The 60,400-nt window shown below is 41.3% G+C and overlaps 1 protein-coding gene across 1 annotated transcript; it reads left to right on the top strand.

Moving 5' to 3' along the window:
• The first annotated feature begins 2,362 nt into the window (after positions 1 to 2,362).
• On the top strand, positions 2,363 to 50,817 carry CERS3 (ceramide synthase 3). Its single transcript, XM_075714137.1, has 11 exons — positions 2,363 to 2,418; positions 18,192 to 18,374; positions 19,978 to 20,095; positions 22,232 to 22,350; positions 26,113 to 26,170; positions 27,066 to 27,116; positions 28,332 to 28,424; positions 28,694 to 28,822; positions 30,543 to 30,649; positions 32,541 to 32,697; positions 50,686 to 50,817. Exons 1-11 carry the CDS (start codon positions 2,414 to 2,416, stop codon positions 50,815 to 50,817), a joined length of 1,152 nt encoding a protein of 383 aa, XP_075570252.1. The 5' UTR covers positions 2,363 to 2,413.
• The last annotated feature ends 9,583 nt before the right edge of the window (positions 50,818 to 60,400 follow it).

The raw sequence follows: 60,400 nt of genomic DNA on the forward strand, positions 1-60,400 counted from the left end.
TGCATATATTGCATATTTACAGAGCATTTTAGTGGAGCATTATATCTAAAATCCAGCTTGGGTAATGCAGAAGTGAAATTCCAACAGAATTCCTCACATCCATTACGTATTTTATATAAGTATAGAATATATACTTGATAAATTTGTTACATCAGAAACAGATAACTAGAAATTAAGTGTCTGCAGTGCAGTGAGGTGGATATTGAATTTAAATTCTTATACTTCTATCTTTTATTAGATATAGTTGGAGTAACCTGAAAAGTAAGTGTCTTAAGACTTTGCCTGGGGAGAGTTAGTTCAGAACAGGATCCAAACCAGTGTGTGCACTTACCAGGAAGTCACCTAATGTTGGTACACTTAACGTGCAGCTTGTAACGATCTTACAAAGGTTAGGTAATGGGAAAGTACTGATGACAGGGACTACTGTAAAAATCTCAGTTCTCATCAGAGCTGTAAGACACAGTTTTCCTTTTAGGATCGTCTCTTGAAGGTAGGTGCTCTGTTGTGATTGAGAACTAGGTAAGTTCTGTCTTCCTTTTAAATAGCTATTTAGTGTTAAATTAAAATAGAAGTTAAGATGAACAGTCTCTGGAGCAGGTGACTCTGAGCCCCAAACCTCTGTGGCCATCTTCTAGATTAGTCTTGAGCTCTGAACTGGTGAATCAGCACTGTTGGGAGGGGAAGAACACTAGGTGAAGCTTATGGGATAATTTAGCTGGAAATGACAGTGCTTTCCAGTGACACTTGAACAGTATGAATTCTCAGACAGGAAGGTTTGAACCTCAGTCTTATTCTTTCAGGATGACAGCTGTAATCACTTGGCAGTTACACAGGAAAGAGTGATCCCCTTCACTGCCATGTAGGAGATAGGATTCTGTGCATTTGTTGCGCTTTGGTTTCTTCCTGATGTAACTTTGATGCGTAGGAGTGGGTGAGAATGGCAATGAATGGAAACTTTTTCATTCATGCTTATAGTTACTTCAGTTAAAAACTAACCTCCGAGTTATCCAGGGCAGAAGAACACCGGGTTTCTCTTCACTGTTTGAACTTGGTAACGCTCTAAATGCCAAGTGGCTCGTTTCTGTCAGGACTAAAGTGCCTCTGGGCATGTTCAAAGATGCAACTCTAGACAACTTGGGAACTTTTCAGTTCAAACAAGGGAAGTGCCTTTGGCAAGGCAGTTGAGCAAGAGTTTCTCAAGACCACAGTTTTAAATGCAGGTAGGTACTTTCATCTCAGTGAAATCCTTTCCACTATGCTCACTTCTTTTCTAATCTAGCCTTTGCTGACTAGTTTATTTTAACTGAGTAATTTCATTGTTTTCACTCAACGTAGTATTGTTCAGCATTTCTTGGTCTGTATTTTGCCAGTTGAAAATATCTAAATTACAACAGTATTTCTCAGACACTGATAAGATAAGCAGGGTGGGAAAGGTAGAATGGGGAGACAATTTTGGTTTTTTTAAGTGCTAGTTGTCTTGTTTGTTGGTTTTGTTAAGTGCCAGTCATCTTGTTTGTCAGTGATTACTACAACTATAAAAACTTTTTTTGAAGTAAATGTTTAGATATCTCAGAACAGCGTGTAGAATTTAGCAAGAAGCATAGGAGCCACAACTTTTGATTTTTGAATGCAGCAAATCCAACTGTATTTAATTCTTACAGTCATGAAGTTGATTGTGTGCCCAGTTAGTTATTAGTAGTGATCATTCCCACATGTTTCACTTCTCAAAGCCATTGTTTTAATTCTCAGAATGTTTTAGTGGTAAAAATAGGTAAATGTGGTTTGTATCTGGCAACTAGATACCTTAATGTGTTGAAATTTTACCTTTTATGAACTGTAGGACCTGAGATGAAGTAAAACTGATGTGATTCAACTTTTTTTTTTTTATTGCACACAAAGTGAGTGTGAGCAGTGAAGGTAGCTCGTAGTTCTATGGCTATATTCAAAAAGTATAGCACAAAGAAAACACCTTGCAAAAGAATTTGTATTTTAATCCATTGGTGAGTATATAAGGTGGGATTGTTGGGGTTTGTGTTTTGTTTTTTTGGGTTTGGGGTTTGTTGGTTTTTTTTTTTTGTTTGAGTTTTTACTATCTAAAATTTTTAGGCAGAGCTGTTATTTCATTTGCTAGAGCAAATTAACTCGGCTGCAGAACCTATTACCAATGTTAAATTAGAACTTAGGAAGTAGGTCAGTTATTACTAGGAGGTTGATGTACCTTACCTTTGGATGTTGATATCTACCAACTTTTCTTGTGTTATGTCAAAGCAAGACACAGAACAAATCAGGTGACCTGTCTGGAGACAGTTTTCTATCTGAGGACTTACCCTGAAATGTCCACAGTCTCCATTTATGTCTGTGCAGTTGTTTTGAGGAGTTTACCTTCAACATCAATAGAATAAATTATGCTTTAATGAGGTAAGCAGTTAGCACTAGAAGTTGCTTACAGGATGTGCTTTTTAAAAAGAATATTTTTGAACTTGAATATTTGTAGAGCTTGATTGCAATTACAGCTGAATCCAGGCAGTTCCACGTTTGTGGTTCTTCAAACTGGATTTCCTCCAATATTTTTATGACTGCTTTCCATTCTAGTTTTAAGACTTGTAATACGAGTTTTAATCCTGTAATACAAGAATAAAAACCAACCTTGAGAATTTCTATACTTAGATATTCTTGTAAAGCTGGGAATAAGGAGCCTTGGTTGTTCCCTGGTTTATCACTGCAGGGTAAGCATTGTTAGTACTTCTTCCAAAGTTGATCTGGGATGGTGTCTGAAGTCAGTACCAAGTATTTATCACAGCCTTTCAGTGTCACTAGGAGTGAAAATACTGCGGTTGTTACAATTTTAGTTCTGTGTATTTTCCCTTAAAGAGATGTCCAAATGAATTTGTAAATTCTTGTTGTATTTTGTATGACTTTTCTAGGCTACCTGGTTCACTCTGAAATCTTGTTAGAAGCCAACTGTATGTGTCGGAATGGGATGATAGGCAGTCTTTTACTAGCAGTAGCTCAGGAGCAGGCATGGACCTGGACTTGGTTGAGAAACATCTCAGGGATTTAAGCTTTTCCAAATCATTGTCTTTTTAAGTGTTGTGCAAATGAGTTTATTGCTGATAGCTGTCAGAAACACTTTTTTAATCGATAAACTGGCTTGCTGCTGGTTTGCATATAGCAAGAAAGGAGGAATACAACAATATGCTTTGTGGTAAAAAGCTTGCATGGAGAATTACGATATCCTTATTCCTGGTTGCTACTTCCCTGAGCTGCAAAACTTGAGTTTTGTCAGTCAGCAGCATCCTTCCGCGGGGGGAAGATTTGAAAGACTTGTGAAATGTTCAAAAAAGTAGCACACACAACCTCAAAAGTAATTGCACTGCTGAATGTTGGCTTCCTTAAAAGGTTGTAGGGAAGGTTTGTATGTACATATCCTGAAACTATGTCAGGAGTTCTAGTTACTAATCGTAGTTCAAGAATCTGTTCCATCTCATCCTGGTGCCAGAGACTTGAAACCTGAAAGATTTTCTGTAGAGCTTCAAAGATCTTCCAAATGTCCATGGCTACTTTGAAGGAAGTAGTAGCTACATAGAAAACAATGGGTAAGACTTTGAAGCCTAATTTGCAAAACAGCATGTACCAATTCAGTAAAAAAGATTTGTTGTCAAATGACAAAATCCCATGTGCTTATTTCTACATTCACAACATTCATCCTTTGCTTGCTAGCTTTATCTTCAAATGGAATCTTTCTGAGTTTGTCAGCTCTGAGAGTAACTTTGTTACTACAGACCTTTTATAGCAATTTCATGTAAGGATTTAACTGAAACGGAAGTTAATGCTTTCTGGAAACTTAACCTCCAGTACTTGGTTTCCTTGATAGTATTTATATTCTTCAAGAAAATCATGTATGAAATGGTGTTCTCTTTCTGCTGACACCCCTACAGCTCCTGTGAGAATTAGGCAAAGGTCCGTTACGCAGAAAATGTAACTAATTTAAAAAAAAAAAAAAATTGGTTGAATTTTATCTCTTCAAGGGAGAATCTAGTACTTGGTCATCTTCAGCAGAATGTCAGTCCCTCTAAAGGAGTGTTTCTTCACCTAAGCTAAAAACACTGACCAGTGTGATGCCAGTGTTTTCTGTACTTTTCAATTATGGGCTGATGCAGAGGGGGGGAATTGCTGGCTGTGAAGTATCAAAGGGATTGCCTTTCAGTTTCACCAAGCAAATGCTCATATCTTGCACTGTTGTTCTCTGTGGATGGATGAAGGTTGATGCTGTAAGAGTTTCTAGTAATGTAATCAAACAACATTTGCAGTGTTGTCTTATGTGCAAGTGTTACAAATTGTCGAGGTTTATTTTCATGTGGCTGTTAAACCAGTGCTTCCAGCTCCAAGGATCAACAAGGCATCTTTTCTTTTAATCCTATATTATTTGAACTGTTGGAAATGAATTAAAAAACTCTCTGAATGAATTGGTTGGACCAATTGTTAAATCTCAAGTGTTGAAGCCAGAAGATTTTGTGTATTAGTCTCCTGCATCTTAAGATAGTAATAGCACACAGAAGTATTATTTGAGCAAATTAGCAGTGCTGTATTTGGAGTGGAAAGGGTGAACTATGGAAGTCAATCCTTACAGTTGTTCTTGGTAAGATTTTGTGAGTAGCATGCAAATTTTAATACACTGCGTACTATATAATACACTGCTTACTATAAACATAAGTAAGCAAAGTTACTCTTCTTGTTAAATCTACTTTTTCAAATGTATTAGAACATACTTAGTGAAATTACCTTATATACATATATATACACCCAGTTATATTTCAATTGCTGTAGTGTTTCTGATTATTAGAAAGGTGAATTTGACAAGTATGGGCAAGGTGATGCTAAATCAAGGGGAAAGGAAAAAAAAATCTTCTTACCAAGGATAATTTAAAGACAAAACAGACTAGGATTTTGCATAAAGAATGCTGACCAAACTGTAACCAGATGAATTCTTCACTAAATCACACATCTCTGTGCCTCTGGGTATGAGAGCATTCTTAATTGCTGTCCTGGAGGCTTATTGATACGATGTATATGTTCAGTATTTAAATGAAATACAGCCAAGAGTTTGTAACAACTTGAAAGACATAGCATAATTGTGGTATTTATATCCTTCAATTGTTAAGTGCGCGAGAGAAGTTGGTTAGAAAGGAGTCCCCAGGTCATGCCAATATCTTTTCCTGGAGCCTTTTTCCTAAGGCCTATTTGAAGCCTACTAATAATCCTGTTCTCCGCATTTTAGCGACGTGATGGCAGCTTGGGTCAGCAGTAGAGTGTGTTAGTGTTCCTTCACTTCTCTCCACTGTCTTTATCCTCCCAGTATTACTACTGACATCCCCTTTTTATCCAATTGTCATCTTCCTTCTTAAGGCCCAGATTCTCAAAGTATTGAGTTTTCTAATTCTTATTAAAATTCACAGGAACCAAGTTCTGAAACAATAATTTTAAAAGATTTAAGTGTTTTGAAGATTTCAGCCTGGGTGTTCAAATTGTCTGTGTTCCTGATGTCATCCTTCAATGGCATTCATGTACGATAAGTATTTATTGCCTTAATGCTTGCTCTGTTCAAAATCAGGTATCTAGTCTTCAATTATGGCAGATGGCATTATTAATTAATTAGACATGAACCTCTCCTTACTTAAAACCCTGTATAGATTATGAACCAGGTCATATTTCCTAATAAGAAAGGTCTTGAGGAGAAAGCTTTTCGAGAGATTGTAAATGGACTTCTTCATACCTTTTATGTAGGGGAAGGTTGGTGTATTAGGAGAAGATATGAATTCATGTGAAGAAGAGGAGCTTAGCTTTTAAACTATAGCTTGCAAGATTGAGTTATGATATTGGTGTCCTTGAACATGTGACTTGGAATGATTCATTTTCAGATATTTGTTGATTCTGGAGGTAGCAGAAAGTATAGAAGTATCAAGTTTTTTTACCTTAATCTTGAAGGAATGCCAGATGGCAAGCAGATGGGTTTCACTGGTGGTGAAAAGAGAATTCAGCGTCCAAATTATTATTATTAGATCAAATTGATTCCTACTTTTTCTATGAGTATGTATATGACTGAGATTTGATTAACTGTCTGCCATTGAGATAATCAGCTAGCAAAAATGGCTAGGTACTAATAGGCAATATATTTAGAACATTCATCTGTGGGCTCCCCAGATGAATTTTAATTTTTTTTTATATAAAGGAAAACAAAAGAAACCCTTAGGTTTTGTTTTTCTGTATTTTTTTTCTTCGCTTCTTCCCCCTGCAGGTGCCATCATACACAGCAGCTCTGATTCTAGAAGTTTAATATTTAATACAGTCTCAAAGATTTGCCGAGGGGGTTTTCTCTACTGTGAAAGTTAACTAATGCTATAGTCTTTCTTAAGTAACTGCTTAGAAGCTCAGGTGAAAGCTCACATCCAATATGTGGGTTCACTGTAATTTAGTACATGTATTTGGCTGGAAAACGGAAAGAAGTGAATTTTTCTTGTTTTGTTCTAATATTTTTTTTTTCACTGAAAACTTACACATAATTTGCAGTGATATGTGACGTAATTATTTGGGTCAAATACATGCCTCCATTATCTAATTATATTTAATTGTTGTCTGATTGAGTAGGTGTTATGCTGCAGGTAAGGAGTAGTAACACTTAGATTGCACCCCAGCCCCCCCATAGTGAGATGTACAGACTAAGGTGGGGGGGGGGGGGTATTTTCTTTTTTGCAGCATTCAAATTTAAGATACCTGAAGGATAAGTACTATGGAAGTGCAGTGATAATTGAAAGGTCAGTGGGCAGCTTTGATCAAGAGGGTATGGTTACCTTGTTATTTACCATGCAATAGCTTTAATCTTGTAACAGAGTCCTACGTAGGTGGTGAGTGCTACCTAACAAATGCTCCTCAAAAAGTATGTAAAAACGTTTTTTTTTCCCATGTTATCATTTGTAACAGCCCCACATTTGCTCCAGTCAAACGTGGGTTTTGCAATTTAGTGTAACAGTGAAGAAATTGTGGATTGAGGCATAAGAAAGAGGCGTTTCTGCCAATTACCTATTACATTACTGGCACAGTATTAGCCAAGTGATATATGAATCAGCTTGCTCTAGGCTTTCCTAATTGGCAGAGGGTTCCTAAATGTTCTCCTTGGTTCATACTAGTGGTTCAGATGTGGGAAAGTATGGAGATAATTTAAAGCAACAGCAAAGCCATAATACTACCTTTCTGAAATCATCTTTCATGTTTAATATTTCTCTGGTGCATCAGTTTATTGAATACCGCTCCCAGTTTTATGGAAGGACTGAAGACTTGCAATAGCTGCAAAATAGAATACCTCAAAAAGGAGGAAAAAAAAAAAAAGAAAATAGAAAAGAAAAAAAAAACCCTATAGGAACAAACCCAGTCTTTTCTCTGGAGGGAAATGAATGAACAGGATCCAAATATTGCCTGGGTCACATCTTTTATTGCAGTCTTATGGATCATGATGAAAGTTTCAATATACTCAAAAGGAGTTGTGGAAATTAAGGCTGGAGGGGGGAAACCTCTCCAGTGTTACTTACATAGACACCATCTGTGGTTTAAGAAGCCTGAGCCCCAAACTACTGAAGGCTGGGGGTATCATCAGTTACTATTTTGTGTTTATTCTGTTCTTGTACTCTTCTGTAGCCATCTGCTGTTAGCTTCCTTCAGAGACGGTATGCTGGGCAAGGTGAAACTTTGATTCAACTTTGACATGCCTGTTCCTATTTCGTGGGTTGCTGTTTGCTGACTGCAAGCAGGAAGAGGAGGCTAATAAGAGGTTCCCCGCTCCTGGCTTGTCAGTGAGGTTCTTTCCTTCCTTTCGAACGACATTAAGGTGTCCTGCCCACCAGAACGCTAAGTAATGCCAACACTTCTGAATGCTGTTACTTATTATTTGAAACTGGGGAGAACTGGTGAGGAATGACTTTCAGCCTTATTCCTTAGTCATGGAATTTAAGAAAAAAAAAAAAAAATTAAAAAAAATCACATAAGGTTAAGTAAAGCTTACATGTTTGTATGATATCTCTAACCAAACATACACTGAGTGTATGTTTCCTTCTGCTTTAGGAATTTCAAAAATTCCACTTTATATCTTCAGGGGAACTGGAACACTTTCTGGAAAACATCTAGTTGATTGAGGGTGGAAGTATTCCTGAGGCTGGTCAACAGGAGCAGAAACCTTTCTCTTACTTTATTGGAAAACCCATACTTCATCTAATAATGCATCTAAAAACGTCAGTGTGAAGTGATGCATTTGGGGTTTCCTTTTCTGCACGATCAGCAGGCGCAGCATCCTCCCGTGCACGTATAGAGCAATATAAGTCGAGACGAATTCTCGTCATGCAACAAAATACCATGTGACTTCAAACATTTCTTCATCTACTATGTTGAAACAAGTGCAAGGGAAGGCACTCAGCATTACTACCTGTGAGTTTCACTGAGTAGATACATATGACATCAGGATTGCCTTCAGTCAGAAATCTTGAAGTGCAGCTTTGCTGGGTGGGTCTCTGAAGAATTTGAAAGAGTTCTGTAGATAGGGCGTGTTTACCTTTGACAAAGTAGTGAGTGTAATGCCTCTTCCCTGCTAATGTGCTTATGCTCTCTTTGACTGCAACATCATAAAGGTAGGAATTTCTTTTTCGCTCCTTTTTTTCTGTTCTGTGGTTTTTTTGTTTCCCCCCTGCCCCCATCGGATTATGGTCTGAATCGTTAGCATGTGCTGGTCTCTAACGTTGTCTGTTTTATAAGGGAAAATTAGAGTAACTCTTATGATAGTCTTTGGATAAAGAGTGGAATAGGTGTTAATGAGATTTTATATGTTGACACTAATCATTCCAACCTACAAGAACTGCTTTTTATTTTAGAGAAAAGTAGTACATGTTACAGTAGTAGTTTTGCTTTTCTACTTCTTGTATTGTTATTCTATTTAGTGCTTGTAAGAGCGCTTCTTTCTGAACTGGAAGGGAGGAAAATTTATTAACAGGAAAATAATGCTAGCTAATGATGTAAATGTGATTGCATTAAAAAAAACTTGAATTTAAGTTGCTTGAAAAAGCTAGTTCTAATTTTGTTCTCTAAAATGCTAAGGAAAAAAATGCTCTGTAAAAAAACCTCTGTTAAACTGAATTTCTTGTAAGACTTACCTGTTGCAGATCTGAAGAAGCTAGTGCTATAAATAACACATTTAAACAACCTGCCAGAAAGGGTTCTTTCATAGTAATGCTGTAACATTCAGATGGAGGACCCCCGTTCGTTTTTCCTCTTACATTTTGTAATGTACACCTATTTTTAGCTAGCTTCCTAGCTTGGGTCGAATCTTCAGCCGGGGTGCCACTGTTGATGAGGAGGTTATGCCAGTACACACGATGTAGCTGAAGATCTCTCCCTTGCATTTGTCAGGACGTGAAAAGGATGCTAAAGAGTGGCTGAAATAATGAAATACCAGTTACGTTCCGGCTCCTCCTCTAGTTGGCTTTGTGGGTGGAGAACGTCTGGGCAGGTTAAACTGCAAAGGAGGGGATAACCAACAGGAGGAGGACTGAGAACAGTGGAGCACAACAGACTTGCTTTAATTGCTGGTTCAGGGTGGCGTAGAGATCATTAAAGTCAATGTACAGCTTGAGCCACTATGCGTGCATGATAGCTGAAGACCCTGTTTCAGGAAGTTGCAAACAGGACACTTTCCCAGAGCACAAATGCACCAGCCCTGTCCCTTTCCCTACCTCCCAAGGGCTAATTTAAAACCTTGAGTCATCCACTGTACAGGCGGAGAAGCCAACAAGCTTTGCCTCTGCACCCTCAGCTCTTTTCTCTAGTTCCTCACTATTCTGCTGTCTTCACATGTTTTGTGGTTCTGTTGTACCTAGCAATGCGCTTGTCCTGGCCACTGAGTACCTGTATGCTGCTCTATTCTTCTCTGCCCTTAATCCTTATCTTAAATAAGTGACCGAGAAGGCTCACAGCTCTGGTAAAGTCTCCATTATATAACTTAGCATCTTAAGTTAGACTTCAGGTTTTTATTTCAAATAAAATTTTGGTAAGCTACAAAAAATAATCATTTTTGCATCTTTCCCCAATAGCAACAATTTGAAGAAAAGTGTCATACTTAAAGCTTTTTTTTCCTTACATTCTGACAAGTGTTACTAACAAGTTCTTGAAGCAGCTGGTGTTGTCCCTCTAGGTCTGTTCAAACTTTTTATGAATTAAGCATCTATTAAGAACCTGTAGTTTGGATAGGGCTTTTTCTTTTTTTCCAAAGAACTATTTTTTTTGCCTCAAAACTATTGCAGATACTTGAGTTATTTCATAGATCTTTATCCAACTCTATGAATGTTATGGATTTTTAAAGCTTAAAAGCAGACATAATTTGCACTGTAACTGTACAGTGTGAGAATTGTATTTCACTTTCCTCAGCTGCCTGCGATCAGCTAAAACCATTTTAGCTGCTCAAAAATGATTTACCTTTAAGTAGAAAGAGTATGGTAACTTTCACCCAGAAAATGAATTATTTCAGATTGGTCTGGTTCTCTTCCCTTCCCCCTGCCTCCCCCTGCCCCAGAGAACAGGGAAAAAATATAAACTCACTTGCCACCTTAATTGAGATTTATTCAAAGTGCTATTTTAGCCTGCTACAATATAGTAACCAAGTTACAAGGTAATGTGATAGAATAGTAAAAGAAGTAAAATACACTAATTGCCCTATAACTAGGCACTTAAACAGTTTTACAGTTGAGATTTGTACAAGCTAGGGAGTATATTTGAAGTTAAAGGTCTCATAGCAATCTTAATTTGGCTGTTTTATGTGTATGGAGTATTTCAGTGTTTCATCATAAGAACCTCTAAGTCCGACAGCTCTTTTATTCTGTGCTGCCACTGGCTGTGTGTGTAGGCTTGGTAAGATGTCATTCACGCTGTGGCTCAGGTTGTGCGGAATTTAACTGGAATCGTGTTTTCACATTTGGACTAACAAGATGAGAAAAGACAAGATGCAAAGAGATGGTAGCATCAGCCCAATACCCTTCGTTCAGTTATCTCCTCCACAAATTGTAGTTCAAACTCTTTATGCCAATTAGGCACAAAACACTGCTCGATCATTTGGAAAAAGCAGTGCCAAGGAGCAGGAACAAGCAGTGTCTCCAACTGGCAGATACTTACAACTAACAACTGATGCCTGAATGAATGGTTTTGCATGGAAGGAAACAGTGGAGGTCAGGGTTGCTCTTACTGCCTTAGGGACTAATAATTTTTTAGCATAAAAAATTATCGGTGGAGAAGCTAATCTGGTGTCACATCCTGTGATTTCTCAAACTTGCAAGTTGCAAGTATGTCCAGAAGATGTATAAAGCAGCTGTTGTACATTTGAAAGGCTGTATGGCACAGTATCAACTGTCAACACTTGCACGAATACTAAACCATTAACAAGTTAGGGTTTGTACGTGTGGGGGTTTTTGGATTTTATTAAAACTCACTTTTCTGTAGTATTGGGAATTTAAAAAAAAAAAAACCAAACCAAAAACCCATATCTCTCAGTGCTTCTGCTATCCTCAGTAGGAAAAAGGTTGCATAACTTAGCAACAAAGCGTAGGTCCCATGTTTTTTCACCTGTTTCATGGTGGTGATTGCAGTTGGGATTCTTTAAACAATGTGCTGTCTATTTTTAGCAGAACACAAATCTGCTGCTGAAACTTGTGTGTTAACTGTTGCATATATTGCTTAGTCTTAAGCAAAACCAAAACCTGTGATATGGTGGATCTGATCTTTATTTACTCTTTTAAACCACTTTGGTTTAATGTTGATGATTAACAGCGTGGAACAGCTTTGCTATCTCTTTTGATATCTGGGAGACTTGATTTTTTTTTCCCAACAGTCACTGCACCAGCTTTACCAGTTCTACCATAGGAGAATTGTGTTATTCTTGCTCTTTGCTGATTCCATTTTTTCCCTGTTACACCTCTGGAGTCATATTGAATAGACAGGCTAATAAGACGCTTAGAGAAATTAAGGCTTCTTTCACTTGCATGTTTGTGCTAGTGATCCATTGGGTTTTCTAGTTTATTCAGTAAATAAGGATATGAAATCCTCCTAACACATCCTTCAAGCCTGGATATCGCCTTCTCTTAGTTCTGGGTTTGGAAATGCAGCTTTTGCAAGCAAGAGCTTTTGTGCAGAGAACACAATCAAAGCTTTGGCTCTGTTTCTTTTTATTCATTTCCCAGACTGCAGCAGCCAGAAATTCCACTTCAAAGCAGCTCCTGAATTTGTTTTTCAAAATGTAGCTTTTGTCAAACCAAAATTTACCCTTTTTTGCTTAATGGCATTAAAAATACAACTGTTTTTTTTAATTTAATATATCAAGGATCCAAGGAACAGGGCTTTGAAAGAAACTTCACATTGGTACTTCCCAACTGTGTAGGCTTTCCTTTAATTATAAAGGATGCAGTTCCTGAAGTAATCATTCCTGATTTTCCTGCTTTGCACTAGCCCATTTATAACTAGATTAGGCTACAGAGGAGATCTTTCCTTAGCAAGGAGGTGATTAGATTTCTTTACTTGGAGTATTTAATTTCTAAAATGCAGGGGAACTTTCCGGTTTTCTGAAATATCTTTGTTTTGTTGTTAGGCTGACTTTTAGGCCTTTCTAGAGCAAAAGCAACAATTTCAGTTTTGTCAGTGAAAATAATATTGGTGGTGCTGGTGTATGGGTAGGAATCTGGGAAGAAGCAAGGGTCTTTTCACCTTGGGTTGGGCAGAATACGGGTCACTCAGCTGTTGTCATTTCTCACTCCACACATCTTGCTGCTTGCTTCATGCTGTTATGAACAGTAAGGGAAAAAAAAGCTCTGAGCTCAGCACTTAGCAACAGGAGGTTCAGGCTGGGTAGGCTTTCAAGTTTCTTGTTAGAGCTGGTCCCAGATGAGGACGAGCTGGGCCTTTGCATATGCTGCCCATTCTTTGGAAGCAGTGTGTGTGAGGGGGAGAATAGCAACTTGTGACAGTTTATGCAAACTAAAAAGATCAGCTGCCTTTGAAATCCAGCATCTACAGCTTGATCCCAGCACTGGAACTGGTTGCCACCACTTGTGGTTACACTGGAACACCTGCCTTTGTGTGGTAACCAGCTCCCGACAAAAGTACGTGTCCTCTAGTTTTACGCTGACGTACAAGAGAAACAAACACAGGTCCCGAGGACTGCAGTCATAGCGCTTCTCAGGGGCGAAAATTTCTCGGCAGCATAAAGTGAGCCTGTTGCAAAACACATTCCGCTCACCAAGTGATAAGAAACTGGTTCTGCCGTTTCCCACCCAGATTTCGGGCGCTATATGAGGAAATGCCAGTCTACTTCACCATCACTGCTCGTAGCCCGTGGGTGGCAGAAGGGACAGCTGAAAGACTTCTACCTATTTATTAGTCCATTCCACAAGAGGACCTGTGGTGGATGCCTTCCCTTTCCCACTCACACTGTGGGCACTTGGAAGAGCTGTTCTCGGTGTAATACTGTATGGCCAGAGGGTTACTGGCCTTCCTAACCTGTTCGGATTTAACAAGCTGCCAAAAACCTTTGGGTTAAAACCAAAACTAAACAGTATAGACAACATCATTTAAAATATATGCAAGTGCTTGAGGTTGGTCTACATGTAATATGCCAGAACAATAGCCCTTGGGGGGGCAAAACCTTTTTTTCCCCATAAAAAGTAGCATGCAAACAGTAACAGCAAAATTTTCTCTCCTGTGGCGCTGGCAATATGCCTTTAACCTGATGTGGTCCGAAAGCAGAGTTTGCTCTCTCTGCCTCATTTGATGTCTGCCTCGTGAATTGATGCAGATGTGGGATTAAGGGTTCTGAGAAGTCACTCTGCCACAATTGTCCCAGGCAGCTGGTAATCGGAAGGAGGAGAGATTAGCAAATGGCAGCTATGGTTTTCCTAACAGACAAAGCTTGCTGGAGACAAATGACCTGTGTGCTTTCTATTGGTCTCCTTTTCTCCATCCTCTGGCCTCTTCTTTCATGATTTACACAGGCATTGTTTAGGGTCAAAAGGATTCAAAGTAAATAATTTAGAATGAAGCGGGCAAGTCATCATGTGGAGAAAGCTGATAATGAGGATTAGCTTTTGGGACAGTGGTTGCTGTAGATGTGGTGAGTAAACCATAGAACTAGATTATTTGTATCGGTGATGCTGTGGGAGCACTGAAAGAACCTTTCTGGCAGAGGGGATGGGATAATAGATGGGTTCATCTTCTTTAAAAGTGTAATTTAGTTCGAATACTAATTTTAATCAAAGTTTCTAGGAAGTAGCAAGTATGTATTTGTGGAGAAGGAGATGATAAATAAAATTAGTGCTGAGTTATTCCTGGTTAGTTTGCCTTGAGTGGTCCTTCCTGGGATGGAGACTTCTGTCAGGTGTCAGCTTCCTTTTCATACAGAAAAACATACAAAGTACATGTGGGTTTCATGAGATATTTCTCAGCAAGCTGAAAGGGCCATAGCTTGTTTGTAGTACAGGAGAAGAGAACCTTGCTTGTATATGATGTCTGCAACAAAATAGTATTTATGGAGTTCCTATACATTTCAGGAGGGACAAAACTACTTAATCACACAGCCACAGCTGTCAGCCATTTAAGAGCAAAGAGGGCAGAAAGAGAAACTGTAAAATGCTCAGGTCACTGCTGCCCAGGTGTGTTTGGAAGGACTTCCTCACCTTCCAGGTGCTCCAGGAACCTCGTGATGAGAGCTGAAGCTGAAGGGAGACAGGAAAACAGCCCAACTACTTAAAGAGCTGCTATTATGAAGATGGAAATCTCCAAGATTGCCTGGGGAATGGCCTGATTTGCTGCAGTGAAAACCTAGGTTGGATGTAGGGTGAACATCCAATTTAGGGGTAATGAAACATAAGAACAGGCTGCAGACAGACATGGAATCTCATCAACAGTTTTCTAAGAACTGCTTGGACAACGTTCATCAGGGATGGTCTAATCCCCCGTGTGCAAGGCAAATCCTGGTACAAATACAGGGGATTATAGAAGAAAGAGTTTCAGAGAACCCACCTTTCTATGACTCTGGTCAGGAAGGATTCCTACTGAAATCTGTGGACTCTGGATCAGACTCCAAATCCCAGAATTCCCTTAAATTTTAGATTAAGCATGTGCTTATGAGCTCAGTTAAATAGAGATGCATTAACTAATTTAAGACGCGAAAAGGTAGTCACACGGTAAGGCATCTGTGTGTGGAAGCAAAACATGAATTAGTGAAATCCCAAGAATCCAATATGAAAATACGCACTACTGTGTTTTTCTAGGGTTTTAAGTGTTCTGGGTGCATATTCAATTACAACCCATCTCACCATAGTCCAATTGTTAGTGCTCTTTCCACTGTGTTATAATAGACGGGCCTATTTTTATTACAGTTACAGTTTGTGATAGCTTGCAATGCACAGTCTAGTTTAAAAATACAGATATATTAGGAAGCAGAACTGTGTAATGAGTTTCTCCCCTGGTCTTCTGCAAGCCTTTCTGTCTGACCTAAAATGTCATGTTTCAAAGCCCTGCTTCATTATCATGGCGCCTGCTAGCTGTAGTTAAGGGTCTGTTAGCAGCCCCATTATAAATCCCTACTTCCAGGAGTTTATAATTCAGCAGTAAAAAATTGCTCTAGGCTGAAACTTGGCATATAAAGTCTTGGTGCAGAAATAATTGTGATTTCTCCCTCCTTTATTTTTGCATTTGCTTATACACACACAATTCATTCAGTAGGTTTTTACTGTCCCCTTTTGGCATTTAAAAAGATTAAACAGCTGGGTTATTAATATTTCAATACTGACTACTGTGCACGGCCAGTAAATTGATTCACAGTGTCTGTTAACTCGGCTCTGACGGATACAAGTCACCGTTTCACAAACCTGCTGCAAGGCTTCAGCTTAGTGGAAACAGCCCGGCGTGGATCGCGTGGGCTGTTCATTAGCTGTGGATTGAAGTGGGCTTCGGAGCCAGCCGTGTCCGAACCTGGAAAGCTGGTTTGAGTGCACCAAGCTGGGTGTCCTGACCCAGCACGGGTGGAAGCTACGTGCGGCTGCAGGCAAAACTAAAGCTGTGTGGCCCTTGCTCAGATACGGAGTAACATGAAAGGGCCTGAGCTACGGTCTGTCCTCAGCATGGTTTGATCTTATCACTTGGTCCTGTATAAAGGTATCGCTGCGAGAGCTTCCGATGGGATTTCTAATGCTATGAGGAGACTTGGTTGAAATTCTCCCAGCTCAACTATTTCCTCATCGAAACTATGGTTCAATGAAATCGGTTATTTCTGCATATTTTTTTCTGGTTTACAGGAAACTTTAGTATGGAAAAAGTTATTTAAACTTAGTCCTAGAAATTATAGAAAGATTACTTATTTCAGCCTTATGGAAAACATTATAGCAACTTCTATTTTTATTCAATTTTAGAGTGTTTTTATAGGATATATAACATGCTTGTACTGTTAAGTCTTTACAACTAAATGAGGGATAACAGAAATTTAGAAATATATAATGTAGAATGCAAAGCTGGAAAAAAAGCAGTCAAGAAGGCCAATGGTATCCTGGGGTGCATTAGGAAAAGCGTGGCCAGCAGGTGAGGGGAGGTTATCCTCCCCCTCTACTCTGCCCTGGTGAGGCCACATCTGGAGTGCTGTGTCCACTTCTGGGCTCCCCGGTTCAAGAAAGACAAGGAACTACTGGAGAGAGACCAGGGGAGGGCTATGAAGGTGATTAGGGGACTGGAGCATCTCTCTTACAAGGAAAGGCTGAGAGAGCTGGGTCTGTTTAGCCTGGAGAAGAGAAGACTGGGAGGGGATCTTACCAACGCTTACAAATATCTTAAGGGCAGGTGTCAGGAGGATGGAGCCAGACTCTTTCCACCGGTGCCCAGTGACGGGATAAGGGGCAACGGGCACAAACTGAAACACAGGAAGTTCCATCTGAATATGAGGAAAAACTTTATTCTGAGGGTGACAGAGCACTGGAGCAGGCTGCCCAGAGAGGTTGTAGAGTCTCCTTCTCTGGAGATACTCAAAACCCACCTGGATGCGATCCCATGCGACCTGCTGTAGGAGAACCTGCTTTAGCAGGGGGGTTGGACTAGACGATCTCCAGAGGTCCCTTCCAACCCCAACCATTCTGTGAAAATGAGACTTTTACAAGAATGAAATGTTTTTATTTAGGTGAATTTTTTTTTTTCCTTCAAGAAATGATTTTAGACATTTTGTTCTGATATAGGATTTGGTCACAGTTAAATCATAGTATTTCTTGCAAATCTCAAGAAAAAAAAAAAAGCTTGCTGTGCACTGTAATTTTAAACTTGGTCCTGTGCTCAGGTGTTTGCAAAATCAGGATCAAGGTGTATATTGCCATTAGCATATTAAACAGCAGTAATTCAGCAGTGAAATGTCTTCATTATTGCGGAACTGAGTCACCCCCTGGACTTTTTCATTTCTTTTCCACCCTTCCACCCACTTATATTTAATTTATGAAGACAGCCTAGGGAAAATCAGTTCTCTTTAGTTTCATTTGCGTATTGGTATGATAGGTTATAAATTATTATTATTATTGTGAAAGATTTGACCAGGTACTAAGCAGTCTAGTGTGAATGACTGAGATGAGACAGCAGATTAAACACCCACTGCAGATTTCAAAGGCTCTGCATTGGTTTATACCAGCTCCAAATTCAGCTCTATTATTTTATCTTCTGCTGGATTATAATCCCACCTGCATGCTCTAAACCAAGGGGGTTTCAACTTCCTGTAACGGATTTTTTTTTTTCTTTTTCCTTTTTTCTTTTTTTTTCTGAGAAAACTGACACAATTACACACTTCACTGGCAAGGTCTGTTTGCTCTTGATTTCATCTGGGACACATGAGTATCTCTACAGTGCCCACAGTTTCTCTGTAGAATGTCTCTGTTGGAGCTGCAATACCAGTGCAACCCATGCAGGCCAGGACAGCTTGTTCTTGTGGGACCCAAGCCTCATCTGCTCTTTGCTTGTACCTTATCTTAGGAAATGTCCCACCAGCTGGGAACCACTGTTCTACACAACAAGGTTCAATATGTTTTATTTCATGCGTTTTCTTTTTAACACATTAGGAATAATTTTTAATTATCTTTTTATTTGCTTAGCATGGCGCACATATTAAAGACCCTCAACAGCTGGTTCTGGTGGGAGAATATCTGGATGCCTGTCAACGTCACATGGGCACATTTTGTAGACCGTGATGGGCTTGTCTTTCCAAAACCACATCAATTATATGCCACAATACCATATGCTTTTGTATTGCTGATTATCCGATTCTTCAGTGAAAGGTAAGAAACATAAATGCAATTTTATGCTAATATTAATCCTCTTTAATGCTAAAAATTTTTGAAAAATAAGATATCTTTAGATCAATGTCCTTAAGTTTTTAAAAAGGAGAATTAGTTGGTAGTTTGCTAGAAAGATCTAGTACACGTAATATGACAGGTGAAAAATTGGGAAATACTTTCACTATTAAGTACGTGTGGCTGTAGTCCAATCTAGAAGGGAAATATTTCTATCTGGCTTTTCTAGAACAGCGTTTAGATAATTCTAACTATCTCCTTTTGCTAGAGATACAATTAATCCCAAACCATTTGGGTTTCCTTTTGCTTTTTCTCCTTCAGTGGAAGGGTAGAGGTATTTGTCCTCCAAACCAAACCTCTCCTTTTGTGTCATCCTCCACCAGAACATTTGTGTGATGCTGATGGATCCCAGTTGTCTAGCTGTAGCAAGACTGCAGGGATCTCAAAGTTTCATGTGAACATTTTATGGACATCTAGTAATATAGTAATACTGATTCTCCCCCCTCCCCCCCCAACTTTGGCACTGAAAGATGGATTGTTTCTGCAGCTGGAATCTTATGGGTCAGGCAGAGGTTGGCTCCACAGAAGAAAGCACAAATATATTAAGATTTGCAGGGCTTTGACTTATTTATTTGTGCATTTTTTGCTTGACTTTCTTTTTTTTGCTCTAAAGAATGTGATTAGTAGGTTTCTATAATTATTTCGGGATAGAATGAGGAAATTTGGAATGTCATAAGCTGGACAGACTTGAAACAGAACCAGATAAGATCATTCATGTTAGAGATCAAAAGTAATTTGGATCATATGTTTATAACCATTCACAGTGTCTCCTGAGTAAATGCTTGCCCAACTGTGTCTCACTGCGCTGCTATTGGAATCACTCGTGTGAATAATTAGCCCACACATCTGGCCTGCAGTGAATCTGCCCATGAATGAGGAAAGCTGACCGCTGTTATGAGTAATAAGGAATCAATTGCTGATATCAGCAGGAGTGAAGGGTGGCTTTCTCAGAAAAGCCTGCCCAAGTAGAGGAGCGAAGCATTTGGCATGCTCTGCAGCAATTTGTATTGGAAAATGGAAGAGAAAGAGAAGCCTTCGGCCTCTGGGGGAGTTGCTGTGTGCCACAAGCTAGAGGCCGCAAGCCAAATCCAGTGTCTTGGGCAGCGGGAGCTGGGTGAAGCAACATGCTAAGGGACTGCCACTAGGAGAAAGTGTCCCAGTAGCAATCTTTCAGCTCACATGGAGAGAGCACCTGTTCTTGTTTCACTCTCCCTTAACTGTTGTTTAACTCCAATATGCCTCTGACAAACACAGGGACACAAAAATCAGGATCTTTCCTTTAGTTTTATAACATTTCACGACCACAAACTTGAGTCCTTGGATCTGCTTTTATGCATAACTGCTAATATGCTATGGTTCTCTCAGGATTAGCTAGAGGAAGATTCCTTTCGCTCACAGTGCACTGTCATATCCTATAGCAGATTAAATTTCTTCAGATTTATTTTCTTCATATCCTGGCATGAGAATAGCTAAGGTCTTGTAACTGTGTTGGTTTTTTTTAAAAGTTTTTCATGGTATGTCTTTTCAGATATGTTGCTATACCTCTAGCAAAAGCCTTAGGTATAAAGAATGTAAGACGTGTGAAGCCACAGCCTAATCCTGTTTTAGAGAGTTATTTCCGGGAGTGCTCAAAACATCCATCCCAAGTAAGGATTCTCATTCTTTTAAACTAGTTTTGGTTCTGGAAAATCCCAAGTCGTACTGTTTCAATCAGCTATCAGCAATGACATCATGGGATGAGTTCCAGCTGATTGACAGATGACTTAATTTATTTGGGTTTTTGTTGCTGTTCTGCTGACAAGGGTATATGGCATCCAAAACAGAAAATATGTTTAAGATGTTTAATTTTCTGGCATGCTGTTCTAGGTTAGACTGTTAATATTATTTCCAGTGAAGATCAGTGTTCCATCTTTAACTCATTCTGCCTGGAGAAAACATCAGCTGACATCTGTTGTTGGAAAGTGGTATCATATTTATTGCAAGCAATAATATTGGAACGCTAGCATGGAAGCCTTTTGATCCATTATATTGCTGCATGCTTAATCCTGGCTTATGTGAGAAAGAAAAGCAATCTTTCTATTACCTCGCTGTTTGTTTTTAAATTTGAACAAGAAAAACATAATAGCCAATGTTTACCATCTCAAAAAATGAGGCAACTTGATTGTTGATGGGAAACAGGTACGTTGCTGTGAATGCAGCCTCAAAAAGTTCACTTACCTACATACAGATACCAAAAATTGCAGCGTTCCTACACTGTTTTGAAAAGAAATATGTGCTTTCTAGTGATGAGGGATATTGATAGTTATTGATATGTGGAACTTTGCTTTCTATCCCTAACTCTGCTGTTCTCTTACTGTGTCTTTTGCCTGGTATCATAAGGAATAGAGGCATTTGTGTTCACATGTGAGCTCTTCTTTATCTGGGCAAGTATCCTGATCTCTGTTTCACACCTTCCTTCTGCACGAGTACGGTTTGACGATTAATCTCTGAAAGGAAGCACAGCATTTTTATACTTGTCAGTACATGGGAAAGATTCAGGCTGCCTCCTTTAGGTGTCTAGCTTGGGGACCAGCGTGCCTGGGAATGCATGCAGAGGCAATTGGCTGGCAATTGAGGGCTATGAGGCTCCATTGTCTGTCAAAACAAGGTCTGTATTCCTGCATGGCAAGTAGAGAGCTCTCCAGCCAGCAGGATGGGCTGAACACAGAGGCTGTTTGTGCTCCTGCCCTCCCCAGCAGCTGAGGTTTGCCTTTGCTCACATACCAGAGCTTTCTCTGGGGGTAGGAGACTAGCTGAACTGGACTAACCTTGGTGGAGGCAGCGCTGCTGCCACCCACTATTTGCATACTAGCCTTGCGGGGAAAGAGCTTCCTCGGGGATGAGTCGATCACCACCTCTGCTCCTGCAGCAGCCCCAGGGGAGGTCAGCCCACACCTTCTGCACTTCGGGATGGCGGAGAGGGAGGAGGCCTACGGGCTGCTGCACATGGGGCACTGAGCACCCGCAAACGCAGGAGTCGCACTGCCTCGTGCTTAGCACGTGCTGGGATGGCTGCATGGCAGGGCCACTTCACCTTCATAGAATCATAGGATGCTTTGGGTTGGAAGGGACCTTGAGAGACCATCGAGCCCAACCCCCCTGCAGTAAGCAGGGATTGAACCTGGAGCACACATAAAGCAGAGACACCCGACTGTTGCACTTGAATGGCTAGATGCGTTTCTAGGCAATGCTCTAGCCCTCATTTATTTTTAGGTGTCAAAAGGCAGTCTGGATTTTGCTCAGTAAGATTGACTTGCCCTGTACCACAGAAGTACATTGGATTTGAGAACAGAGCTCAGGTCACCTTAATTCCATGCCTGTGTCTCACCTGTGAGGTTCATTTAAATATAATCTAATAATTATGATTAGTTAAGATATTAGATGCAATGTCCATACATGTTGATATGTGGCATTTTCCCCTCCAGCCCAGCCTCTTGTTTAGCAGTAGAAGTTGCATCTTTGAAACTGCCAGAAGCCACCAGAAAGGCACAGTCTGTGGATCTGTATGTTTCATGCCTGCTTTATTTATATAAATTAGTGTCTCAAAAATCCAGGATTTCTGTGAGTGTCACTTAAAAATTAAACCAGGAAGCCTGCAAGGTAAACCTCCACAGATAGTTAATATTAGTAATATTTTTAAATTAAAACCTTACAACAGTGGGAAGCTGATCTGTGGACTACAAAATAAATGAAAATGACATTGGAGTACATCTTGTCGCTAACACTATTCCATTTTTTTACAGTCAGATATTCAAGGCCTTGCCAAAAAGTGCAACTGTACAGTCCATTTGGTGGAAAAGTGGTTTAGGAGACGGCGAAACCTTGAGATCCCAACAGTGCTTCGGAAATTCCAGGAAGCTTTGTAAGAAAAGACAATGCTTTTGATTACTATGGATTTTACTGTTTTGAAAAAAAAAGATTGAGGTCCTCAGGTGCCTTTTCAGGGGGGACTAGTTTCCAGAAAGCTGGGTCTGTCTGACTAGCCTTTTGGTTTGTGCATACACAAACGAATTGAAAGGATCTAGTAGCATTTCTCCAAATGGTGTGGCTTAAAAAGATTAGGCTAACAGCTTCTCCTGAAAAAAACCTCAACGATATTTTACAGTTTTCTTCACTGTGGAATAATGGACTTATTTGTAAGCTCCTGCTACATAGTGCTTAGTGAAAACATGCAGAGAATAAGAAAATATTTTTCTGTCTGCCAGTAATCATCAGGGAACCAAAATGCTTACTCACTCTTGTTTATATATGTATCCATACCGCTATCTTGGGATGCTATTATGTGTACAGACGTCAGTTCAAGAGCAGGAATCATGGCATCCTAACTACGTGATAGGTGTCACAGCTTGAACGTGGGGTACGGTGCAAAAGATGAGCTCAAATACTCTGATGAGAGTGGGCCATTGAGCAATTTTGAGTGATAATAATGAATATGTAAGAAGTTTTGAAACCTCCTGCATATGATTGAAAACAGAAAGAGCATTCAAGAGTATGATTTTTCATAAATGTGTAAGAATTTCCCCATACCTAAACATTTTACTATTTAACTATTCCAGTGTTATCCAAAATCTCATACAAACTGCAAATCCCAAAATGGGCATGGCTTTACTTACATAGCTCATCCCTTTTGGATGCTGAAATGAACTGTACTGGTGTAAAACACTTTCCTAATGTCCTGTGTATTTGGACTTTTGACTAGTGTAATTACACTGGCAAAAATTCACATGATTATAATATTTAACATCTTTTAGCGTAGATTATCTTAAGGAATGAGGGTTAAAAGTACAGCTACAAAGCTCAAAGTTGAGTACTTTATCAAGATTATTTTCAGTGTGAATCAATATGATAATGATTTGATGTCTTCTGTTGGGCATAAATCCAGCTGATAGACATAGATGTGTCGCTCCGAAGCCTGAGTTGAGTCAACTGTCCCGGCAAACATCCATGGTTTATTTTTGCTGTTGTTTTGTGGATCAGTTAACTTTGTTTTACAACTGACAATAAGATTTCCTACTGTTGATAAGACCTATCTGCCATGGATGCATGTCTCTAGTAATATACAGCCAGACTGAAATGAAAACTTGCTTGGCAGCTCGAGTGAGAATGAAGCAAACAGGTTTCTCTTGTGCAATTTTGTGAACCTTGCTCTGCTCTTTGTCAGTGAATTTAGTTGGGTATAATTCTCAAGGCAACAAAAGAACAGAGCTATTCCACGCTAATAGGCAGTGTTACGAACCTTGTGAAATTTTTGAAAGCCTGCAATCTCCAGGATCATTTTTCTGAATCACAGGGAAAATCTGATGAGCCAGATCTAAACCATACTTAAGCTATTAGTTCTCCCAGTTAAGCAACACTGGAAAGCCCCTTTGCATGAAAACTTCCCGGCCTTAAAAGACTTCCCAGCCTTTAACTTCACGTACTAAATTCTTTTTTGTTAGACTCGCTTCAAGAGAAAAGATTCCTGCAGTTAAATCGGAAAATCCTTTTGCCATAGCTCTTGTTCAGTGCTCTCCCTGGTGGCCAGGTCCAGAGCTTAAAAGGCACTTGGGTAAAACGCGGTGAATTTGGGCAAACTTTAGTTTAGGTTTTGTTCACCAAATTCATAAAGAAGCTTGGCTAGATGCAAAATGAGGTAGTGCTCTGGCAGTCTTGCACGTATGATGAGTTCATCTGAAGCACTGTTTATTGCCAAGTGCATTCAGTATATATTTGCAGGGCTGGGGACTAATGGCACAGTCTTGTTAGGTGCTCTGTGCTTTGGATCTGATCCAGGAAACCGCTTACACTTTACAGTCAACACAGAATCAGTACCGCTATATCCACCGGACTACCCACACCTCCCTTCCTGGAAATAGAAGGCACGAGGGCAGAATCAGCCCCTGTGTAAAAAGTCTGCCCCATGCCACGGTGTTGTTTTTCCTACTGTCTCTTGGTTAACTCTGAGCCAGGTATTATTTGTGGGTTCCACTCTCCCCTTCCATTTGCTATCCTAATTTCCACCGTGTACCTTTTGAATTTTTCTGTCTGCGCAGTGGGTGTTCTGAAGTGTTATTTTCAAATCACCTGAGGAAACATGCTTTAAAGTTGAAAAGTAAAATGATGGTTTATTAACAGTGTATCAAGTGGCAATTTTGTAATTGTTTTCTTGACTTCTTCTGTGGGCGTGAGACACGTTATCTTGTTTAGCCTCTGCCATTCCATGTCCTCATCTTTTGTTTGTTTATTTTTCTCGTAAAATGCTGGCTCAGTCTCTGAACATCTCATTCTTTCACCTGGGATATCAGCCTCCAGGTAATGTAGGGCTCGGAAAGGAGGGGCTGCTTTTACCAGACAGGTTCTCATCTTCTCTCATACGGCACTTCATTAATGTTTGCCAAAGACCACAATCTCATTTTTATACATCTCTCAATCCATTAGTACAGTGTTCTTCTTGAGGCGCTCTCCTCTCCGTTTTAGCAAGTTTAGGTTTTCTGGGAGGCTGTTTGCTGCTCTCCTCCGGATACCTCTTGTTCTATAAACTGTTCCCACCGGGTTTGGGGCCACGTGCCTGTCTCTGTGATCGCAACCTTTCTTAGCATGTGAAGTCCCACAGTGTTTTCCTACTGATCTTGAAGAGCTGCTCTGGGAAAGGTCAGGCTTGTTCCTGCCAAGGAGAAGAGCGGAAAGGAAGAAGTTTTCCATCACCTGTAGAGGTGGGAGTGGGAACGCTCCGACTGAGTCTCCAGCCACACCCAGTCCCAGGGACAATACCTCCCACACAGAGTCAGAGTCATTACAACGCTGATTGCTGGCTCCAAATCACAGCATCCTGCTCTGACATACATAAGCAACAACAGGGTTTCGGTTTGCTAAGATACACAAGAACTTTCTTCCCTTTGCTGACTTACCAGATCGGTGGTGAAAACCTGGAAGTTTTATCTGCCTTGATGGATATCCATTTAAGCCACAAAAAGCTTAGATCAGGCTAAATGCTGGCAAACCTAGTCAAAGATTGAGGTTCATAGTTAATTCAGACCTCTGTAGTAAGACACAAACTAATCCAGTAGTTGTTGTTAAAGTTTCATAGGGCTCCCCTGTTTTCAACAGTTGGTGTTGAGAGATGAAAAGAAATTAACCCAGCAATTGAAACAAGTCACTGTTGGTGCTCGGCGGCATTCACAGTGTTTGGTCAGATTGGAAAGTACGTGCCACATGGCTGAAAGACCTTCTGGAGTCAGGGACCTGTGAGATGTTCTTAGTCCAGTGTGAATATTCTAGAGGGATTGATACAGCGAGAAAGGTTGGTGTTATCAAAAATTAATTTTTAGGGAATTTATTACATTTGCTGTGACTGTTCTCTGGATCAGCGCATGCCTGGCTGGAATATTACTGCTGTAATCACAATCAAGATATCTGTGTTGTTGATAATGTAAAAGAATTTACTACTTTAGCAATTAGTCAAAGCTTAAGTATTTAAATATTAATAATTCAGATATAGCTCATATGTGACAACCCTTAATATAGAGTGTGAGGGCACATTTATGTGAAGATTGTGATATATAATGATTTGCAGTAATTCTGGCTGGGGACAATATCTATAAAAATTATAACGCTTTGTTCTTATTTTTTCATTTTAATTTTGCAGCTGGCGATTTTCATTCTATCTTACATCCTCCATTGCTGGATTTATATTTCTGTATGATGTAAGTTAATTTTTTGAAGGATTGATATTCTTATATTTTTAGCAAAACAAGGACTGATTTCTAGCTCTTTTTGAAGCCCATTGAATGACTCGCTGGTTTCAGTGGCTCTTTGGGTTCCGATCTTTGATGTGTGTAATCTAGATGATAGGCTGCAATATGCACTGAGGTTTTACTTAATTTTTAAATTATCTTTTGAACTTCTATGGTAAAGTAATCGTCTATGAGTACTCAGTATTTTCAAGGCAAGTTTTAAGCAGTCACACAGATGGTTTTACAGCGTGCCTTGTTAACACCTACAAATGCATCACATGGCCATGTTTTTCTCAAAGGAGGCCGTAAACCTTTTCTGGCAGCACTTTTGGGGGGTCACAACAATGGTGGATTTCACAGCTATTTATTGAGGTGTTGCTGCTGAGTCAGAAGTTGGGAATAACAGGGAGAGTGCCGCTTGTAACTATGAGAGCACTGCCTGGGGTGTCATTAATGCTTCTCCTGAGCAACAGAACAGTTCTCGGTGCGTCTACATTCATCTGGCTCTTCTCCCCAAACACTGTTTATCATCATGAACCAGTGATGTGTGTGGCTGGTAAACACAGCAGAATCTAATCACTGTGGCAACATATCTTGAGTAATTGCAGTAATAAAACACACACCCACTGCTTTGGATGATGAAATGATGAACTGGAATGTTTCAGGTGTCCTGAAAAGAAGCCAAAAAGCTGGGACCAACATAATAAATCTGAGATGTAAGATCCCTTTAGAAATTGGTGAAGCACAGTTGTCAAGACTTCTTAGCCTGCTCCACTGAGAGAAATGTTAAAGTATTGAAGATTTTGAGTTAAGATGACTTATTGTTGCTCAGCTGATCAGTCTCTGAATGATCTGTCTTCCCCAGAAACCTTGGTTTTACGACATATGGCAGACGTGGGTTGGCTATCCATTTCAGGTGAGCTTTTTGGCACTGGGCCATTGGCCTCGAGGCATTCCAGGTATTTCCCCATTGGAAGGGCTAATCCGCAGAAGTGCTTCTCCCTCCCAACAGGCACCACCTAGAGAGGTGCAGCACAAAAGCCTTTTGCCCTTCTTTGGTACCTCCTTCTGACTGCTGCAGGACTTCTCCATGATCTGCCTGTGCTGCAACTCAGCCCTCCAGCCAGACAGCTATTATTCCCACCCACCCAGGTTACCAGTTGCACACGGTAGATGCCATCTGTGTTACGGGTTTCAGTGCAGAACCCCTAAGCTTGCACCAGTCCTGACGATGCTTTAAAGCACCGCAAAATAGCGTTTTATGCAGAGGATAATGCCGAGTGCTGTGTGCCTGCTGGGCCCTATTGCTCAGTAGTGCAGGTGGAGGGAGTGCTGCAGTGAGTTGGTTTGGCATAATGTGAGTCCCTGCTCTGGGGATCTCTGCTCAATACTCTGGTTGTTCCCAAGGGTCACAAGGCTCTCGTTTCTTCCTAAACACTCCCATAACAAATGACTCCAAGCAAACTGCCTTCTTGCCCACCTGCCAGAGGTTCTTATGTGTTCCCCACTCCTATTTTTATAAATCCGTGGCCCATCACACTGCCTTCTTATTCCTCTTCTACTCAGGGCCCAAAAATAAAAAGAATCCTGCCTCCCAACTGAGTTTTCCCGGCTTCTCTTAGTCGTGGGACCTGATAACCAAGCCTTCTTCCTGCCACCTGGGAAATGTATTGAACCAAGGGAGCAGCCAAGCTCAGCGTCTAGCCCTAAGCAGATGTATAGGATCTTAGCATAAATAGCTGACATTTTAGTCCTGGGATATGTGACTATTTAAAATGTTAATTATTTACCAAAACAGAGGCCTTAATTTATTTGCAGTTGTTTGTAATTAAATGCAGAAGCACTCTGTGTGTAGTTCTCTGACAAAAAACACAGAAAAAAGCATGCTAAAATTCAGTGGTGGGGGAGGAACTGCAGAAACTGAGAGTTTGGTCTGAGTAAAGGTTAAAATATTTGGCTCCCAGAACATCCTTCTTAATGAAGCCCAGAACAGGGATTTAGTTTAGTTTAATTTTTTTAAGCAAGACTCAGCAGAGGAGCAAAAGAGGTGAGGAAAGGAAAAAAGAAGTAATTTCACTTGGCATTCACTTTTTGGTATTCTCAGAGTTAACTGTCTTTTTCTTCATTACAGACCCTGCTGCCATCCCAATATTGGTACTACATGGCTGAGATCAGTTTTTACTGGTCTCTGTTATTTACACTTGGGATTGACAACAGAAGGAAGGCAAGTGGTCATGCTTGTTTGTAGCTAGAACCTCTGTTTCCGTGAGGGAGGAAAAAAATGTTTGTAAGGAAAAGCACCGTCCTGATACTGGCTTTGGTGCAGCCACTTGAGGGCAGCATCAGTCTATCCCTGGCACACCTGCACACATCCATGCTCTCCTGGCTGCCAGGGCATCTCTCTGTGTGAGTCTTGCTTGTCACTTCGTCTGCACAGAGACCCTCAAGGGCTGTACTTGCTTGGCTCTACCTTTTTTCTTCTCTCCTTCGCAGGATTTTCTGGCTCATGTCATTCATCACTTGGCAGCCATTGGGTTGATGAGTGGCTCTTGGTGTGCCAATTATGTGCGTCTTGGAACACTGGTGATGTTTGTGCACGATACTGCAGATTTCTGGCTCGAGGTAACCCTGCCCTCCATCTTTTTTGTTTGTTTGTTTTGGGTTTTTTGTTGGTGTGTTTGGGACGGTTTTTTGGTTGTTGCCTAGGTTGTGTTCAGTGACATTTTAATCTTTCTACCACAAGTTTCATACAATCCCTTCCTATCCCCACAGAGACATGGCTTCACAGATTCATAAATTGTAAGATAAAAAAGAGCTTCTAGATCATTTAAGCCAATACTCTGTTACAGAATCCATTATGAGAAAAGAGCAGAAGAGAAGTTCTTCAGTACAGAACGGGGACTGGAAATACAGCTGCCTCCCTGGATTATTCTTGTTTCACTGTTAAAATTAGACCAAGTTGGCTAGCCTGTGAACAGCTTGTCATGATACCAATTCTCAAGCAAATTTAGCAGCCAGAATTTTGGCTACTTCTCCAGACTGGCTTAATTTTGTCAGCATTCACACCCCTGTGTTGACCCAAGGGGTACATCTACATTATACACTTCTGGCTGCAGACACTTAAGCTGTTCCTGAACAAGTTATCACAGGTACCTACTGGCAGAAGAAAAGTTTCTTTCCCTGCACTGAAGGGAAAGTCCCTTCCCTGAACTAAATATCAATGTTTAGAAATGTTTAAGATGAAGAAGTGTCCTGTTCTGCACACAGCACTGTGGTCATAGAGACTTGCTGCTGGATTTCTTGGAAGACAAATGCACGCTGTGTTTCCTTCAGTAGAGCTATCCTGGCTTTATAACACCAAGATTGAGAGCATAGTTTCATCACCTCTTTTGGTGGCAGTGCCAGCGTTAGCAGCCCTTGTAGGCTGTTGTCTGTTGCTGTTCATTTCTGCTCCAGATACTCCATCCACTGTATTGGAACAACTAATTGTGGGGTTGGGATTGGTCCAGACTAAATGCATACATATAGGTTTTTGCTGGGTTACTTTTAATCCTGAACTGCTTTGTGATCCCATTAACTCTGTGGCCTTACAAACAGTTGAGCTGACAGCTGGTAGGACAGCACTTGGATAGAAACTGAAGCTGGGTACCAGAATAACTTAATTCAGCCCTGCCACTCAGTTCATCAAACTGCTGTTTAAAACTTAGGCTTGGCACCTGAAGCTTTGTTCACACTTGAGAACAGCTGTTTCGTTCAACAGTGCCCAGGGTGATTCCTAAATGAAGTGTGGAGAGTCGTACAGTTCAGCTAGGGGAGAAGTAGTAATTATAATCTTTATTAGCGGGATAGAGACCAACGCTAGGATCGCCATTTCTCAAAAAGGAGAAAACGGAAGCTGAATTAGGCACAGAGAAGGGTCAGTAATGTGCACGCACCAGAATGCCTGTGTATACGGGGTCACTGCTGCTCCTGAGCGCACAGATGTGGCCAGCAGCTTCTCTTTGATCCAGCTCCTTTTGAATCTGGTACAGGAATGAGGGATTACCTCTGTTTTCAAGAGCACTTTGTGTTTTCGTTACACTTTTATATTCTGATTGGAGAGCAGTTCTTTAGGCCTTTGATACAGAGTCCTTTCCTTTAAGATGAAAAGAGAAATATAAACAAAGAATCTGTTTTGATACTGCTTTATTAGGTATCAGTAACATGATTGCTTTACATGTCAAACAGGGAGGAAATTTTCTTCCTGCTTAGGAGGAAGATGAGTCCTTGTTTATGAAAACGCAGAAAGGAACTTATTTCAGAGAATATTTATAATATGTTTGATGGCTTTTATTCAATGCAGGCAGCCAAAATGTTTAATTACGCTCACTGGGAGAAAACCTGCAATATACTCTTTATCATCTTCTCTATCGCATTTTTCATCACAAGAATCATCCTGTTCCCCTTCTGGTAAGCAATATTTAATGTAGTCACAGGCTTTTATTGCATTCCCATTTCCGTTGAGAGGTTAGTATTGGTTGTGATGAGAAAGAAAGGAATGGATTGTATTTTAAAGAGCAGAAGCAGAACTTCCATTATTGTTGGCTGCTAAAGGCCAGTGAGAAGAGTTGACAAAAACTGTCATTTTCTTTAAAAATTTAATCTAAGTAAAAATAGTTTTTAAATTAACATCTTGAAAATATGATAACCTAAATAAAGGCTTTTATGTATTATTTAACTTATTTTCATAAGTTGTAGTTAAATGCTACAATCTCCTGCATTTTTGAGGGGATTGAGCTGCTTAACAAGGAGAAATCATTTTCCCTTTCATTCCATCCCTCCTGCTGTCACTACAGAGTACAGTGTAATTCCTATATGATTGCAGTTAATTTTTTGTAGAGCAAAAAAGATTTGCTACCTAGTTCATGGGTAGTACTTCACCTTACTCACATGAGGAGCATTCAGAAAATTTAAGGTGAACCAATTAATTTATGTAGTCAATGCAAATCAATCTTAACTTGCTAAACACTTGCATGACTTTGGAGTGCTATGATTTAATCTGCTTTGGGGTGTCCACACGGGTGCTTAGTGTGCTTAATGCTTAACATGTTTAGCTTTTAGAAAGTGTTTCATGTGTTTCAGATGCAGTTTCATTGACTTGCTCTTGTTTGCCTTCATGCCCTCCCTGCATGTGGACAAACCCTTAGAGACTCAAGCTGGTTAAATTAATAGTTCTGAACATTGATCAACACAAGGTTTTAATTTCCTGTAGTATTTTCTTTCAGAAATGCTGATGTCTTGTACTTTCTTGTTATTTTTTTATTAACTATACAAGTGATCTCCAATCATTTTGCTTCACTGAGTTTCTTGTTCTTGAGTTCTTGAGCTTGGAAACAAAACATGATGAGATTAAAGGGACTCAAAAAGCCCCAAATAATATAGAAGTAGTGAAGTCTGAAGATGGACAAAACATATGTTAATTAACAAAAAGCCCTGTTGCAAAGCCTGTAGGATTTTCTCTGGAGTGTGGATTTCAGATTAGAAAGAATTTGCATTAAAAAAATGGCATAGACAAACTCCGAGTTGCATAGTATCTAGACCACATGGAGCTCAAGATTAAAAAAATGGGATTTTTTTCTAACCTTATTGTGGTGGGTTGACCTTGGCTGGATGCCTGGTGCCCACCAAGCCGCTCTATCATTCCCCTCCTCAGCAGGATGGGGCAGAGGAGAAAATAAGATGGAAAAAACCTCATGGGTCAAGATAAAGGCGGTTTAATAAAGCAAAAGCAAAGACCATGCACAGAAGCAAAAGAAAACAAAAGATTTATTCTCTACTTCCTATCAGCAGGTGATGTCCAGCCACTTCCCAGGAAGTAGGGCTTCAGTATGTGTAGTGGTTGCTCCGGAAAGACAAATGTCGTAATAATAAATACCCCCCCGCCCCCTTCTCCTCCCTTCTCTTGGCTTTTATGCTGACAGCCATCATATGGTCTGGAATGTCCCTTCGGTCAGTTTGGGTCAGATGTCCTGGCTGTGTCCCCTCCCAAGATCTTGCCCACCCCCAGTACAAAGCCCAGCACTAGGAGGGCTGCTATGGGGAAAATTAACTCCATCTTAGCCAGACCCAATACACTTGTTTAGAACACCTTCATGCAAGACTTGAATTCAGAAGATGAGAAATTTTATATTTCAATAGAGATTCATAATCTAGTTAAGACAGGGCTTGTTAATTAATCATCTTTGCAGAGCTTTTTAATATTTTGTGGAAATAGTTAATTGGTTTGGAATGTGAAATTAAGCATAGAGAAGGATTCTTGCACCATAACAGTGATCTTTTCTTTTTTTTTTTTTTTTTTTAGGATTCTCCGTGCCACATTGTATCAGCCTACGTACTACTCCACGACTCCTGTCATAGCATACTTTTTATTCAATGGGCAGCTATTGATCCTTCAAGGCTTGCATTTATATTGGGGTTACTTAATTTTCAAGATTTTGAGAAGGTTCATTTTCTTAAAGGTAAGCAATTTTGCTTTTCCAGAAAGATGTGTGAAGTATCAAACAGATGCTAATACCTCCAATAGATGTACTCGGAATGTCTTATTTTTTTCCTGAACTTTCGTGTCAGCATTTTTGATAGAGATGTATGAAGTATAGAGATGGTGTATAAATGTGCTTTCTACCCCTCATTGTCACACCTGCGGTCACAGATCAGAATATCAAAACTTCAGCTAGAGCCTTTTTTTGCCTGTATCTGATGTTTCGCTCTGATAGTACATGAGAAGTGAGCTCTCCTAAAAACTGAAGCCCTGAGATGGTGCAGGACTCTTTAGAAATTCCTGTCTTGCAAGTGAAGGCAGGACTGGACTTTGTAGGGGACATACCAAAAAAGGAGAAGGAAGGTGAGTGATGAGATCTTTAAGTACTGCAGAAAACTTGTAGTCAAAGTTCTTCAGGTTTGTCTAAATCTGAGGTCAGCTGTACTTGAACTCTGGTTTTGGATTAAGAAAACCATATGAAGCTGACCTGGTATTATAGTATGACACAATGAAATACTGTCATATTCAACTGGAGTAGAGGAACAGTACAAGTCTGCTGCCGTAACCTGCTTTGACCTTGTAGAGAAAATTAATGTGGGAAAAAGCTATAAAGAAAACTTTGCTGCAATTTAGGTCTTGTTTGATTGCCTGAAGTAGTAACATTTTCACAAGGTCTCTTGTCATGAAGTGTGCAGTGTGGTGCAGTGTAGATAAAACATTTAGCAAAAAGATTTAGAAAAGGACTTTGGAGAATGTCTCTCTAGATTTGGCATAACCATTGACAGGTCTATTTTGCTAGTGAAAGTGAAACTTTAAGTTGTGCTATTGAAAAATGGTATTTTTTGAAGATCAAGACGCAAAAACTTAATTGAGCTAACTCTGTCCTTTTATCTGAAGCAGTTAATGCTGTGAAGCATCTTAAGAAAAGAGAAATATTCCTTTCTACCTTTATTAATTGTTGTTTGACTATTAATAGAAACCATCCTATAATTCTTGGATTATTGCATTCCTTCAAATCTTATGCAAATAGACAGCTGGATATCATAGGAAGACCCAATGTCTTCCCTAGAAGAAAACTGCAGTTACAAACTCAACCCTTGTTAGACAGCAAGCAGCTGTACATAAGGGACAAATCTGTTTCAGAAATGGCTTCTGAAACATGCTCCTATGTTCCCTTAGACACTGAGAAGTTTGTATTTCTTGCATGTCACCTACTTCTGTTAGATTAATTAAAAAATTATTTCTGGCCTGGCTTACTGAGTGTTAAAGTGGTTTACTTCTCATTTCCTTTTTTGATTTTGGCCTTGACTCTGCGCTGTCCTCACACAACTCTTCTGATGAAATCAAGAGGGACATCCCTCTGCCTTCCAGCTGAGTAACAGGAAGGCTTAGTTCTCCATCCACATTGGTTGAGGTTATGGGAGTACATTGCAAGAAGGTCTTCAGATACAGTGGCGAAGAGGACGTGACTAGGCCAGCTATATAAGGCCATTCTGCCCTGCCTGCTTTATATGCCTTTGTAAGGGGCAGAAATGTTTTATTTTGAGATAAGACCTTTTTTGTGTTAGTCATTGCTAAAAAATGGAAAAGCATCAAGCCTGCATCCCTGCCCTGGATTTTTGATTCCTTATACAGCTCTCTGCGAAGGCTGTTTCCAAATAACATTTTAACAGTGGTAGCAGCAGCAGCCCTAGCCCTTTTCGGTCTGTATGACTTCAGCTGGCTTGCATGTGCAGCCTGTTTTCCATAGCGGTGGCAAACTTGGCTGTGAAAGCAGCCAGTGCCTCCAAAGCTGTAAAGGCAACGTTGAAAAGAATGGTGTTTGCAAGGCAGCATTTTTATACCAACGTATTTGTTATAGACATACTTCACACAAATAGCTGCTGCTATTTTAGTGAAATACCAGTAAACCATCATCCTTGTATTAGCAGGGTTTTGTTTCTCTGCCCAAGACTTTTAAGTTTTCATTCAGAAAACAGGCAGTTTTTGACACTTTTCTTGAAGGAACAGTTAGCTACTTCAGATGGAAAAATGAAGTCATGATGTAACTGGAAATAGAGACTGATGTTGTTGTTTAACTGAAGGAAGCTCTGAGCATAGCAAGGGTGTAAGGAATTTTTTCAGCGTCCTCTGTGCCTTGACCCACCCTGTGTTGGTGGGGTCATCAGTGAAAGCCACTCCCGTGCAGCAGGTAACAGCTCCTCGCATCCATCCAGGGGCAGGTGTTTCCCCTGACCGTATCCTTCTGGACCATGGCATCATACTGATGTCTGAAAGTTAACGGGCTTGAATGTATTTATTCTTAGCGGGAAGCGCTGTTACCCCTTGTCGAAGGACAGGTTAAAGGACTTGTTTGGGTCAGACATGAAAGTTGGGACTCGGTGGGGAGTGTAATCAGGAGGGCCCACGTCTCCAGGATGTCACGTACCCACCAAGTCCCCTTTGCTGTTATTCAAAGGGTTACACAGAGCTGTGTCACATCTTGCTTAGAGCTGTGGGTCTAGATTCAATACTCTTATCTTCAGATTGTGGCAGGAGGCTTTGCTAAAGGCAGGAGTTAATACAGAAATGACATGGAGTACTGCAGCCTCGTGAATTAGTAGCTTCTTCCATGCTTTACTCTTCCCCCTAAGGAGGAGATGGCTTTTGTCTGAGAATGGCTGGTCAGAAGCTTTTCATCTCGGATGTCACCTCCCCTCTGCGCTAATAAAGGGGACAATTAACCTCAGTCCTCTGGGATAACTGCTCAGCCAGCTGACTTGCTTCAGCAAAAAAGAACTTGGATTAAAAATCTTGCCATTTCCCTCCTCCCAAATACTGCAGCCAGAGATGAATAAAAATGAGGAAAAAGGAAAGAAGGGAGGAGATGATCTTGCTCTGTCCTGTTGTGTCCTATTTTCTCAGGCATGGGAGTCTCTGGCACCGGAGCTGGTAGCACAGAGCAGCACTGGTCTCCAGGCTCATGGCACTTGTGCCGCCTTTCCCCTGGCCCAGGTCCTCCAGAAATGCCCCGTACAAGGGGGAAATCTGCATTGACAAGCAAAGCTGTGCTCAGCTACTTTGCCTTAAGAAGCTTTTTATTTTCTATGGGGGTAAACTTGAGGGGACAGGAGTATTACATTTTTCAAATCAAACATTGTTCTTACTTCTGGAAAATAAAAAAAAAAATACTCAAAGGATCCCAAATGTCCTTTCTCATGTGACATTTTGTGACCCTGTGTATGAGTAAGGCATACGCATGTAAGAAAAGCCCTTCAAGGTCAGACCTGTAGCCATGTACCTTAGATCAGTTCTGTTGCGAGAGGAAGAAGGACGTTCTTCAGTGTAATTTCTTTTCAAGTTAGGTCAGGCAATTGCAATGTTCGCTGCTGGCTGCCATCTTGATGTCCAAGGCCTTTCGTTGCTAGGAAACTCCGTGTGTTTCTGTAATATTGTTCAATTACATGGTTAAATTACACACCCCCCCGTATCAAGTTTCGAGCACCACTGAAACATGTCTAGTCATCATGTCTGCACATATGAGAATATTTTAGGAAAATTGAAAAAACATATAGAGGAGTATGTACATATGCACTGATTTAAAATATCTCGCCAGGAAAATCCCATGGAGATTAAACGTTTTATTTCCAAGGTCAGAAAAAGGGAGCGAATGACAGCAGCTTATAGCCACATTATTATGGCAAATTAAGATGTAAAATATATGTTAAAACCATTACACACTGAGCTAAGGTTTTGAGACTACAGTGCTTTAAATCTTGAAAAATATGTGTAAGTTGTAGGAAATGGGCATGATGTCCACATGACTCAGATACTTCAGGGCTGATGCAAAGTCCATCAACGGTAGAAGGTAATGGCAGGTTTTTAACGGACTGTAATGTGACCGGGAGTATGTTTTCTTTCTCTTTTAATTGTTTTGTCACTGTCAGACTGCCTTCAAGTAACGCAATGAGCTTCTTACTAATGGTCACTGTTACTTAGGAGTCATCAGCTGCAGTTTTATTTGATTCACTGCGGTTCTTCCCTCTTCCTAAAGCAGAAAAGACCCTGCAATGCTGTAGAGCTGGCTTTTGGACTTGTCACTCTTTAAAAAAATTAGCTGGTACCACCTATGTATCTGCGATATTCCTTTGGTATTTTGTACTCGGTAAGCAGGCTTTTTAAAGATTTTTGTTTGGGTGTATCCTTGTCCATGGTTTGTTCATTCCTTATTTGGTCCAAATTCCCAAGGGAACAGTGAGAGTTAGCATTCAAAGAATGACTAATGACAGAGTAGGGGTAGCTGAAAACAGTAAGAAAATACTGTTTTGGGGTTGAAATAAGAGCCGTGAAATACTTGTTATGATACTTCTTCTGTTTCCAGCAATCATTCTTCTACTTCAGCATTTCGTTCTGTCTGAGGATTGCTTTCTTACTGAGAAATCTCTGCCCGTTCAAGTTAACTTACTTTCCTTCATTCTTTCTTATATATTGATACTGGGATGCCAGCAGAGTCCTTGCCATGAAAAGTGGCTAGCCATATAAAGACTCTTTACATCAGTTACTCCCTTTTCTGTATCAAAAGAAGATATAATACTAAAACTCTGTCTCTAAAAGTGTGCCCATGGACTAGAATACTTGACGTGTTTTAATATTAATGTGTAGGGAAGGCCTGAAAGTCCCTTGGAACACAGACATAATATGCTCCTATAAAGCATGGCCTCACTACTTATATTGAAGAATAATGATTCTTTACGCCTGCAGAGGTGCTGGCCTATGTTACTTTCTATCTTTCTTGTTGTGACTCTGTCTCTTTAGAGACTTGCTATAACCCTTTGTGTAAGTCTTTAAATCAAGTTATACAATTCCCAGAGGCCATACTACCTGCTCCTGACAGAGTTTAGTCTGAGGCTATTCAGACTCACTTCAGCCTCTGCAGAACTTTCCTTCGCTGGGATCCTTTTATTATTTTTCCTCTTACTTTCTTGTGCTTGATCCGTTTGCATTGAACAGAACTTTTCTTTTTAATAATTCATTTGAATCTTGTATTTATTTTGTAACCACATGGGTCCTGGGAGTATGGAATTTCAGTGCTGAACTTGGGTGAGAATTTTCTTGTTCATGAAACACAGGCCCACAGCATGTTATTTAAAGCAATGGGGTTTTTTTTTGGTTTGCAGGTCCTTAAACATTTCCCCATGGAAGTACGGACTTCTGTATGACAAATTTAAGCCCCTAGCACTTGCTTTGCTTTCCTTAGTTACCTTTAGAATCAGATCTGTATTCTTTAGAATTAGACCATGATCCACAGTGGTTCAAATCTACTGGTTTACCTTTATTAAAAGAGAGTCGCTCTTCAGCCTCCGTTCACCTAGGAGTGCTGTGACTGTGAACATGTAGCTGTTCTGACAGCTGAGGCAGCACTGACTTTCTCACTGAACTGTGCAATAACTTGAGATACTTAATCCTAAACAGAAATCTGATTTTTAAAACTAGAGAGGAAAAAAGCTCTATGTAACATGAAAGTAGAATGGCTTCTAAAGAGATTACATTTTAAATCTCTTTTGTGGCAAATAGAATTGGATCCAGTGTTCATGTGCTTGAGCTGTGTGCCGTTTGGTGTGCGCTAGACACACCATAGGTGAGCTGAGCATGATTGCTCCCAGCTAATAAACTCTGACTTTTAACTTGAGCTGCGAGGGGTCATCACATGACCCTGATCATGCACAACAGTGCTGCGCTTCCATACACCATGCAATTACTGGGATGTGAAGATGAAGCATGAAATGAAATGTATATTCAGTTTTGGCATGCACAGCAGTTTATTGGACTCCTAAAAAGTCAGACTTTCAGCTGATTTTTTTTTCTTCTTTCTGAAGCAGTAAAAAAATCTATTTTCAGGACATTCATAATCAGAAAATGAAATTTAATGAGAATTAACACATTCAGTGAGAAGTCATTCATTTCAGAAAAATGTCATCCTACAGGAGTTAAACAGAGGACAGGGTTTATTTTCTTAAATTAGAGGCACGTAAATTTTCTTTTACTTACGTGTTTTATTACGCCTGTACTGTGCCAATGGCTATCAGGGTGCTGATAAAACAGACCAAGAGGTGTGCTTGCCTTAATTTCAAGTAGTCGTTTTAAAAGCAGTAACATATTTTAGAGAATAATGACAATCTAGTTAGTTAAATTTCATGACTCTGTGGGACTGGGAAATTGTGGAAAAGCTTTCACTGGAGATTTTGTGGTTACTTTCTAGATAAGGAAGGGCCAGTACATGCTGATGTCCCTCGTCAGAGTTTGAGTTCTCTGAGTGAAAGTTTAGGACAAACACAACGCAGATGGAACTAGATTAGCAGGGGTTGCCTTTTCCCCATTTTAAAGGAAAATGGGTTATGGAGAAGTTGAATTTGTTGTTTCTTAACAGATAAATATTTATAGGAGATTTTTCTCATGAGGATAGCTTATTAGGGAAACAAAATAGGACAAATGAAAGTTTTCCCTCTTAGAGATGAAAACCAGTCTATCTGGGAACCTTCCCAGTTGATTCAAATTACTGCCTTTGGGACATGAGCTTTTTAATAGCCTGGAGATGGGAGCTAGCCAGCCAGGTCAGCAGCGTGAAGGCTCATGGCCTAGTAAAGGGAAATTACTTCCTGTTATGACTTTCTTTCATCTGCATATTTCCCATTCTGCTACAGCAATCTAGTTAAGCCCAAAGCCTGGCTACATGTCTCACTTTATGCTGCCAAATTCATCTGAGGGAGGAGGGGTGAGAGGCAGGCAGAAGAAAGCATCAGCGGGTAAGAGGTTTGCGGGCTGGTATTTACAATGACAGGCAAAAAGGAGAAAAGCCGCTGTGTGCACGCTGGGGAGCTCTGGAGTCTTACCCTTAGTGGGGATTTGAAGTCAAGGCTGACCTCAGCGGTGTATGTTGTTAAAGTGTGTAGCCCAGCAGAGCCTGTGAAAGTGGAAAGCCACTAGTTCTTCTCTACTGCACAAATGTTATGTGCCAGTCCAAGAGCACTGTCTGGTCTCCTTTGCCTCAACCAGTTCATTTCCTGACATTGTGAGTTAAAAGGCAAATTGCCATTTAAATCTTTACTTTTTTTTCTCCAGATTATGAAAGGGGTCATCAGCTGAGCAATGACTTCCAGGGAGGTGTATATATGTATGCTAAAATATACTTCTCGGATTTCAAAACAGCAACAATGTTCTTCGCTGGAATTTCGGGGTTTTTTAAATTTTTTTTTAAATAACCTCTGTTTAGAACGCCCATAGTTCAACAGCACCTTTCACTTGAATATTATATAAAAATCAGGTAAAGTTTAGAGAACTTGAGGACTGTTTTGACCATTATGGAGGAACAAACTAATGAGAAACTGAAAAAAATAATTTCTGAGCGTCTGATTGGAATGTGAAGGCTTGTGAAGGTATGCTGGGGTGGGAGCATTAGGACAAAGTACCCTTCCACAGCCCTGTTATGCACACACAAGACTATGCAAGAGCAGACTCGGTCCTCTGGCCATAGTCCACCAAATTGGGTGTGTGGATGGTCCCTTTGCCTCTCTTTCTTTAGCTGTGCCGTAAACGGGGCTGCGCAGGTCTCTCGTGCTGCAGTAAAAGTCTACTGTTTCCAAAGTTGCTGAGTTTGACTTCAGTAGGAACTGCACATGACCACTGCCTCTGAGAACAGAAAATCAAAACTATATGTAATTCTAAAAGCAAAGCTTCCTGCCCTGGCCAGTTCAGCAGAAGTCTGCAGTGTTGATACCGGGCCAGGTTCTCAGCTGGTATAAATGAGCACGGCTCGACTTGAAGTCAGCAGGATTGTGTTAGTTTTCACCAGCAATGGATCTGCCCAAACAAGCACCCCCGGCCCTCTCTCTGCATGTACGTCTGGCACAGGGCAACTCTACTTTTAGTAAATCCCTGATCTAAATTACTCTCTTTATGTGAAAGTTCTTAATTCAGATAAAAGACAAATGTTGGTAGAGTTTTTGCTTTAAAATTAATTGATTTACCTTGCTGTTCACAGAAGGGCATTTGCTGACACTTTTTCTGGCTTCCCTTGTTAACTGCTCATATCTTTTAATTTTCTAGCAGGACATCTATGAAATGTTCCATTTGTCGCTAGTTTTATATATACGCACCTATATAAAAACTATATATATATAATAGCGTGCATATGTATTTATTTTTTCAATTGCCAAAAATCAATTCACAGAGCAAACCCTAGGCCTTCTAGAGAACTTTTGATGCCTTCATTTACTATTTTTAATATATGCTGCAGGGGTTTGAATTGTGACTTTGTTATGAGGTGAGTAATTCTCATACTTTCAGAAGGGTTCACAGTACTGTAATCTGCTGAATTGATTAAAGAAAAACAAAAGCTTGGAATAAAGCTAGTTAATGATACATTAATATCAATAGAGAAAGGAAATTGTCCTATCTTGTATTTGAAGAAAATAAGTTTCCCTAGGAGGACCTAGGAGTGCTCCATAATCTTTATTACATGTGAAGAAGGGAGGAAATCTTAAAAGGAGAGGTCTGTCCTCCGTAACACAATTCGAATAGCTTTTGACCAGGCACAGCACACTGCAGAGTTCACATCATCAGAAAGCAAACAAACCAACCTCATCAGTCTATCAGTCTAATCAGGCAGTGATGGGTGTGAAGCATGTGAGGGTAGGACCTGTCTTGCGTAAGTTAAGCTGTGCCTAGCTCAAGTTCAAGGATCCCTCTCTAATCAGTGGAGGAAGAGTGGGGTCTCCAGTGAGCAATTCACCATGCCCAGCGTTGTCACCCCAGCAGCGGTGGGGCAGGTCACGCTCTGGGGAGAGCCCTTTTTCTTTCTGTTGGTTATCGAGCAGTCCTAGGTGATAAGCTCCGAGTAGATACCCGACTTTCAGAATGTTGAACTTCAGTGAAGTAAATCCTCCGCCAAATGACTTAAGCACACAAGTCTCAGGGACTTCTAATGCTATTTAAGAAACTTTGTTGATTGGATACTGCTTAAAGTATTCTGTATCCAGCCTCAATATCAGGGTGTTTAGAAATACTGTATTGAAATGATTTTAGGTTTTGTGATTTGAACGCCAAATGAAAAGACAGGACTTATTAGGTATGTGACTTGAAAATTAGTTTGATAATGTTTAAGCACGGAGATAACCTTTAGATACATCACACAAGGAATGGAATGCCTCCTAACGATGAAAATGGAGAACTGAGCACCTTAATGTCTAGTCTTGTCTTGTCTACCCTTAATTATCTAGTCTACCCTTAACTGGTTTAGTGTGGACTTGGTAATGTTAGCTTAATGGTTGGACTGGATGATCTTAAAGGTCTTTTCCAACCTAAACGATTCTATGATTCTATTCTATGATTCTAATGGACACGTTAGATAGAAGTGCCTATCATTTACGTGGTTGTATACTTTGTGGTTTCAGGTTAGTTTAACAGTCCTATAAGGTTCTGTAGGAATATTCTTTAGCAGCTGTGTTGTTTCAAAACATTCATCTTAAGTGCAGTATCATACCTCACTGAGAAAAGTGCGAGTGTCTGATCAGCTGTTTTGTAGCCAAAAAAGCATTTATAAGGAATAAAAGTGCATGTTCTGATAAAAGTTCATACCACTGAACTCCTTGGCTTAATGCAAGTTCTGTCCTAGGGTAAAAAAAAGTTCACTATAGAGAACAGCATCAAATGCCTATTATATTGCTCTTTGTTTCTTTGCCAACTATGGATTTAAAATTGGAATAATTCAAAAAGCAGTGGGACATTATGACTCACTCAGTACCTCCTGGGCTTTTGACATTATCGTAAAGCCACATACACTTTGAGTGCAAGGTTTAGTTAGTGGATTTCAATAACACAGCTAGCAGACTTTATTGAAACCACAGAGTACCTGATTAACTGTAAACGATGATTTATTTCTTCTGAACAGTCAGGGTATTATAGCTCCAGTTACAGGTGTGTTATGCTGAGTGACAATACAAGTGATATTTTTTTGAGGTTAAATTTATTCCTTCAGTCAAAATCAGGGACATGTTTTAATAGTAACATCTAGTTTTATGAGACTATTCTTTTCTATATTTGTGGAACTAGCGTAACTTTTCTTTTAATTTGTTTTTCACGCGTCGTCTTTGAGTTCCCTTTAAAAATCCCAGTGCAAAGCTTGGGGAATGGGTATTCCATAGAAGAGAGAGATTAAATAAGAGGAATTTTCACCACAAGACGTCCAATACAATTAATCTAGAAAGTCTGCATCTTCATTTAAAAACTGCAGAAAGCAGAGTCCAACAGTGCATCTTCCACTGAAGATCAACATTATTTATGTTGCCTAGTCTGTATAAGCTGAAAAGGGAAATATATTTTCCAATAAAATCTTCCAGGCTGAAAATATAAAACAGTTTGCTTGAATCCAAATGTATATTGCTTAGTCTCTACAGGAAAGTAAAGACGTATTAAGTCATATGTCAGCTGAGTTGAATTATTGATGTTGAATTGAACATGTTGAACTCAGAGATTCATCAACTTTATGGTATTATTTGTTAGAAAAGTACCCCCTTCTATCTATTTGGACTGACTTTTTATTATCTCTCTTGTTTATTATCTCTTTTATTTGAGTCAGTGGTTGCTGACCTGACTAATAGCTTTCATCTTTGTACTGCAAGCTGTTTCCATATGTGCAGGTGCTGTGGAATTTATTGTCTTTACGTTGAAAAATCAAGATCTAGTCAATATGTTTGTAGATATTTAAATGAAAATATTCTTAAGGTAGAATTAAGGTATAAGATTTAGGACGCTCTGATTTTAATGTAAGCTACATTTAAGAGTCAGGAAATTCTGACTAAAGCATAAAAATAAATATTTGAAAATCCAAAAATCTGAATTTCACCAAATGAGAAAAAACATAATTAAAATTCCAGAATCAACTGTGAATTGCCTTTATATATCTGTATCTGGCAGAAGAAATCCAGTTAACTGTGTGGACATAAATTACGCTTAACCTAAAAGGCCCAAATGTATATCCCTGAGCCCTGCTCTCTTCATGAGAGAGACCTGGCTTTCCCTGTGTTTATGGCAACCAAGAGGCTGCCCGTGGGCTCAGTGATTATGCAGAACCATGCAGTTGTAATCCGTATATGAAGAAAATGGAAGAAATTCTGTCTTCTGTGGCACCTATTAATTACAACAGCGTATTCCTGTGTAAGCGCATGACCCGGTTTATCTGAGGTGCAGGGTCATTCTTGGGGTCAGTCTATGAGGAGTTGCCCGACGGTCTCTGTTATCTGGAGAATGGACAGACTAAGCTGTGATACACCAAGTCAGCTGGGATTATGCCAGAAAAGTTAAAAAGTCGTACTCCCAAATAGGTGCTGTTATAATGGTATGAATGTGCTCAGGGTGATGTAGCCTTTGGATCCTATGGCGACTGTCACTCTCTCTGTACAGAGTCATAGAATGGTGTGGGTTGGAAGGGACCTTTAAAGATCATCTAGTCCGACCCCCTTGCCGTGGGCTGGGACATCTGTCACGATACCAGGTTGCTTGAAGTCCCGTCCAACCTGACCTTGAGCGCTTCCAGTGATGGGGCATCCACAACTTCTGTGGTATCCTGTTCCAGTGCCTCACTGCCCTCATCGTAAAAAATGTCTTCCTTATGTCCAACCTAAATCTACCCTTTTTGCAGTTTAAAGCCATTGCCCCTTGTCCTAATATATAGTATATTAGCATGTGTGATGATGTGGATTCTGACTGGTACTATCAGGGCAGAAGCTGGCATTCATGTTGTGATTTATGTGTCATAACTGCAGCATTTTCGGTGGAAAAGTTACAGTGCTGGAGTCTGCAGATAATGTTTAAAATGTGGGCTAGAATCGAGATTTATCAAACATGTTCAAACATCCTGGCATTTAAAGATGTAGAAATCTAGATTCAAGTCTTCTAATTACACTTTAAAAGACGTATTATTTTTTTTTAATTATGTAGCATATAGAACTAAGAAATATCACTTGAAACAGTGTAACTGCCCTTTGACTGTGACCTTTGTATGTATTAGTAAGTCAGAATCTTTCTAGAGTTAGTGCATATCTGCAGCTGATCTTTTTGTTTTATGCAATAAGCAAAAAATAAGGGCATCGGTGTACCTGATAAGGTTCCTCCACGTCAAGCTCCCAATAAAGAAACAAATGATCTAGCAAAAGGCTTGGGATTTAGTCACTGCTTGTTATTTATTTATAAGTCTATTTTAATTAATGTTTCTGTTCAGGTACACAAATCTCTTAGGAGCTGGAATTGTTACGTTTTTACTCTCAGCTGATTTTAGTTTGGTGGCAGATCTTACTACACTGAAAATGAAGTAGTTCAGAGAGAGTTTGTCAGTAGATACAAAGGGCAGCTTCGGTTTTGATTCCTGCATGACTTTAACTGCAGCCAGTGCTGGCTTTAAACAAAGCGGGTGAAAAGTCACAAAGTCCGGGGCAGCAGACTCCTGGGAATGGCAAGGCGTCTGCAGTAAAGCAGAGCTACAGCTATGCTGGCTGCATCTTCCCTGCCCGTGTCCCAGAGCGCCCAGCTGGCCGCTGCTGCCGCGACAGGGATCAGGTACGTCAGCCTGCCGCAGCTCGTGGGAACGGGGAAGCTGTTCAGCAGCCTGTGCTACCGCTTTCCTAGCGGCAGCAGGAGGAGTGAGCTCAGCTTCCAGGATTAACTGGGTTTAGTCTTGTCCAGGCAGGGGCAAAATGGAAATCTCCTTATGCGTCTGAGAAACCTTGAGTCAGTGTTGATCCCACCAGATGAGTTAGGCCTAGTACATCTCCCACCCCCGACACGGACACAGTCATACCAGTGAGAAAGAGCTTGAGCTGATATGGACTGATCTTGCCTACTTTTGCTTGCGGTAAGGCACAGCAAACCTGCATCATCCTCTCTTTTCTTCCGCTGGTTAGCTGAAAAAGCAAACAAACATTGCCCTACCACTGTACTCCCAAACTGACACCATGGATTTGTAAAGTAGACACTACCCTATGGTCTTCATAATGCCAACTGAAGTTACTGCATGCCTCTTAAAAAGTATGTGCCTTTGTCAGGGAGAACCAGGGAGAAGCTGGATTGGAAGATCATTCATGAAAAAAATGTTGTTGCAACTGAACTTCACTGCAGAAACATCTTCTGCTCAGATGTCTCTCAGCCAGATTCTCTTTCTTTTTCTCTGTGCTGCCTCAGTGGCTATTTCTGTTTCGGAGCATGTCATTATAGCAGCTTACATTCTGAGACCTCGACTTGACAATCTGCAGTAAGCCACACCGACCCGACCCGTGCGTTTGCTAACAAGTGCCCTTCCCCTTCTGAGAAAGCAGAAGGCATGTTGCTAAGGCTTCCTCGCTGTTTATAGGATCAATCCACGTTGCTACAATATATTTTTGCCTTTTGTTATACTGCTTTGCACTGCCTTTCCCTCTGCTCTTACATTTTCCACTTCAACTGCTGCGTAGCAGATAACAAAGCCACGCATTGCGACCTCAATGTGCACAGGGACAAAGATGCCGTGTGCCCAGTAAAGGGGAGCAGGAGAGAAGGGTGGTGTCTGCCCGGTCCCGCTTCTCCAGCAGCCAGCTTCAGATGGTATCACCAGCACGCTGTGGAAACCCACCCTTCCATCTGTCAGCCAACACATCCGTGTCCTTCTCCTGGTGCTGTCATCAGCTGTAGCAGAGTGCAGCGCCAAGAGCGTGTCAAGAGTGATTTCTGAGTGCTTTATTGAGAGACAAACTTGCACAATTAGGAGTAAATTCGCTGTTAGTTTAGATGGAGATTTGACTATTTGTTTTTCTGCTTACAAGAGGCTGGGAAGTGGCCTATGAAGTTCGCTCATCTCTTAATTTCAAGAAGTCCTTTTCCTTGGTGAAGTATCTTGGAAGGTCCTTTACTGTTCATGTGGTAAGATGTGGTGCTAGTGACTTGAATGATACATGTTCTAACAGCAGCAAAATGCAAGAAGACCAAACTACCTTAACAAATACAGTTCATTTAACTAAAAGAGGCAGACTGAGCAGCAGGTGGAAGGGTTAAACAAAAGGAAAAAAGATTATAAAAGTTTGCGGCTTTGGCTTCACTACAAATGGCTCTCTTGCAGACTTTATAGCATTAGTGTTGCTTCTCATAAACCTTGAAACCATTCATCCATTTAGAAAGCTTAAATTGGTTAGTCATCCAGAACATAAAATACACACATCCATTTTGTCTGTTACCCTAAACCATCTGAAATATAATAAATGCAGTTGATGCCATTAAACTAAAGCATTGAGTATTAATGATGGCCTCCGTTCTGGTATTTACAGTTTGCCAGCTCTTGTGTTTCTGATAGTATATTCATCTGTTGTTGCTCAGGGACAGTAAGAGCAGAGTCTTTGAGTTGGAAAACACAACTATAATATATGATGTGAGGGGCTCAGAGAAAACATCTTGGTATAAAAGCAGGGAAAATCCTAGAAATGTTACATTTTTTGTTATTCTTAGAAGGTCAAAGTTAAGAGGCACAAACTTCACTTACAATATCTTAATATATTTATAATGGTCTGTTAAACAGTTTGCAAAGACAGGTTTGTTTGGTTTTCTAGTTACAGATGAAGCTATTGCTATTCACAGTTCTATTCTGTCACTTAAACAAGCCAGACAAAAATGGCCAGATTCTTCTAAAGCAAGAATTGTAGAGGCAGTTGGTTAGGAAGCAGGTTCATGATTAAAAATATAATCAAAATTTTTTCTTGATAAACACCAGGATTTCAGAAGTAGTACTCTTTCCCAGAATTAAGCAAATTTGCAATGGTTGCTTCAGAATACGAAGAAATTTAATTCCTGCTGCTTCGAAATACACAAGACGTTCTCTCAAATGCAGGTATTTCCAGTGTGCTGGAAAAAACATTTACATGTTTTTTAATTACTACATATAGTGCCTTTAATCAGAGCATCCAGCCTGACAGCATTAAAACTGGGAAGCAAATCCTATCCGAGTTTCCATTCCATGCTGGAAATGCCTGCTCATTCCTACAGGAAACAGGAATTGATGTCACGTATCGGCTATCATTCAAAGCAAAGCAGACTGCCAGCTACTCTTAAGCATATGCTTGAGTACCAGCAACTTCTGTGGACCGCAATGAGGTACTCAAAATGAAATACGCGCTCACGAACTTTACTGACTCAAGTCTGTTCACCGTGAGCCCAAAAGCACTCTTGCCCCATCGCTGCCCACGTTTGCAGGCTCAGCCAGAGACTGCTCAGGAAGATGAGAGTGCTTCCAGTGACTCTAGCAGATTCTGCATCAGACACTGTACTTAGGTTTAGTTTGCATTTTTTTTTCTGAAACATGTCTGGTGGCAAAAAAGTAACAAGCCTCCTCCCACACCCTCAACATTTGTCTTTTACTGCAAATACAAATCACAAAACTAGCAGGAGCAGGAGAGGTGATCTGAAAGAAGCAGAACCTCATAAATTGTTTGTGTGGGAAAGGCTGTCTTTCCCTTTCTCTAACTGATGGCATGCCAAGTTTATTTTACAGTATTTACAGTAAGATTTGTTTGTTTTGATACCCTTTGTATGTTGTTAGGGAAAAAGGCAAAAGAAAATCTCCAGGAAGTTTATAGTTTCTGATGAGACAGAGTTCAGGCTTTAATTTTCTTTCTAGTCCTGTGCCTTTTACTAGAAGTGTAATATATAAAGGGATATGAGATTGCAGTTGGATGAGTTATTACTGAGCTGTCATTTATTTCCTCTGTATGAATTTGGTGCTTAAGAAAGACCGCAGACCAGCAGGTGAAGAAAGTGCAATTGTTAGTACATTCCGAGAGCAGATGCAGGATGGGCAGGAACAACGCTGGTTTCTCCTTTCTGCATCTCATCTCTGACCTTGGCACATCACTCCAGGAGCAGGAAGAACGTGCAGTCTCTGCCTGTTTAGTTGAGGTCCAGATAGCTGACAAGGAGAACAAATTTATCCACGATGGAGCCGTCCCGGTGTGGCTGTACAGGCAGCAGATTGTCTGCTCAGGGGCTAACGTGCACACAGCTCTGGAGGCAGCATACTCCGTTATGAAGAGAAGCCTCAGGTCTCCTCAGCAGACAGTCCTGCAGGCCAAACACCCCTGCGTTACAAAAAGACACCACGACACCGGCAGTCCTCGATACTTGAACATTGACGCCACCAACTATCTGGCTGTGAAATGTTGGGAGTTCCCATTAACAAACAAGATAGCCTGCTGCTAATGGGTAAATTGTCAGCCACAGTGTGAGGGCCCAGGTTTTGATCCCCAGCTATGGGGGAAACTCGTGGTTTTAAGTGAGAGGGGGTCTATTAAATCGTGAGATGCTGGAGAGGGAATGACTACTGCCCATCACTTCCAACACAAGAACTAGAGGGTATCAGGTGGTGTGAGGTCTACCAGGCACTCCCTTAACTGGAAGATACAACCAGTGGCAGCTGCTAATGACACAGGAAACTGCTGGAGGTGGGAAAAGTTTCTTAGGTACCTGCTTTGATCTCGTTTCTGTTCTCAGTCACCACTTAGGCAGAAGGAAGTGTTTACTTGACTTACAGCGTCTTTAACTACAGCCTGAGTCTGCAGAGCAGGTCATCAGTTGGCATGGAAAGTCCTTCTGGGGAGGCAGGTACTGCTCTTGTAGGCTCGTTGCACTGAAAGGGAAAGAGAGGTGTTTGGTTTTAATGCCAAAACCTCGATAGTTTGAACCAAACGTCTGAACACATTGTAGGGACTTGGGTTATGGTAGGAGTTGAGAAAGAAGAGGCTAATGGTATATTTTATGTGCCACGACAAATAGCACAGAATTGTCTTACCTATCCCTAACCTTTGCTGTGAAACACTGGGTAGACACAATGTCTTTTCTCTGTGTGGTGGAAACATTAATTAGCAAGTGCCATGTTTGACTGTCTGGGGATGAAGCATGATTGCCAGATGTCAGAAGCTGTTCCTATAGAGCTGGGAAGGGATTTTTGTAAGGGCAGACTGTCTCGCTGACCCCCTTTCATCCCTGCTAATGGAGCAGCCATCCCCTCGTCCCTGGCAATTCCCTTAGCAGGATGATATACCCAAGATGTATATGATAGCTGTATAGACGTGGCCTCCCCTTTGCAAATGTTGACGTGATGTATACACCATCAAGCAGGGAAGAATATTTTAGGGTCAGTAAGTCTCTTTAAGCAAAGTGAACACCAGGAGATGCTGGCACAAGTAGTCACTGTTTAGTTTACACCTGTCAGAAGCAGGCAGCCTCCCAACTCCTATGTTTAGGCGAGTGTATTCATCATATTTAGCTTTTATACAATATTCTTTTCATCTTCTCTGCACTTTACAATTGTTAATTAATCCCACAGCACCCAGGGATTACTAGTAACGCTTTACAAGGGAAAGCAGAAACAAGCAAGAAGAGGTCAAACGACTGGGCCAAGGTCACGGAAAAAATTTTGTCAAAAGAACATTAGGTTCTGCAAGATTAAAATGTCATTAACTGGTCTGTCCTTGGATGTCAGCCTCCATTTTGGGGGGGAGGGGGTGTTTCTGGGGGACAGTTTTGATATTGTTTAGGGTATTTAGAGCTCCCCTTTCATTTGTTCCCTTTAGCAGATTTTTTTTTTTTGCTGAGGCAAATGGAGGACAGAGGAGTTTTGTCTTCAGAGGATGATGGAGAATTTCCAAGAAGGAAGAATGTCTCATGTTCTGGAACTTTTATGCACCATCTTTTTATTTTGCAATTACAAATGGGGGCACCTGCCTAATGAAATTAATTGGTTATTTTTTCAAAGGCATTGCAAAGATCCAGGTACCCAGTTCACTTTAAAAAGAAAAGACTTGCTTGCCTGGCACCCGTAGGCGTTTTTGAAAGGTCTGCATGGATAATAGCAATCTGGTAACTTATCTGACAGTAAATACTGCAAGTATAGAATATGCTCACAGTGCTTTCTTCTCCCTAGGACTTGAAAGATGACCGGAGTGATGAAGAAGAGGAAGATTCTGTTACAGATAATGAAGAGGAGTCCACAAAGAATGGTAACAAGAATGGCTGCGGGTCAAGCAAACATCTCCTAAACATCAGTCACCGCTAGCCCCCTCCTGCCTCACCTCCTGTGGTGATTTCTGCTCTGTTTTTAACCCAACCTACAGGATAGAATTTAAGTCAAAAGGCTTATGAGAGACTGTGATTGATTTATTGTTGGCTACTGGACCTGGAAAAAAGCCCAGTTTAGAGGGGAGGGAAAAGTTGCATAACATGACAAAATGTGTTAGTGACCCACTTTCTGAATTGTTGCTAAGTGTTTGGAAAGACGTTTGGACACACTGACTGACGGTGCTCAACAAGGTGAAAGCTCAAGAGTGTGGGATTATTTAGTGTCCCATTGATTCTAATGTTGTTTTTCAATCTGATATAAAATATATTTCACCAAGCAGTTTAATTCACAGATGTTTTGTGGTCGGTAGGTAGTGTGAACTCCATTAGGAACCAGAATTACTCAGTGTGGGAAAACTTGGACAGTGGTGTACAGTGACTAGCATTTTAGTCTTTACTTTTCAGTTTAAATCCTCATCAAAATGGCTATTTTTGTGAGTTAGATTTCATTTCCTGGAGGCCAGTGGAAGCTAACGTGGAGGAAGTCAAATTACTTGCTTGTGGAGAGCTGGCTTCACTGCAGAAATACAGTCTTTCTCCGAAGTGTGCTGTATGATAGATAGTTCAAATATTGTGTCCTAAGATTTAGCTGTTAAGGAAGTCACTGTTGAAATAGCAAAGCTCAGCCCCGATTCTCCATTGAGCTCCAGGTTTCACAAATGTCTTTCATCTCAGTCATTTTGGCCCAGTATTAGAAGAGAAAGTGCAGTAGGGAGGGAAGATAGTGAATGAAAATCGGGTCTTGTCACAGGTTCTTTTGCACTTCTTTCTTGTCTCCAAAACTGCTGAACACCCCCTGCTCCTGACACATCTACAGCCCAGAAGATTAAAAATAAATCTCATCCATTCCCTTCTCATGAGCTTGTCTCACACAGCGGCATTGGGTAACTGTCTTCTCAGGAGCGAGTCTGCTAAATTCTGTGTTGTGGTTCCTGTGTGTTCACTGCATGCATCTGGTCATTGGGGGAGCGTGGGGCTAGCGAGGAATGTCACATCGTCAGTGCTGTGTATTCATTTAATATCAGGATCTGTATTTCCATCTCTGCTCTCTTTGAAAATCCGGAATCACATCGGCTAAAGCCCAACTTGGATGTGAGTATGTGACTTAGGCCACCTACCATTGTTTATGCTGTAAGAAGTGGAGGAACAGTGGATGATTTATCACCTTCTCTTACCAAAAGTGCCTCTATCCTAAGTTTGCACTTTTGTTCTAAGGCTAGTGCAGAGCGCAGCAGCATTTTTAGTCCCGGGGCTTTCCAAGGAGAGCCTGGGCCTTTTAAACAGGGTGGTACCAGTCTCATTTCCAGAGGCATTTAGCTCACAAGGTCATAAATGATTTGTGTCATAAGTTTTAGAGGTAAGAGGTTCTCTGTGTGGTTCTACAGTAGCTGAGATCATCTGGTGAACGAAATCCAGTAGCTTGATAGAGGCCAGGGGGACCACTGCTAAAACAGCCTCAGTGCAGAGCTTTTGGTTCGGAAAGGCTCTTTTCCCCTTCAGGCTGCTCAGGCAGGAACTTGGTGACCTATGGGAAGCACTGTATGACTGACTTGTTTTCTCAAGATTTCCTTGGCAAAGGGGGATGTAATTCAGTAACTGAAGCATTTGAAAGAAGGGGAAACGTTTGGGATCTCAGATACGAGGAAATAAGTGTTTTCTGTACAGTTACAAGAAACTGCAGGAGTACTTTGTTACAGAGGCTGGTAGTATGAAAATATCTAGATATGGTCTGTTGAACTAGGCTGTGTTTAATTTTTTACTTATATTTTGGACCACATAATACCCCAAATGTTTATGTTTTACCGCAAAGAGAATTACACTGAGAAAGGAGTATGGCCTACAGCTTCTGAGAAGGATGGGAAACATACAGCGGTGGGACAGGACTCCCGAACCCGTGGCTGTAGTTCAGTAGTGCTGCTCGGGCTGCGCAGGCAGAATTCCCTCAGTAGCTGTTGTATAGCAGTGTGTTTCCTTACATAGCTGTAGAGAATACCTTCGATACTGCAGTGTGGATTTATTGGAAGTCTAAGTACTTATTACATCATCTAAAGCAACTGGTGAGTTTGGCAGGGTCACAGTTGCTTATCGGGGCCCGTTTATTGCCTGCATGAAAAGAACTGGCCTTTCCTAACAAAATGTGGAAACCTGACGTCTTGTAGGCTTTACGCTCCCTTTGAGAGCAGTGGAGACAACGATGCTTTCTACAAGACATAACGGGGTTTTGGGAGATGGCCAGGGTATTATCATCTGATTTCGGTGCCAGAAAGCTTTCCTGCTATGACTAGAAAAGGAATTCAGGAAAGGAAACACGAAGAACGATGTTGTCACGGGAGCGAGCCTCTGAACAACTACTGAGTTTTAAACTGGAATTTATAGTCTCATTGAGGCCAAATCTTGCCCTTCCTACTCAGACAAGTCTCCCACTGAAGCCAATTAACTCTATTGGATTTTTGCCTAGGAAAAATTTTGGATTGCAGTTATCCAACCTAATTATAAGACCTGTTGCTTTAAATTGATGTGAAACTAGGGTCTTAAAGGAAGAGTAAAAGGTAGATAAATACATTCAATCATAAATTATTGAGGCAAATTTTGGGTGAGCACAGAAGAATATGGAAGAAAATAGCATCCTGAAAGTGAAGATTAAGTCTAAACACAGTAAACAACCAAATAACTACATCGCTTTGCAGTTAGGGGCGTGGAAGGAAGGCAGGCCATGGAAGGCCCTTCCAGGGGGTTACTGTCATGGCCAACCAAAGTGATGAGACCTAAACATTCTGAACGTAAACCACCAGGCACTGGGGATAAATACCCATAGCACAGAAAGAAGTGGGAACAGATCGTCACAGTGGGACTGGGCACGTGTCCTGTGTTAACATCAGATTTGTTATTCCTGAGCTACATGCATTCATTTTCTGCTTTTTACTGATAGAAACTCAGAAAGAAGAAGCTGAGGTCATGGGGAACACGATGCTAAACAAATTAATGTCATGGTGCTTCAAGATTTTCGGTCTATTCAAAGCCCTTAACATTTTTTTGAATGTTATCATGAAAAAAGTCTCAAAATGCAAGAGCAGAACAATTGTAGGCAATGTATATGAGCACAGATGACAGACTCTAATGCGTTATTTTGACCATTTCACAAAATGGGTCCTGGTTTAATGCTTGGACACTGTGCATCTGGTTTTGCTACGTCACTTTGACCATGCCAAAATATTTATGATAGAATTATAGAATGAAAACGAAATCTTAGTCCATTAAAATAAGCAGAAATTCTTCTGTTCCATTTAGTTCCTCTGAATTTTGTTCAGGTCCTCCTGTCCGTGTATACTGTGCTGCCTCTACTGGTGTACTACATAGATTTACCAATCTACTCTGGATTTGATTAGCAGATCTCCTTTACTCTACAGAACTCATTTTGTCCATTTGTATCATTCAGCATAATTATCTTTTTTTGTTCTTAATGCCACTGAATTTGTCTGGTCAGTTATGCTACACACTATAAATAAATATTTTTTAAAAATAGGTATCTATGTAAAGATTTCCTTGTTTTCCCCGCCTTGCAGCATCCTCTTCTCTGCTTTCCATTCCCTCACAGCTTTCCAATGAGGGCCCATTCAGGAACTAATTCCTTACTCTTCCAAGTTTTTCACTTGCTTGGAAAAGGCAGGATGACCCACCCTCTTCTTAAGAGGTAACAGTGATTTCTGTAAATTAAATTTTCTTCTTTTTTTTTTTTTTTTCCTGGACAATTCATGAATGGAGAGGAAGCAAAATTAATGGGTGCATCATCCATCATTTGTATTATTCGAGATTTATGCTTTGACTGAAGTACTTGAAAGTGGTCCTATGTACAGTAGGAACTACTCACTGTAGAATGCCAAACCATTTTTGTATCTTTACTCCGTTGTTTTTTATTGTGCGTATTAGGGCTGCTTGTGAAGTTATGTTTATTTGAGGAACGTTAGAATAATAGGCAAATACAGAGATAATTCCTATTTTCCTGGCAGTGCTTATGTTTGTACATAGTCTGAGGTGCTATTGCCCAGTTAGCTTGCTGTGGGATTACTACCTAAATATCTCATCATACGCACACTTGAGGCAACTCAGACATGGCTTTTAAGCTGGCAAAAGCAGGAAAGCTGTACAGAAAACAAGGGAGCTGTGCTGATTTGTGTCAGCTGAAAAGCTGTTCCGTATTTCTTCTTCTTTCCATTTCTGCCTCCCTAGTCGGGAAGATTACAGAGGTTCCAGCTAACCGTCTCTTCCCATGGGCAAACAAACAATAAGGGAAGGTGTTTCAGCCCAAATAATGAACTGCAGCAGAATACTTTGGTTTTATTATCTGAATTCATTTTTTTAAGCCTATGAGTAAGAATAAAGTACATGGAAAACAAATTGAACAGGGATATGTGAGTTTTGGCTACAAACAACTTGCAAACTGTGAAGGAAAAAAAAAAAAAATCTTGCTGATTTAGAAAGAAAAACACCATCTCCACAGGCACTTCCCCCAGCTGTGGGTTTGAAGAACAACAGATAACCAGTGGGCAGAAATGAAAGTCCATGCTGAGAGTAAGAACATAGCCCAGTTGTGAAAACGCCAAAGAGAGTTGGTTCGCTGGCTGTTAGCTGCCCGAGAGCTGGGGAGCCTTTCTGTATGGAGCAGCGAATGAGCCAAGAACGTACCTCGGAGCTGATTTCATCGGTCGTGTTCAAAATCACTGAAAACGTCCGTTCCCCTTCGCCAGTCAGCTTTATGGGCTCCCTCCTGCTCTGTCCATGCCATATGGAGCCAGGGTTTTGTTTCTTGCCTATAGAGTTTGAGCTTCGGCTGCCCAAGGTGTGGACCTTGAGGAGGATAAACGCCTCTGACTTGTGGAAGGTCACACAGGACATCTGTATTCCCACTGAGAGTGTGATTTCAGCTTACGAAATTTATGAAATCTACGTGATGCCCGTGCTTTAGAGACAAGAGAGTAACCGATGTGTGTCAGACAGCGAGGTGGCCCCGTGAGTGACCAGCATCATAGCGAGGGAGTTGACCTTTCCTGAGCACAGCTTTGTGAATATGGAGACGAAAAGCAGCAGAGGGCTTGGCCAACTCATCGGCCAACTCATCGCACAGGTTTTTCTTACAGACATACGTGTGAAAGACTCGTTTAAAGGCTGTTTTCTCCAGCTCTTTAGTGGGGAGCATCTTCTCTCACTCTGCGTATTTCTGTGTGATGCTACTTGGTTTACAGAAGTTGTCAGACAAGGTCAGAGCAGTCATCGCTCACTTCTGAGAGCAGCCAGTCCAAAAGCCTGAGAGGTGGATACCGGACCAGCAGCCCAGGGTAATCCCACTCCCACTCTGGTATGAGGCAGAGGTAGGTTCATGCTCTGAAACATGTTTTGGGGGAAGAAGGATGTTTCCATGAGCAGTTGCAGCTCTAGATGTTCTTGCCACTCGTGTACATCAACCAGCAGCTCTGTGCTGCAGGGGTTGGGCACACCTTGAGTGAGGAACCTAGTTTAACCTCAGGTTCATTTCTTTGAATTCCCATTGCCCAGCTCCTGTTTGCCATCCTGCCACTCAGTCACCTGCATTGCTGCTTAACCTCATCAGCAGAGGTTTCTCTGTGCCCCGTCTCTGCTTCAACCTGTAGTAGCAGCAGTGTTTGCATGTACTGCTAAGGTAGCACACTTGCCTACTGAAGGGTAAGCTACTTGGTATGCCACACACGAGAGGGGAAACTTCACAAAGTACTGGGACATAATGGGGGAGAGGGGAAATCATTGGCCAGAAAACTAGGAATCCTGCAGGAAAAAAATCGTTTCACTTTCTGTCCTGTCGTCCACGTGTATTAAGATCTTAAGCAGCAGAGAGGAGGTAAAGCCCCGACATTAATCCCTTGTCAAAGAATGGGTTCCCAATCGAGGAAATGGAGGTGATCAAAGCCATGTAATCTTCACCCGAGCTGACTACAGAGAACTTCAAGTAGGGCTCTGAGAGTTTATTTAACTGAAGTACCCTCTGGGGGATTACTTGAAGTTTCTAGCTTAATAGAAGACAAGGCTGAAAGCACAGGTCTAAGCTTCAACATACAACTCTGCAAATACAAAGTCATAACAACCCATGTAGGATAATGTTGTTGATGTTCCAATAGTCCGAAGATTTATGAAAATATCTTCTATTTACTCAGCTGGAAAAAGCCCTGTTCTTCTGCAGTTTTGTTACCCCATAAAGCTTTCAGAGGAGACCCCATAATCATTTCAAAGTCAGAAACATTAAGTGGAATAACAAGTATAAACCCTATCCGCAGTGACTTTGAAGTGCAAGAAGCATGTCCTTGTAGCCATAGAATATTACTCTACTGAGCTGGGGTGGGAAGAAACAGTTCCCAGGCAGTTGTTTCAGGTGGTGAAAAGTCCGTATTTTTCCTACCACAAAAGAAGCTGGTCTAAAAAAAGTTAGGGTTGAGCAGTGAAATAGGTGATTAAATTCCCACCGAAATTCGCAGGAGCTTTTCCCATGATGCTGGTGAGAACTGGATCCAGACCTCAAGCGACCAGATAAAATGATAAGGGCAGCACGGCACTGTGTTCTCCAGCCATCAGGAGCAGGGCACAGTCCCAGCGTTTCCTCCTCCTACAGCCCAGGGCAAAATCCTCCCTGGAAAATGAGATCTTCCGTCTGCAGGACACTCACCTGCACACAGTTCTGCCTTTGCCCACACTGGGCACATATCTCTTGAAAGACATCCCTGGGAGAGCAGTCCCACCCCTTTCAAGTCAGAAACTTCATTTTCAGCAAGCAGGCTGCCTCTTGTCTTCTGCGTTGTTCAAAATCTCAGCAAAGACTGAGTTGCTGATGCTAAATCCTGCCATCCAAGGCCAAATTTACCAGGAAGAGGCAAATGGCGAGCTGTGGTTATCACAACTGCCTCAGCGTGTGAGTGCGTCCGAGGGCTGCTGAGCCAGAGGAGAAGAGGGAGCAGAGAGAGAAATGGGAGCAAAATGGCTGGGGCAACACAGCAACAGTGTAAACACAGAACTGAAGTCACCAAGAATCACAAAGCAAAGCAGTAACAAGGCTAGGAAGAAAAGAAGCCCCGAGAGAATAAGGAGGAGGAAAAAGATGGTAGTTCAGCAATACTGGGGATCAGCCCTTTCCAAGCAGCAGAAGCCAGCTTTGCCTGGCCTCTGAGATGAACTCTGTAGCCAGGACAACTCCTTTTCCCTGAGCACCGGCGGCTTCAGATGGAGCGCAGCCGATGAGTTCCCAAGGCGGGAGCAAAGGCAGCGGGATCTGGGAAACACTCCTTTAGAAAGTTCCCAGTGTGTGAACGAGGGGACAGGGAGGGACTCGGCTGGGGCTGGGCCAGGGTAGCCACAAGTGGAGGCCAGCAGAGCTGCAGCTGTGGCAATGACCCTAGGGTTCCCCTCCAGTTGCTGGGCAAGCCTGACTCCCCCTTGAATCTCAGTGCTGGTTTTGTGCTTTTCCTGAGACTGAGACTCTCCGTGAGTCCTAGAAGAGCTCCTAGAAGATTTGTGTGCTTGCTTTCACCAACAAAGAGCAGAAGCAAGCTGCTAAAAGGTCTCTCTGGTGCTAGCACGTATGGGTAAGTTTCTTGGTTATGTCATGGGCTGCATACGGTGCAAGAGAAGTCCTACTATTTCAGGACAATCTGTGGGAAGAAGGAGCTAAACCTTACCAGGTTGTGCTAAATCTTACCAGGCTATGCAAATCCTACCTAGTTCCTCTGCTATTTTAAAGGAGGAATTATTCAGCAACCGAAGAATGCTTCATACATTTCCCTATTGCAAGGGACACTGAGGTCAGGTAGCAGTTATGCATTTGGAGCTTTTTTCCCCCTTTGAATCCTTTGGATCCTGCAGGGATGGCACTTGAGCAGAGAACAGGACACTGTAGCAACAGCCCCTTTTGCCTGAAGTGAGGACTGGCCTATAACCCATACTATACTGCAGGGCATGCACAGTGTTTATTGAACTTGGAAATTGCCCCCCTCAACCACTTTTGTGCTGCAGTTTTCCCTCCTGCACCACGTTGTGATTCTGCTCTGACATAAAATCCAAGCAAGAGGGAAGCTGAGGTACTTACCCCTTCCCCTGCCCTGGCACACATGGCCGACACGAGGGAAATTGTAAAGCAGCACCGATACCTCTCTACACTATAGATTGCAAACACAGCCGCTCCATCTCTGGTGGGCAACGTTTTTTTTTTTTTCCCCCTAACATTTAGGGACTTATCCAAAGCAAACATCAGAGCTTAGCTTGTGGGGTTAGTCCTGCATTGCCAGCAGCTCCAGAAGGCAGCAGAGCTGCCAGCCTGCAGTTGAGCATCCTCATCCTGGGCCATGGAAGGGCCATGCTGAATGTTAGTGAGAGGAAGACAAATTCCTGCTCTGCAACACAGTGTGGAGAACAGAGAAACCGCTAGGTTTCTCCATTTCACACGTCACAGAGGATTTTACTGCCTGCCGAGGGAATGGATGTTCCTCTGTCCTGTTGCATGATAGAACCATAGGTGCCAGTGCAGCAGGCACAGCCAGTCCTGCTGGTGGTCTCCGGGCCAAGGCAGCCGGCACCAGGCACGGAGGAAATGGTCAGGGTTAAGGACGTGGAATGGTCAATGGTTAAGGACACAGAGCTGTCGGAGCGGGTCCAGAGGAGGCCACAAAAATGATCTGAGGGCTGGAGCCCCTCTGCTCCGAGGCCAGGCTGGGGGGGCTGGGGGTGCTCAGCCTGGAGAGGAGGGGGCTGCGGGGAGACCTGAGTGCTGCCTTTCCGTGCTGAAAGGGGCCTATGGGAAGGGTGGGGGCAAGCTTTTTAGCAGAGCCTGTTGTGACAGGACAAGGAGTAATGGTTTTAAACTAAAGAAGAACAGATTTAGACTGGATATAAGGAAGAAATTTTTTACAGTGAGGGTGGTGAGGCACTGGCACAGGTTGCCCAGAGAGGCGGTGGAGGCCCCATCCCTGGAAACATCCCAGGCCAGGTTGGACGGGGCTCTGAGCACCCTGCTCTGGTTAAAGCTGTCCCTGTCACTGCAGGGTTGGGCTGGGTGGCCTCGAAAGGTCCCTTCCAACCCAAAGCATTCCATGGTTCTGTGATTCTATGAAATGTCTCACGTATGGCAAGTAAATGTCAGTTCTGGCTGACAGCTCCCTTCGCAAAGCCCAGAGCGGCAGTGCTGGTCTGTACCTGCTGCATGCAGCCATGAGAGAAGTCGAGTACCTATGGCATTAAAAAATCCGTGTTGGTTACCTGGTTATTGCTGCGAGGGCCCACGAGGTGGCAATAGCAGGACACCGCTCCTTGCTCCACACGGCTCCCGTGTAGCATTTGTCCATCATTTAGCCCTTTAAAACAAAGAGATTCTCTTGCAGATCGGGGTGCAAAAGTGTTTCTTGCAACTGGTAATTTCCACTCGGTCAGTCTCTAACTGTGAAATGAGTGTCTGGTACATCGCTAGTAAAAAAGCACTGCAGGTTTCACCGAGAGCGAGTGTTTGGGACCAG

Source organism: Pelecanus crispus, chromosome 7, assembly GCF_030463565.1.
Source record: "Pelecanus crispus isolate bPelCri1 chromosome 7, bPelCri1.pri, whole genome shotgun sequence".
Classification (NCBI taxonomy): Eukaryota; Metazoa; Chordata; class Aves; order Pelecaniformes; family Pelecanidae; genus Pelecanus; species Pelecanus crispus.

What these genes read in the sequence shown, in the direction of transcription:
- CERS3 (XM_075714137.1), top strand. An exon ending in GATTTATATTTCTGTATGAT is followed by an intron (nt 26,171 to 27,065) that starts GTAAGTTAATTT and finishes TGTCTTCCCCAG; the next exon opens with AAACCTTGGTTTTACGACAT. An exon ending in GAAGGTTCATTTTCTTAAAG is followed by an intron (nt 32,698 to 50,685) that starts GTAAGCAATTTT and finishes TCTTCTCCCTAG; the next exon opens with GACTTGAAAGATGACCGGAG.